Raw genomic sequence first — 72,089 nt, forward strand, 5'->3', positions numbered from 1 at the left:
TATGTTCAGCTTTGGTTAATTTACCATTTTTCTGGACAGCACACATAAGAGTTCTTCATAATATAAATATTACTGATGAGCCATTATATGTTAAAATAAATGAGAATATCTACTATGGTGTGTTCAAATTGTTGGTCAGTTACACCGTGCCTTTTATCCTGACTCTTATCTGTATTGGACTCAGTGTGACGTCTCTAATACAACACGTCTGGAAGATCAGGCAGAATGTATCACAGGTCAGCTCATCTCCTCAGATCCAGGCTCTGGTTCGGGCAGCTGTGACAATGACTCTGCGTCTGATGTTGGACCTAACCTACCTAATTATGATTACTTACTTGACTGTAGTGTCTTACTTTCTGGAACCTGCAATATGGATGTTCTTCCGTCTGTTTCTATTGTCATATCCATCAGTACAATGTTTTATTTTACTCCTTGGAAATCCCAAATTGAAGAGCAGACTCTTGGGACGAGAGTCCACCTCTAATGTCATTCAATAATTTGAAGGTAATGAATACATATAGGTAATTTATATATATATATATATATATATATATATATATATATATATATATATAGTCATACACAGTGATAAACTTTGTCTCTGTCTTTGAACCATTAATATTATAATCCTCTTGAAATACAGTCTCTTTAATGTTTGCCATCTATTCTCACTACCCTCCCTGCTCTTGGTATAGTGCTACCATAAATTTAGTCTACACAATAATTTAGTATATGCTGATTTTCTGGAAAGTCCCTGGAGTAGAAAGTTGCCATACAGTGTCTTCAAGAAAATCATCTAAGGAACAGTCATCCCACATTGGCCCAATACTACTGTTCACTGTCCTGTCCAACAGTTCCCTTCACACATCTACCGATACTGAGTGTCCAGTGCTACCTGCTCTAATCTAGTCTCTAACACTGTCTGACACTGCAATAACTATAGGTGGAGGGCCAGGAAAACAGAAATAGTGGCTACATATTGAAAGTAATAGGTATTATGGAAGAAAATACAATATATGTTTTGGTTACAATTACTACTGTATAGTTATGGTTACAATTATATCCTCTCTTAAAGCCATATAGTGATCCAGTACATGATGGTTCACATAGGCCAGCAAAATGTAAATATCATTAACTACATAAATTCTATACAAAATGACATTTTGCTGCTGTCTTGACAATGTTCAGCACAATGAGGAAAGCCATGATTATTTCTGTCTCTCTGTGTTGGTCTTCAAGAATGAACTGGGGGCCATTTGTCGTCCTAAACAGCACGACATGTGCTATATTATGTATTTTTAATTATATTAGTACACTGTATTCATACATCTCATATATATATATATATATATGAGGAACATTAAGATGTCTGAGATCCAGAAATCATCACGGATCAGCTATATCTGTCTTCTATCTGGTACCCATAAATACATCCAAATACATCCATAGATATATATATATATATATATATATATATATATATATATATATATATATATATATATATATATAAGAGATGCATGAATGCAGTGTACTAATATAATTTTAAAGACAATATTGGTACTTATTACAGTGGTTGAAAAACTAAGCATTTTGGCAAGTATTATTAAGTGTTACATAATACAATAAAAATAGTAATGTATATTTTGTTTTTGCAAGTTGGTGGTGCGACAGAAGCCGATTTGTATGTTGTTCGTATCAGTCACAGATTTAAAATGTCTAAATTATGTTGTTTTTGGCTTATTTTTCCTTAAACAAGACCAGGAAATATTTTACAGTTATTTTTTCAGAAGTGACCTATTTTCTCAAGCATTTTTTTTTGTGTATGCATATTGTGTTCTTTTGTTGTCAAATTTACATAATTCTAAGCACTATAAGCGATAGTATAACAAAGAAATTACATGGGAACTCATAGAGGTACAGAGTACACTCAGCCAATACATAGGGCTGCCTTCAGGTCTACCAGCTAGCACTGAGTGGGCAAAAGAGCTACACATAAGCCCCGGTATATTCACAGATGCTTATCTGCTGCCATTATCAGCTCCCTACTGTGCTGCCATGATCGGCTCCTTACTGTGCTGCCATGATCAGTTATCTACTGTGCTGCCATGATTAGATACTTACTGTGCTGCCATGATTAGCTCCTTACTGTGCTGCCATTATTATATCCCTACTATGCAGCTATTATTAGCTCTCTACAGTGCTGTCATGGCCCTCAATATTGCTGCAGATGCCAAATCCATCAAGAATAACAGTTAAGATCAATTATCTTAGAAACAAGTTTAATTATTGTGTAACATATAAACAGTCTGGGCTGGTCTAGATGTCGCATAAGTAACTGTAGATTAAGCTGACAAAATTGTCAGCAAGTAAATGATAATTAAGTCCCATGCACTTTGCAACAAAGGAGACTACACCAGAAACAATATCAGCTGCAGTATATTATTCATCATTAAATAATTTTATGCTACATTTGGTGCTTGGATTAAGTAATTTAGGATGTATTTTATATCTAAATGTGGGTACTATCTATGTTTTTGCACTTAATTGTATGTGTCTACAGACGAAAAACCTTATGGTTTAACATGTCCAATTAAGGACCATTTAAAATGTGAGAAAACTATTGAGAAGACTTTGTTTCCACCGGAGACCATATGACTGAGATCTACTGGGACAATAATGGCGCAAAACTGCTAAACACTATGCGTAGGAGCCTTGCATTTTCAACCTTATGGCTGGGATATCCTCATAATATAGCTGGCTCCTTCTGAAGGATAATACATAACTTACCTGTTGTGGCTGTTGCCACCCACCCCACTGATAGCAGAATTGCATGTAAAGTAGCCAAGAGACAGAGCAATATCACCAGCCAAGGCCTGGATACATCACATGGTAGGTCTGATAGAAAGACTTAGCTCCGGAGGACACAAGCTTGGATCGGAGGATGATAATTCAGTTCTCCCGACACTACATTTTCTTAGCTTAGAAAGAGACATTAGAGCAACTTCATAAAAAGTAGAACTACAAAATTACATTAGAGTTAAATTACATTAAATTGGTGTATAATCCTCTGCTTAGTTTGGTTGATTGGAGAGCAATGTTTGCCATTTAATTTTATTACAAGCCCTAAGCTAACTTTTAAGGATACATAAAGCCAACAAGACTTTATCGGAAAATGTTTTTGCAATCTGCAAAATAGTGTTATCCAAATGCACAGAGAGATTTTCTGCAGGGATCTGTCAGCTGCAGGAACCATATTTGGTGAGGAGGCATGTATTGCAACTATCTTTTAGGAGCAGGCACAATATTAGAGGGAGGATTGCTCTACAGGAGGGGTTAGTATGTTGAGTGGAGTCATGCTCTGCAGGGGTCTGTCAGCTGCAGGGAGTGTTTTGGGTGGAGGAATGCTCTGCAGGATTCTTTCGGGAGCAGATACTGTTTGGTGATGAGCTATGTTCTGCAGGTATCTTCTTGGTGCAGGCACAGTGTTGGAGGGAGGAATGCTCTACAGGGTTATGTCAGGAGCAAGTATTGTGTTTCAGGAGGAGGGATATTCTGCAGGAATTTGTTGGGAGCAGGAACAGTGTTGGTGGTAGGAATGCTCTGCAGGGATTTGTCAGGAGGTCATAGTATGTTGAGTGTAAGGATGCTCTGCAGGGGTTTGTCAGCAGCGGGGAATGTTTTGGTTGGAGGGATGCTCTACACTGATCTTTCGGGAGCAAATACTGTTTGGTAATGAGCTATGTTCTGCAGGTATCTTTTATTAACAGGCACAGTTTTGGAGGGAGGAATGCTCTGCAGGGTTTTTGTAGTTCTACTTTTTTATAAAGTTGCTCTAATGTCTCTTTCTAAGACACGCAGGCCCTAAACTACGATAAAGCTAAACTAAGAAAATGTAATAGTACAGTATGTGTGTATTCCAGTGAACACACAAATATGTGAATTAGCAGCTCCACCATTTTGTGAGTGACAGCAATCTCACTACATGATAGTGCTGAATCTGCAGCTAACCACAGGATGTGATGACATACCATGTCTGTATTGTGTGAGTGACAGCAATCTAACTCCATGATAGTGCTGAATCTGCAGCTAACCACAGGATGTGATGACATACCATGTCTGTATTGTGTGAGTGACAGCAATCTCACTACATGATAGTGCTGAATCTGCAGCTAACCGCAGGATGTGATGACATACCATGTCTGTATTGTGTGAGTGACAGCAATCTGACTCCATGATAGTGCTGAATCTGCAGCTAACCACAGGATGTGATGACATACCATGTCTGTATTGTGTGAGTGACAGCAATCTCACTACATGATAGTGCTGAATCTGCAGCTAACCGCAGGATGTGATGACATACCATGTCTGTATTGTGTGAGTGACAGCAATCTCACTACATGATAGTGCTGAATCTGCAGCTAACCGCAGGATGTGATGACATACCATGTCTGTATTGTGTGAGTGACAGCAATCTGACTCCATGATAGTGCTGAATCTGCAGCTAACCGCAGGATGTGATGACATACCATGTCTGTATTGTGTGAGTGACAGCAATCTCACTACATGATAGTGCTGAATCTGCAGCTAACCGCAGGATGTGATGACATACCATGTCTGTATTGTGTGAGTGACAGCAATCTCACTACATGATAGTGCTGAATCTGCAGCTAACCACAGGATGTGATAACATACCATGTCTGTATTGCACAAGTAACACGTCCATTAAGGTTCCTGCCTTAATCGTCGTAATTTCATTGCTTTTTGGAGTTTGAGTAGAACAGTTTCAATGGTTTTCTTACAGTTTAGATGGTGTGTAAGGAACCTTAATCGGACATGTTAAACCGTAAGGTTTTTTGTCTATGGAATATATTAATTGAACTCCCTGTCCTTATAGTCATTAACAGAATCTATATGTTAATTAATTGGTTCTTTTTCAAATTATTTTTTTTGAATATTGCCATAAGGTGTTTGGTATTAATCTATGCCTATTAGCAACATTTGATGGATGCTACTTCCTGAAATTCATTTGCAATGTTTTTGTCGGATATTGATTATGTATTTATCTGATCTGTATGATCAATAATATATATATATACACACAAGTCTATATATTGGACACAATACGTATTTCTTATTTGTGCTTATTTATACTGATACACTCTGCGCCTGGGAACTATACATTGAACACTAAATGTTGGAGAATCTGAATCCCCTCCATTCACTTCTCCCTAATTGGCAGTAAAATTCTGTCATATTTAAGGAAGCACAGATCGCCTATTGACTTTTACAATTGAAATGTAGATAGTAATATTAGGTCGACAATAATATCTATAACCATAGACCTAAACTATCGCTAACCCTACCCCTAACCCTATCCCTAATCCTAACACTCTAAACTTAGTCCTAACCCTATCTGTAACACTAACCCTACCCCTAGCGCTAACCCTAACACCCTAACCCTATCCCTGACACTAACCCTAACCCTAACCATAACCATATAATTCTGTCTACATTTGAATTGTCACCTAATGATACTGTTTACATTTAAATTAGCGAGCTAATAATACTGTCTACATTTGAATTGTCGACCTAATAATGCTCTCTACAAACAAATTGTCGACCTAACAATGCTGTCGACATTTTAATTGTTGACCTATTGTTGACTTTTTGAATGTAGAACAAATGAATGTCTAGCATATCATTTTGTTTTAGTAACTAGTAAACCAAATAATAATAGAATTCAAATGAATAAATTTAGTCGAAAGTTGAAAAATACTTCACAATTTCCTCCCGGATAAATACACAATGATCAATATATTTTTTTCTATCCAATAAAATTTTTTCCCAATAATCTACAAACATGTTTACCTAACTGTGAGCAACTTTCGTGCCCATTGCCACTCATGTAATTTACATTCAATAATTAATTTTACACCAAAAATAGCTGTGGTTTAAGGAATGACTTCTAAAGAAGAGCTGCTTCAAATGCTATTTGATAAAAGTATAAGTAAATAGATGGAAGTAAAACATATGATCTTCCCATGTCATCGTTCCTATGCAATTGGTAACACCTACCAAACCCTGGAGATTATGGATTAAGATTAATTGTATTTGTATCACAACCAGAGACTTCTATAGATTTATTTCTATAGCCGGATATTTTCCGAGTGATGTATAATCCCAACATAAGAAACAAAACACACCCAACATCCGTACACAGCTAATAATTGCTGATTTCAGCATATATGGGCAGTGGTGCCACAATAGTTAGCATTGCTGTCACACGGCACTGCACCTTGTAAAGTCCTGTATAATATGATGGTGTTATATCAGTAAAGGTTATAAGATAAATATATATTACAATATAAGCTTATTTTAGACCTCCATTTGCTGTACGACTAAATTGTGTGAAAAACAAGAAACTATGCACTAACAACACTTAAAAAATGAAGTATACATCTTTCTTCATTGAAAAGTTTGGAGTGTAGAGTATTATAACCTTGCTAGTGAGTATTTTGGTGAGTACCAATCCTACTTACAACTTCACAGTGTCCCAATTGTTACTTGGACAGAGAATTCAGCAACTTGTGGTGTACTGTGATAAGAGAATATTACCTACATACAATGAATTCAATATCGCTCTCCCCTTGCCCCCTTCTTGTCTCACACCATATACTGGTGACCCTTTCACAGTCGAAAATAATTAAGAGCAGGTTAGTGAGTAAAGTGCAGACAACCATACAGAAGGATCCAGATACTTCAATGTGCTTCAACTCCATATAATTTGTTAGATACAATTGCAATACTTCAAAAATAACAGCTACAAACTGTTTTACTGTGGTTTTATGAGATAATTTATATAACACATATTATTATTATTATTACACGTACAACAAATATTTCATGACATCTCTATAACTCTCTATCTCACTTCAACACAATCCTCTATAAGTGCATTGTTTAAATAATCCATCGATATATAGAATGGAAAGAGAGATTCCCCAATATTTACTTATATCATCTCACATGCTGGTATAGTAGAAAGATGTTAACATTTGCACAATTTTCTAATTCTCAATATTCTTCTTTCTCCAGCAAAAAGAACAGCACAAAACTTCTCCACAATTATCTTCCTGAGCTCAGAGTTGACCTGGATAACGTTGATGGCCTCTGCAGTTGGATAAGACATAACTATGAACCAGCTTATTAGGAGTATATCATCTGGGGAGGAACTGAATTTAACTGTGGATAACATGTACTTAGCTATGAAAAATTTTGCAAATAGTAAAACATGTAGAATTATTGTTCTTATAGCGTTAATGTGGGCTAGGAGTTTAGAGCAAGAAAATCCAGAATCATTCTTCTTTATTTTGATCATATGCCTTAAAAGTGAGAATAATAGAAGAGAATAGAAAAGAGAAAGAGAATGAAGGGCAGAAAGCAGCCAAGAAATAAGAATATTACTATATATAATTCATTCAAATCAAATATCCCGCTGATAAAATAGACTCCGAGTGTACTATTCTCAGAAGATTGCACTTCAATTTCTTCTTTTGCATTCCAAATGAATAATAGACTCATGAGAAAAGAACCAACTGCTGAAAGTAGAAGTAGAAACATCTGGGAAGTTGAGGTAATCCTCTTTAACCAAACACAGAGTCCATATCTGAAGTTGGTGATGCTGGTACAGTAGTAGGCACAGAGCCAGGCAGTGAGCCAAAAGCTACAGTAAATAATTCTAAGCGTAATTACTGCAAATGATAAATATACTTCCTTAATAAACAATGTAGGAACACAAATAACATAGAGTGAGCCTTGTGCAGGCAGAGCGCACTGTAGAATAATGCACACCAGTCCCATCACAAGATGGATTAGACGAGATAGGTTCAGTCTCAGTCCATTTTTAATGTTTTTGACATCATTAATTATGATGTATGTGTTCAAAGTAATTGATATCCCACTTCCCAAGAAGACAATGGTTAACACAATGATCCACATCGGAGACAGCGTTCTGTGGCTTCTGTGTGTGCTCCAGCTGGAGATTGTGGTTTGTTGAGTACAGACAGATCTATGTTTGGATTTTGAATGATGCAAATAGTCTTCAGGATGCAGTCACATAATCTTCTTAACATAAATAATTTTTTTACTATGAAGTTATTGAAAATAACATGAATTGCATATTTCGATATTTGCATTTTAGGTTTATATAGATAACGATTCTCCTTTTTCATGTAGATCTCCTCAAAGCTCATAGCAGAGTAGCTTTAAATAGCGATGGAACAATTGGCTGTTGGAGATGGGATTGAGTCGCTAATTGTTTGGTTTACAGTGGAGCATTCATTATAATAATGTGTTTTTACCTTATGATAACCATAATTACATATCAATTTAAAAAATGTTGCAGTACTAATTAGAAAAATATATTAAATAAACAAATTACATTTTTAAGTATGCCAGTTTTAACAGAAACATTACAAACATCTTTATTTTATTTAATAAATAAACCTATATAAATATGATTCAAAATACCTATGTCAGATCCGGTGAAGTTTGGAGATGCAAAACTATTAATCCTCTTGAGTTCAATAGAGGTAGAGAGTTATAGTGGAAGGTATTCCAGTGATCAGGGTTACAAGAGTGTTCAAGATATAGAGCCAGGAGGATCCATAATAGATGCTGGGGTCAGAGAATCTGGAACGTCCATAACAAGAGTGAGGGTCCGAGAGCTGGAGAGGCGCTACACGTGGAGTCAGAGAAAAGCTGGATAAAGTGAATGAATGAATGAATTAATAAATAGTAGCACATAGTGAATTAATTGGAAGATCCAAAACATCTCTACCAAATAAACACCCTTGCCCCATCAGGCTTTAATGAAGGTATTGAAATTGCACCCTTCCTGTGAACTTATCTTTCTGGGATTGATACAATATGTATTTTGTAATATATATGATTACTGTTGTTTTTAGGATGTTTTATTACTATGAGTGTTCATTCACTGTGGTCGCACATTGCTAGTTTCTTATATCTATTTTTACTTGGGTTGAACACATGGCTCATTATGACGTTATAAACTTCCCTATGATGATGATGATTTGATCTAGGGATTCATATGAGTACATTTTTTTTGTGGTTTTAGAAATGTGTCTATGAATATGAATCTTTCTTAATTCTTGATTTTTGTTACTGTAATGTTATTCATCATTGTTTTGATATTTATTTTTGAGAGTCCATGTTAATTTATTATTATATCTCTTGGGATAATGAGTCTTTCCGAGTGATACATAAGAGCATTTATGTTGGTTTTAAGAATTTCTATTGTTTTTTAGGAATGTACAATTGTTTATATTTACTTATATGAATCTGTAGATATGCATCTTTATCTGAGCTCATGAAGTCACTGGAGCTATATGTTTTTATTATTATTTATATTGAATTATTTATATTTTTTTTAAAAAAGCCCCATGTACGAATAAGGGAATCTATATAGTTTTACATATTGGTATTGACATAATGTCCTATGTCCCATTTCAAATATGGCCGTCTTACATATTGTTATAGATGTCCCATTCTAAATATGACCGCCCATTACTTTCGCCCCTCACAAAGATGGCCGATGCAGAAAAGAACTAACACTAAGAAGCAAACAGCTGATATAACCATGGCATTCTTTGTAATCAGCCGATAATTCTTATTAGCATGCATTCCTTCCATATAAAAAATGCGAAGGTCCCGAGTTTAGATACGCGGCAATATACAAGCCTTTATAATACTAAACGCGTCAAGCTTAAGGTAGTACAGATTGGTACTTTCTCTCCTTTGCATCTGTATCCAGAGATATCAACAAGCAGAATTTTCCAGAACTTTAACCCACTGGAGTGGATCTAAAGACTGTACTTGGAATACAGACAAGCCTATGTTTTATGTGACCTATTGTGAGTGTGTATTTTATCTTGATAATAAATTTGGATTTTGTATTAACATACTACATTATATGCAATCTTTTTTATTTTTCTCATCGTCTTAAACCTCTTGACAGAGTAAACTGAATAAAGAAGCATTCCAGCTGTACAAGCAATTACACTGATAAGCACAAACAATCTCATTTTTGGTACTCATATTTAAAGGTGGTTGGGTACTTGCTTGATCTATTCTCATATGTTTGGCAACATTGAATTATTTTGGTTTTTCTTCCATTTTCTATGAGCATACAAGACCGGAGTGGAATTATATGGTAGGAGTGAAGTAACCTGGGACTCTAGTATTGCTGAGCACTTTTTGAATGGTTTATTTGGTACACATACATACAGTCAAGTCCATAAATATTGGGACATCAACACAATTCTCATATTTTGGGCTCTATACACCACCACAATGAATTTGAAATGGAACAAACAAGATGTGCTTTAACTGCAGACTTTCAGCTTTAATTTGAGGGAATTTACATCCAAATCAGGAGAACAGTGTAGGAATTACAACAGTTTCTATATGTGCCTCACAATTTTTAAGGGACCAAAAGTAATGGGACAAACTAAACAATCCTACATCAAACTTTCACTTTTTAATACTTTGTTGCAAATCCTTTGCCGTCAATTACAGCCTGAAGTCTGGAAGGCATAGACATCACCAGATGCTGGGTTTCATCCCTGGTGATGCTCTGCAAGGCCTCTACTGCAAATGTCTTCAGTTCCTGCTTGTTCTTGGGGCATTTTCCTTTCAGTTTTTTCTCCATCAAGTGAAATGCATGCTCAATCAGATTCAGGTCTGGTGATTGACTTGGCCATTGCATAACATTCCACTTGTTAGCCATAAAAAACTCTTTGGTTGCTTTTGCAGTATGCTTCGGGTCATTGTCCATCTGCGCTGTGAAGCGCGTCCAATGAGTTCTGAAGCATTTGACTGAATATGAGCAGATAAGATTGCCCGAAACACTTCAAAATTCATCCTGCTGCTCACATGCCCACGCCATGACACTACCACCACCATGCTTCACTGATGAGGTGGTATGTTTTGGATCATGAGCAGTTTTTTCCTTCTCCATACTGTTCTCTTCCCATCACTCTGGTATAAGTTGATCTTTGTCTCATCTGTCCATAGGATGTTGTTGCAGAACTGTAATGACTTTTTTAGATGCTGTTTGTCAAACTCTAATCTGGTCTTCCTGGCTCACAAATGGTTTACATCTTGTGGTGAATCCTCTATATTCACTCTTGCGAAGTCTTGTCTTGATTTTTGACTTTGACACATATACACCTACCTCCTGGAGTGTGTTCTTGATTTGGCCAACTGTTGTGAAGGTGTTTTTCTTCACCAGGGAAACAATTCTTCTATCATCCACCACAGTTGTTTCCCGTGGTCTTCCGGGTCCTTTGGTGTTGCTGAGCTCTCCTGTGCATTCTTTCTTTTTAAGAATGTTCCAAAAAGTTGATTTGGCCACACCTAATGTTTTTGCTATCTCTCTGATGGGTTTGTTTTGATTTTTCAGCCTAATGATGGCTTGCTTCACTGATAGAGACAGCTCTTTTTATATCTCATATTGAGAGTCGACAGCAATAGATTCCAAATGCAAATGTCACACCTAGAATCAACTCCAGACCTTTTATCTGCTTAATTGATGATGAAATGGGTTTTGAGTCGATTGTCCCATTACTTTCGGTCTCTTAAAAAGTGTGAGGTACATATAGAAACCGTTGCAATTCCTACACCGTTCACCTGAATTGGATGTCAATACCCTCAAATTAAATCTGCAAGTCTGCAGTTAAAGCACATCTTGTTAGTTTCAATTCAAATCCATTGTGGTGGTGTATAGAGCCCAAAATATGAGAATTGTGTCGATGTCCAAATATTTATGGACTTGACTGTACACCTTGGGATTTTGGGACTATACTCCCTTAAATACTACACCATAGGGCGCCCTTTTCACTTCTCTTTTTCTCTTAGATTTGTCATATCGGCTTTATCACCCAAAAGTCTGAAGGGAGATGGCCACCTTGTATGAAGGAGGTGTTCCGGTGTGGATGGACCGTGATTTATTGTCTACACAATCTGTAACTGAGCGCATTTTTTATTGATATTATTTTCTATGGGCATAGGAATGTTCTACCTATACAGCACTTGCTGTATGCAGACACAGGATGCGCACAATGTCTATGGATATATAAAGTCCCATCAGAATGCATAGAGGAACAATGAGGTTATTATATAAATGAACAACTTAACATACACTTACACCGACCTGTAGCTGGTGCAAGTGATATAACTAAAAAACACATACTTCAGAGATGCCTAAAGCTTGAATTGTATGGATGTGCGTACGCTCGACCTTGGCACGTCCTTACTGTACATTGACTACATGCATATGTCCCTTCCCTCCTCCATGTCCCTTCCCTCCTCCATGTCCCTTCCCTCCTTCATGTCCCTTCCCTTCTCCATGTCCCTTCCCTCCTTCATGTCCCTTCCCTCCTCCATGTCCCTTCCCTCCTCCATGTCCCTTCTCTCCTCCATGTCCCTTCCCTCCTTCATGTCCCTTCCCTCCTCCATGTCCCTTCCCTCCTCCATGTCCCTTCCCTCCTCCATGTCCCTTCCCTCCTTCATGTCCCTTCCCTCCTCCATGTCCCTTCCCTTCTCCATGTCCCTTCTCTCCTCCATGTCCCTTCCCTCCTTCATGTCCCTTCCCTCCTCCATGTCCCTTCCCTCCTCCATGTCCCTTCCCTCCTTCATGTCCCTTCCCTTCTCCATGTCCCTTCCCTCCTTCATGTCCCTTCCCTCCTCCATGTCCCTTCCCTCCTCCATGTCCCTTCTCTCCTCCATGTCCCTTCCCTCCTTCATGTCCCTTCCCTCCTCCATGTCCCTTCCCTCCTCCATGTCCCTTCCCTTCTCCATGTCCCTTCCCTCCTCCATGTCCCTTCCCTCCTCCATGTCCCTTCCCTTCTCCATGTCCCTTCCCTCCTCCATGTCCCTTCCCTTCTCCATGTCCCTTCCCTCCTTCATGTCCCTTCCCTCCTTCATGTCCCTTCCCTTCTCCATGTCCCTTCCCTCCTCCATGTCCCTTCCCTTCTCCATGTCCCTTCCCTCCTCCATGTCCCTTCCCTCCTCCATGTCCCTTCCCTCCTTCATGTCCCTTCCCTCCTTCATGTCCCTTCCCTCCTCCATGTCCCTTCCCTCCTCCATGTCCCTTCCCTCCTCCATGTCCCTTCCCTCCTCCATGTCCCTTCCCTTCTCCATGTCCCTTCCCTCCTCCATGTCCCTTCCCTCCTCCCTGTTCCTTCCCTCCTCCCTGTTCCTTCCCTCCTCCATGTCCCTTCCCTCCTCCCTGTCCCTTCCCTCCTCCCTGTTCCTTCCCTCCTCCCTGTTCCTTCCCTCCTCCATGTCCCTTCCCTCCTCCCTGTTCCTTCCCTCTTCCATGTCCCTTCCCTCCTCCATGTCCCTTCCCTCCTCCATGTCCCTTCCCTCCTCCATGTCCCTTCCCTCCTCCATGTCCCTTCCCTCCTCCATGTCTTTTCCCTTCTCCATGTCCCTTCCCTCCTCCATGTCCCTTCCCTCCTCCATGTCCCTTCCCTCCTCCATGTCCCTTCCCTCCTTCATGTCCCTTCCCTCCTCCATGTCCCTTCCCTCCTCCATGTCCCTTCTCTCCTCCATGTCCCTTCCCTCCTTCATGTCCCTTCCCTCCTCCATGTCCCTTCCCTCCTCCATGTCCCTTCCCTCCTTCATGTCCCTTCCCTTCTCCATGTCCCTTCCCTCCTTCATGTCCCTTCCCTCCTCCATGTCCCTTCCCTCCTCCATGTCCCTTCTCTCCTCCATGTCCCTTCCCTCCTTCATGTCCCTTCCCTCCTCCATGTCCCTTCCCTCCTCCATGTCCCTTCCCTCCTCCATGTCCCTTCCCTCCTTCATGTCCCTTCCCTCCTCCATGTCCCTTCCCTCCTCCATGTCCCTTCTCTCCTCCATGTCCCTTCCCTCCTCCATGTCCCTTCCCTCCTCCATGTCCCTTCCCTCCTCCATGTCCCTTCCCTCCTCCATGTCCCTTCCCTTCTCCATGTCCCTTCCCTCCTCCATGTCCCTTCCCTTCTCCATGTCCCTTCCCTCCTTCATGTCCCTTCCCTCCTCCATGTCCCTTCCCTCCTCCATGTCCCTTCCCTCCTTCATGTCCCTTCCCTTCTCCATGTCCCTTCCCTCCTTCATGTCCCTTCCCTCCTCCATGTCCCTTCCCTCCTCCATGTCCCTTCCCTCCTTCATGTCCCTTCCCTTCTCCATGTCCCTTCCCTCCTTCATGTCCCTTCCCTCCTCCATGTCCCTTCCCTCCTCCATGTCCCTTCTCTCCTCCATGTCCCTTCCCTCCTTCATGTCCCTTCCCTCCTCCATGTCCCTTCCCTCCTCCATGTCCCTTCCCTCCTCCATGTCCCTTCCCTCCTTCATGTCCCTTCCCTCCTCCATGTCCCTTCCCTCCTCCATGTCCCTTCCCTCCTCCATGTCCCTTCCCTCCTCCATGTCCCTTCCCTCCTCCATGTCCCTTCCCTCCTCCATGTCTTTTCCCTTCTCCATGTCCCTTCCCTCCTCCATGTCCCTTCCCTCCTCCATGTCCCTTCCCTCCTCCATGTCCCTTCCCTCCTTCATGTCCCTTCCCTCCTCCATGTCCCTTCCCTCCTCCATGTCCCTTCTCTCCTCCATGTCCCTTCCCTCCTTCATGTCCCTTCCCTCCTCCATGTCCCTTCCCTCCTCCATGTCCCTTCCCTCCTTCATGTCCCTTCCCTTCTCCATGTCCCTTCCCTCCTTCATGTCCCTTCCCTCCTCCATGTCCCTTCCCTCCTCCATGTCCCTTCTCTCCTCCATGTCCCTTCCCTCCTTCATGTCCCTTCCCTCCTCCATGTCCCTTCCCTCCTCCATGTCCCTTCCCTCCTCCATGTCCCTTCCCTCCTTCATGTCCCTTCCCTCCTCCATGTCCCTTCCCTCCTCCATGTCCCTTCTCTCCTCCATGTCCCTTCCCTCCTTCATGTCCCTTCCCTCCTCCATGTCCCTTCCCTCCTCCATGTCCCTTCCCTCCTTCATGTCCCTTCCCTTCTCCATGTCCCTTCCCTCCTCCATGTCCCTTCCCTTCTCCATGTCCCTTCCCTCCTCCATGTCCCTTCCCTCCTCCATGTCCCTTCCCTCCTTCATGTCCCTTCCCTCCTCCATGTCCCTTCCCTCCTCCATGTCCCTTCCCTCCTCCATGTCCCTTCCCTTCTCCATGTCCCTTCCCTCCTCCATGTCCCTTCCCTCCTCCCTGTTCCTTCCCTCCTCCCTGTTCCTTCCCTCCTCCATGTCCCTTCCCTCCTCCCTGTTCCTTCCCTCTTCCATGTCCCTTCCCTCCTCCATGTCCCTTCCCTCCTCCATGTCCCTTCCCTCCTCCATGTCCCTTCCCTCCTCCATGTCCCTTCCCTCCTCCATGTCTTTTCCCTTCTCCATGTCCCTTCCCTCCTCCATGTCCCTTCCCTCCTCCATGTCCCTTCCCTCCTCCATTTCACCCTTGAAATCGTTGGCTATCGCAAGAGTGCTTTGAGGACAAAGGTGAATTGCATGCACTTGTTGTCTCTGGAATATAGTCTGTTTCTGAGCATGCGCAGAGTAATTTACACAGAATATGGCACGTATCGGCATTGGCGCTCCATAATGAATCGGTCCCAGTATATCTAATTTTAGTGTTAAATTTGGAAAAGACCCAATGACTGGTTAGAAACACAATAAGATCAGAGACTTTACATTGATAAGGTGTAATATTTACTTTAGTTCACTGTGATACACTCCATGTTGTACATTTGAAAGATGCACTATTTTTGCTGAGATTATACAATAGGTTGATATGTAATTATGAGCAAAAAAATAGAAAAAGGAAAATTAAGAAAACTCTTATAAATCGCATAGTGAGCTACTAAATCTGGGGAAATTTGGCTAAACATTACTTTGCAATAAGGATATTTCTCTAAGTAACTCTTTCTGGTGAATGTTATATGTCAGATAATCATCTAAATTTATATATAGAGCCCCTAAATTATGATAAAACTAAACAAATGGTGGTCTCCCTTCCAAGTACTAACCAGGCACAATCTGGCTTATCATCCAAGATCAGATGAGACTGGGTGTGTTCAGAATGTTGTGCAGACAACAGAAATCCCCATAGGGAAACAAATGTTAATATTTACATATAAAAGAAGTTATAGTTTATTAAATTGCTCAATAACAATAAAATGATAAAAATTCATATATTTAAAAAAATCATATGTATCATTGATTATTGAGGGGATCAGTGTATCTCAATGATAAATCCAAATTGTCTCTTGTGTAGTAGGTCAGTTAAATGGTTACCTCACCTCCTCTGTTACTTGTATTACAAATGAGTAAACAGTCCACAGAGATAGACCATCTTGTATGCAATTCAATGCGGCATAATTAACGATGTACTACCACTCATTAGCTATACTCCATTGAGACTTTACATTTTGGCAACAACTTTGGCTGGAAGACTTCAATCCATTCTCCTTACTGAACATTAAGTAAAAAATGAGAGGCTCCAAAACTAAGCCCCAAATCAATTAAAAAAAGTGAGAATTTGGTCTAAACTAATAGAAATAGATCATTTGTTTTATTCAATGTACACATTAGCTTAACAATAAAAGGCTGAAACCTTCATATAATAGTAATGTAAAAAATGAAACATAAAATATCACAAAGATAACATTGATCAGTTAATATTTTATATTCTGGGAAACAAATCAAAAACTCAACATGATAGCACAGCAGTGATATAAAACTGTCCCTAAGTTAGATAGTGGAGATACAATGAAAATCTCAATATAAGTGCAGCACTTCATATGGATGAAAAGTAACTCCAATCTAGCCAAGCCAAGACGGCCGCATGATAGACGGGAATGATGGACGGTGAAAACTCATCTTACCACCCGACAGTATGATGAAGGAGAGAAGTTCTGCTGTCGCAGTTCAAGAGGATTTTTTTCCTTATTGAATTTACTATTTTTAGGGATGTGCAGTGATCCTTTTGAGAAGGCAGTCTCAATATATATTTGACTCCTGGGATCCTTAGCACCTTCTTGTTTATTTATTATTTTACCTTACTGGACATCAATTAGGCTTTGTAAGAGGCCACCACTTCTTATTTCAGTCTCCTGGACAAAACCATATTACAATGCAAGGGGTGCAAATTGGTATTCTGTTTTGCACATAAGTTAAATACTGACTGTTTTTTCATGTAACACACACATATCAACTTTAAATTTCAGTGTACAAATAAGCTATCAAGTATTTGTGTGCTATATTTATTTGTTATAAAATAAGCACAAGCAGCATAACTATCTGTACGGTTCTAAAAATATATCTGTTATCTGGGTTTAAACAGCTCATAACAGAAAGCATGATGATGACCGTGTCTCTAAAGTATGTTTGTTCATAAAGTAGACTGGTTAGCCATGTATTTTTTCAATAATTTGCAAGTTAGTATAATTTCTGATAAGATGAAAACATAAAACAATCACCAAATGCAGATGATATAAGATGGCAAAATATGATATTGCTATTGAAAAACAAAATTCAACATCTTAGAGTGAGTCTAAGTTGGGTATTTCCTTGAATAGTGATGAGATCATGCATGGTTGTGTATCCACATTGTACAACAACACATATAGTGCCGAGGAGAGTTATCTGGAATAATCTCAAAACTCAGGAGCAGCTGTGAAATATAATAGAACAAATATAAGATCAACATTAGGATCATGATTTTAGCAGATAGCTCTCCAGGGTCTTCTGTAATTCATGAACATGTCTGAAGATAGAGATGATGGGCAAAATCAAAATCAAGGTTGAAACCACAACAATGATTAAGTATTATTGTGTATGAATTGTAATATTTATCATATATAAATGTGCTCTGATAAACAACCAGAGAACCGTCAGCTGTAATTGAATTGGCTATTTTTGGTCATAAAAAAACGAACAAAAAAAGCAGTAGGATACGGTTGATGCAGCCACTACCTGGGACATCACAATAGGAATCTTGGAGTGTCCCTTTGATTAACAAGAAAAACGGATACCAGAATGTGGAAAATTTATTTAGATACATATTCTACATATGACATTGTGTTGAATTGTCAAGCAGATTTGCATGTACTGTGTGCTGTAAACATTCAAGAACTTTTGTTAAAGTAACAGCATACATTTAGAAGCTTGTTGCATAGGATCCAGTGAGTGGATTCTTAGCAGTAAAGGCATTATATAATCACTTTCTTTATTGCATAAACAGAAGTCATAAACATTTTATTATACTATATAATTCCAATGGATATAAACAACAAAACCTTCAGGTGCACAACATAGAGGGTCATTGTGTCAGTGGTCCAGAGAGACGTGATGATGGGAGCGGGAGGTGAAGCTGATATAATGATCCATCTGCAGCCAACTCACAAATCAGGTCCTCCATTGTGGGAGACTGATTTCATCATGGACTTCACAGTGCAGAGATGAGAATCCCAAGGGTGGGATCCCTTCAATTCAGGAAGGGAGAAAGAAAAAGGTAAACAATCAAACACACAACCTCCTCTGGTGCACCGTAGGTCTAGAGCTAATATTCTAATAAGTAACTATAAATATAAAAATCAATATACCATATAATATAAAAGGCTAGGCTACTCCTGCTGCTATACAGGGGGATGTGAACTCCCCCAAAAAATAAGACAATCATAAGGCAAAAAAACTATAGCTGTGTTAAACCGAACACTTTATACTCTTACATGTATAATAAAATCAAAGCATGCTGGTTTGTATGTGAAACGTATTTTATATAAACCATACATTACTGAATGTGCCACATCAGTATAAGTGGCTAGAAATATAAAGAAAAAGTATAAGTAATCAGGGATTGTTCAACATTCCATTGTCAGCTCACTATTGATTATAACATTGTTCAAGCATTTTTAAACTAGCAAGTGGTGTTTCACCGATACAATGTTGGTTTCTCTTAAGATGAATTTGTGAACAATTCCTGCTTATTTCTACATCTACATTTCTTTATGTCTTTAGCCACTTATACAGATTCAGAATTTTTGTAGTAGTAGTTCAAAGGAGACCTTAAGGTTGTTACCAGCAGATTTGGGTTATATAAATACATGTTTCACATACATGTGGTATGCTTTCATTTTAATATACTGAACAATTAATAATTTATAATGTGTTCTGTTTAACATGATTATTGTGATTATGTATGTTTTATCTTAGGTTGTGTAATACATTGTTTGATACATTGTTTACATATGATTCTGTGTTGCATCTGTGAATTAAGGTAAGAATAACAGCAGGCAAACTGAATTTAAAATATGCTCTTACAACAAAATTGGAAAATATAACTAAAATGTCCAATATGTAAATTGAGAAATGTACTAAACTTTAGTAGAAACGGATTCACTTAGTTTGTGGAATACGTTGATTATCATCATGATCAATTATCAGGGTATTGAATCTAAAAGTGTCTATGTCACAGCAAAGGCTCAAACATATAAACAGAAAAACTAACATACTGAAGAACACATTTGTAAGATCATCACACAAGAAGATATTTACTTACTATTACATACCAGAAGACAGGTGTACAAATAGCTTCTGTCCAAACAGGTAACGTACATGGACAGAAGTAACTGCTACATCTTATTTGTAGCAATACCCAGAAACATGAAATAACATTATAAAGATTATTGCTGATAATATATAAATAAACTCGTAGAGCCAGAGAGCTCTTAGTGTAATATTGCCAAGCATCATATAATATAAAAATCTTAAATATAAACTGCGTACAATTGGTAAATAAAGCAGAGATTATATGCATAAAGTCTTATATTTGATGCAACAATGAAAGATCAGCTTTAAAAAAGTTGCCAACAGATATGCATAATAACTTTTTAATAAAGTACGCTGCTTTCTATTAGATTATAATTGAGGGTGTCTAATATACTCTAATATACTACTCTATGAGCGTCCTTTTCCTTCATTATGTGTATATATAAATATATTATTTATTGGATAGAGCACAAGTTATGACAATTAATTTATCTTATTTTATGATACTGTAATCTAATTAACACTCAGTAGCAACACTTACTAAATGTTTCTAGACACAACCATTTAGGATCTTCTAAGATATCAGTCTGGTGAATGTAGTGATGAAAGAGAATGAAGACCCTTGTTAGACAGAGCATTAATCCTACTTCTGGGGAATTATTTATATTATTTGTTGAACAAATGTTTGTGTTTTAATGGCGGTTACACATTAATGTCTATAGCTATTTCTAGTTTTAAATAATTGCAGTGATACTTTGTAATTTTTAATTTTAAGTATATGTCTAGTGCTTTCTTGAACATCTATTGGTCCATTTGCATGTCCTTAACCATAATAGGTAGCCATTATTTTTATTACCTAAAGAAACAATGATGATTTAGTTCTGATAATGATTTAGTTGACTGAACATTCTATTCTTGTGAGCATTCTATTGTTTAGAGCAAATTATATAATCTGACATAGTCTTCCAGGAATTCTTTACTTTGGAGTTGTAAAGAATAATCATAATAGATTGTGCTGGACTACAAGAGAACATCAGTATCACAGTCACCCAATAACCAGGACTTTGCTGGGAAAAAGCAGAAAAATAAAAAATAAATGTAACCAAATAAAAGACAGCATGAAGAACTAAGAAGTGCACCATTTTAGACCCTACACTTTTATACTTTTTCAGATTGGCTTCATCAGAAGTTCTCATGCTCTTCTCCATCTTATGACCATGAAGCTTCAGGAACTGAACTGTTAAGACGATATGTATTATACAAATCAGGATTGGCACGCAAGCCAAAACCAAAATAAGCTTTGCCACACTTAAATTTACCGTTCTTGCTCCAAAAGTAATATTGGCAGGAGGTGTATATGAACTGTTTGTGGAAGAGTCCTGAGGAGTACCGAATAGCAGCAAACTTAGGAAGCTGATGCCCAAAGACAACGTATTTACCAACACTATCAAATAGAGAACTATTGTTTTTATCTTCATCTTGACCCAAGTAAAAAAACCAGATTTGACATCTACAACCTTTGTAAAAAAGAAGAAGCAAAGTAAGGCAGTGAGCCACGCATTTGAACTCAAGCTGTATATGGTAAGCAAGGAAACAATGCCATTTAAATAAAGTGTTTTAAAGAGTTCAGGCCAAAAGATTTCACAGAATAAATTGGCAGATGACACAATGGTGAAACAGAGTTTGGACATATGCAGAGCAACCTGGATTTTAGTCATAGGCTCCATAGTTTTAGTTTTATGGAAATCACATAAGATTGCAAATGTAGTGAAGGTATGGGCGAAGATTGCAACAAATATCTCAAATGATAGAATGATAAGACAAGTCAGAATACCGGGGCTCCTCAGATCAATATCCATGAGGTGGGATCTTCTTGTTACTCCTTGGCTGATGTCTTTAGGTCTCTAGCTCTTGTTGTGGAGACACAGATGTATTTTTCTGTCACATCCAAAAGTTTCTTCAATACAAAATTAGAGTTTGCTCTGACTTGTTGATCTTCATGCAGAACCCGAACATGTGATGCAATATCATTATGAGCAATAGACTGATGTGGTATATATACAAAGAGTGGATTAGTTGAGTTACTGAGTCTCTTTCATTATTTGACTATATTTAAATGAGACCTAAGTCATGCAAAATAACTTTCCTTTCCAAATCAGTTGAATTTTCATTTTACTGCACATGAAAGGAATCCAGCAGTACAACAGAACTGGCAGATAATCACTGGAGGACACATGGTCATTAGAGAATGTGTATACCTTCCAGCTAATACTCTCCTCCATCCACTTTAGTTGCAACAGGTTTATATAATTTCAATGTATCTTCTCAGTACTGACTCATCAGATTAGGAAAGCACTTGCTGCCTCTCTTTTAATATACTGGTGCCTCATTAAGTCACCCAAACCCACATTTACACAACACTTAGGTTATAACAAAATGACCTGGCTGTGAGGCTGCACCCTTCTGCGTGGTGCTTATATTGCACATATGTCTGATGACTAAAAGCTTATGTATAGTTAGATGTGACATGCCCAGGTGTTGTCAGTTCTATGTGCCTGAAGATTTGCTTACTGAGCTGAGATATACAATTAAGTGCAAGCATTTATCTTTTGTCTATCTAGTGGGAGGTAGACAGTGAAAGCCAGTGTCTGATTGGTTACTGTGGTTGATAAATACAAAATTAGTAAGTTACTTCTATTGAATGACACATTGGCCAGTTACTATTTAAGAAAACCAGATTAATATTTAGTTTCTTCTTTCTAATACCTAGTTTTCCTGTGTTTCTGGTGTATCTTGACTTATCCTGACTTTGTTCTTTTTTTCTCTGACTAGTTGTATACCCTCCTTGTACTTGAGGATTTCATTTTTGCCAATGCTCTTCTATCTCCAATTAAGTCATGTAGTTTCTTCCACCTCTGACCTTGGACAGTATAAGGGTTTTCCTCCCCTATCACCTCATCTGAGCTTGTTGCACCTATAGTACTGGTTTTAATAGAACAACAGCTGCATTTTGCATTTGGATCTCATCCTGGCCAACCAGAATTATTTTCTTTTTGTGATGATATTTTGCACATGTCTGGAAACACCTAGACCAAAGTAATTTTCTTATAAATTAATGTGCTACTGGCAAAGAATAGAGTAAGTCTATCGATGTGCCTTGTTTGGTGGTACAATACAGATTTGAGATTTCAAGAAAATATTGAAAATTGATAAAGAGTGGAAAGGTCATAGTTTTAGGAGTGTTTCTTGTTGTATGGAGGATCACACAGAGCTGGTGGCTCTGAAAGTTTTGTGCTATACTTTTAGTGGAATCTGTCACTCAATGTTGCCCCATCTCCAGATGTACTCCTAGCAATGTAATGAAAATGCACAGAATTTTTTCTTTTACAAAGAGACAGCCCAGATGTCACCCGATGATTCAATTAAGCCACAAAGAAAAAACAGAAACATGTATTTTATATGAAGTGGTGGTAATAAAATAATATGTTGTATTTACACTTTTGTGCACCTTGGTGTAAGCTGGCCCAACCAGCTTAGTGTACTGGTTCAAAAGCAAGGCATGTTACACTGTGCCCTGTGTGTGACGCACTACAATAAATATGCCAACTTGTCTATTATTGGGCATTCTGAGCCTGATTCATGGTCAAACACAATGTGAGCGCAACTTGCATTTAAAAGAGTAGCAGAAAATGAGCGTTTTCCAAATATATTCAACTGCAAACGAATCTCAAGATACATTTCTATTTGAATCTGGGTGTAAGTGCACTCAGCCTGAGCATTAGTTGCCATATGCAGACACCCACAACAGACTGCAGGATGCACAAGCATTATTATTATTATTATTATTATTATTATTATCATCATTGTTTATTAATAAGGCACCACAGCTTTCATAGGGCTGGAAACAGAAGCAAATAACAAATAGATGAGGTTATACACATAAGTAGCACAGATGAGTGTGAGTAATGTTATGGGGACTCACAGAGTGCAGCATAAGACGTGACAGGACGTACGAGGGAGTCAGACAGCAGACAGACGTGAGACAATCGGTACAGAGGACCCTGCCAATGTGCATTGTGGTTTCTGTTATCGTTTGTTACTTTATTGCACTTTTTTCATATCATTCATTCACTTTCTCTGATATAACTTTACCTAAGACAGCTTATTGTTACCATCTAGTATCCGTTACATTGCTTAGATGTCAGACCTCTACATTATTAGCAAATATAAGATTTTATTTTTCAATAGTAACAGCGAGTTATATTACTTGTTTAGATAAATCTTCTTCATTGACATTCTATTATTATAGTTTGCAGCAGCCAGATTCAGGGAACATTTTTTCTGAAAAATGTATATGGAATTGACTAATAAAGGCAGTAACACAATTTAAAAGTGCTAAACATCTGCTTATGAAGATGTATGTTTAGATGGGACATTCTATCGGCCCCTCTATATGATAACAATAATATCCACACAAGTCAGACAAAATAATATCTAACATATTCTGTAGCTCGGCCGCTATGGCTGTCTCTTGTGATGAAACAAGAAGGTTGTATAAGATATGTAAACTACTTGTAATAATATATTAATTTTCACTGAGTTGAGCCATTTGAGATATGTGAAAGAATGATAATCCGATTCATGATTTTCTTTAGGTTAGGGTTACTCTGGGTAAGAATGGCAGACTGGACTGTACCAGATGAAAACAGAAGCATTACAATTATCCAGTATCCCCAACTACTGGAAGCAAATTGTCATGTTCATCTAGTCGCTACCAATAAATATTGTCTGATGCGATTCATGTGGTTCCAATGCACAAAGAGATTTAATAGCAAAGATAGCAGGAGAACAGCAAACCATGATGATGCATAAAAAGGTATAAAATAATTAAGGAAAGTATATATCCAAATACATTATGTAAGCGCTCCCTGGGCCCAGGTCCAGATTCAGTCTAGTAGTCTGCAGACAAGAAGAGATATAACACTGGCCCAGAACTTGCTTATATACAGTTTGTTATAATAAAAAAACAGTGATGATGTCATAGTGTACACAAAGATAAACTAAGGTCTTTCTTCATTGACCCAGGGGTCAAGTCAGTCCAGTACCATGCAGATCATAGGTCAGTTCAAAGGATTCCTCTGATAAGGTATGGTTAGCTCAGTCCAACAGCTGAGCACATGTTGTGCCTGAGGGAACTGACCTAATCCAGTTTAAATCAACCTATAACATGTGCTGCCTACATTATTATAGAGTATCAATCTTATTTTATTCATAACTTATAATCGCAATACACAATCGTTTCCCTAATATATATATATATAACCTTTAAGCTTTTCTAATAAACTGATGTAAGTTGGAACTTTATTAAATGTGTACTATTTACAAATGTAAGTGTGTGTGTGTGTGTGTGTGTTGTTTTCCTGTGCGATTGCGTTTTTAACCCTGTTCTGACGTAGCGCACTAATCGCAATCACACAAGAAAATAATATTAATCAATTTATCCTACTTCATCCAATTATTTGACTTCCACAAAATATTTCCAGTCCAAAAATTACAATAATAAGAAAAATAAATGTATAGAAAATTACAAGATATACCATTATCTGAACAGCACATTGATATCCGTTCACATTAGTGTTGTCAAATGTCCTCATAGTCCTTTTTATCTGACAGTCCTATAGCTTAAGGAACCAGGCACTGCTGGCTGTTGCTGTTATTGTAATAAGGGAAGGTAGAGAGTTGATTATTAGAACAATGTTCATGAACTTCAGCCATGGTCTGTTGTCTTCTGAGATTAAGTTAATTGGAATAATAGTTGATTTCTTGGCTGATTGTTGGTTGGAAATAAGAAATTATAAGAAATGTTTAAGAGACACAATTTCTTCTGTTAATATCAACCAGGGACAGCTGTATCTTCTTCTTCACCCATGCGACCATGCAGGACTGAAAGTCTATGATTTTTATAGAACAGAAGAAGCAAGAATGGCTGTGAGCCTCAAACTGGATGTGATGCTGTACACGTTTGTGTAATTGACAATGTAAGAAATACACATCACACTATACCATTGTGGCCACATGAAGCTATGCCAAAGTTTACAGATATAAGAATTGTGTAGAATACATTAGAAATGCACAAGGATATTAGGATGTTGTTGTCATTGACAATATTGTTCCTTTTGAAATCAGTTAGAGAACATAAAGACATTTGAGAATATACCAGTAATAGCCTCAAATGCTAATACAACAAGAAATGGCTCAGTATGAAGATTGCTCTTTGTAAGAGCTATACAGAAGCAGTCTGGAATCATAAGAGAGGTCGTCACCAGTTGACTGTTGCATGAGTGAAGCCAATAATGACTTAACACATTTCTACATGTTTCTGTCCTGTACAGAACTTCTCGCTGTGTAAAAGATATTGGGTCATGTTAGAAACTCTTTGCTTACTTTGTAAATTCTACTTTTGACTCCCATTGTACAAAGCAGACGTGATATAAAAGCTCTTCTTAGTTCAGGTGGCAGCTGTGATAATTACCTCCTCATAAGAGTCAAAGTTTGAATACATGCAAAATATGAACATATAGGGTTACATGTGAAACAACAGAATACAAATCCTGTATGTAAATGGTGCTGTACTAGATTTACAGACGTGTTAATACAAGTTACATCACTTACTACAGTGTATACCAAAGTTAATTGTATTACAATCTATTGTAAATGAGCTGTCCAGCAAGGAGTACAGATCAGGAGAGCTGCGTAAAATCCCATTAATTCTCTTTGCATTTATTGTCCTGAATTCAGACACAAATGGGGATCTACAGAGATGATTTACATGGGGACCTTCAAATCTGCAACTCTATTACCAAATGTATTACCAAATCTATTTAATCTGTACAGAACGCACTAATTTCCCAAACCTCTGAAAATGAATATAGTACATTGCAAAATTACTGAAATGATCAATGTAATCAGTGATAAATATAGATGCCTGAAACAACCGGTTTCTGAAATAATAAATGTGGAAAAGGGGTAATCTGTGAAATTCTACTAAGATCATTTTAATAAATCACCATAGAATATGTCAAAATAAACTCACAGGTCTCAGACTCTTAATTTTCCTCTAAACCAATGAGATGAGTGAGAAATAAAGGATATGGTCAAGCAGGCATTGGGCAATTACTAAAATGGAGTTGACAGGAGAGTGAGAGCTGTCACTTATCCTGAATGGATTTTAGCTATTTAGTAGAGGGTGAAGGATAGGGAGGATAAAGGACAGTACAGGATGCTGGAGGGAGCATAACAGAGAGTTAGACTGGGTACACCCTATAGGGAGTTTAGCTGATTATCGGGGCAATCAGATGATAAATGACCATTCAGCCTGATATCACATTAGTGTGTATGTTCCAATGAATGATTATCATTCCAAAGCACATTGTATCGTGTCATTTGATTTTTAAAGGGAACTAAAATTCTTGTCCTGCAGTATGTATGCACTCACGACTGTCAGTGTCCATTGTTCTCCAGTGTGCAGAGTCACGATCTTTTCAGCCGAAGGTTATGACAGATGAAGAGCACAGATCTGAAGGTAAATCTTGTAAAATGTGAATAGTGTGTACACATGAATCGGCATGATGATCGTAACTTCTTTTTTAAGTCATTGGTAAAATCATTAACTATATTGTATAATTTGAAATTTTCTGTAGAGTGTACCCAGCCTAAGAGCACTAAGGACAGCACAAAGGAAGAGAGATTTTTATCCTTTCTCTATTATCAGATAATCTGGAAAGTTTTTTTTCTATACACTGAAGGACTGAGTCTAATAATACCACAAACTGTCTACTAAATACTGCGTCATTACATTTTGAGGTGTACAACAGAATAGAAACAATTGTTCTATTTATGTATGCTAATACTGCTGGTACATTGTGATATATATGTTTTAAAAGAGGGATAATTTCAATTATGATTATCATGACAAACGTTTTATTTTATTTACTGTGGGTTTTGATATTCAACAAATCTCATATCTGATTTTTTATCATTTTTTAGAGATTTATTATAGACATAAAAACACCTTTTTCACCAGGGGCTTAAAATCATATATATTTGAAATACTGGTGGGTGTAGATTGCCCCAATGGCAGCATTAGTTGACATAAACTTACACAGGGGCAGAGCTGTTTACCTATCATATTATAGAGTTCTGTTAAGAAATGGCCCAGATGTAGATATTCCCATTTTTATCAGTGCATAATGACAATAACACTCCAATAAATGATTATTAGCTATAGATTTTAAGAACAATTCTTGTGGATAGAGTGATTTTATTGTTCATAATATCACTTTGTTACTTAATTTCGCTAAAACATCCATCGTGTCACAGATACAGGATAGGAGACTGTAAACTCAATAAATATATTTTCTAATCTTCTCAGTGTTTCCACCCCCGTTACTGTCAGTATACAAACAAACAATTTTTGGAACTATATAGCTTCAATACAGCTGTATAAGGATTGGAAAAAAAATTAAAATTAATTTACTAGACAGATCATCATCCAATAATGATTTCAGTTCAATGTGGACTTTGTTCCCAACAAATATTTGATAAAACTCTTTGTCACGCAAAACAACTAGCCACATATATTTACAATATTATTATACACATATTATTACACATATTATTCTATAGTGGTATTAATACATGTAATTCCTGACTCTTGAGATTTTAGTGAACAGTTTTCAGTCAGTAATTCACTGAGGGTCTTAAATAATAGCATTGATAATAATGGCTATATGTGTAAATTCACCTAGAAGACAAGACATTATTTGTATATCAATTCTGTAGAGGGGCACTAAGGCTGTTCTTAATTATGTGAATCAAACACTTCATCACTGTCCATCTATTTCCCATATCAAGATAAACCTAAGATTTCACAGTGGTATAGTGATGTCCTTTCCAGAGTGAAAAAACTTGGCCCCACTGCACAATGTAGAATGTCTCTAAATTTGCCCTCTTCAACCCTTTATCTCATTTCAATAATCGCTCTTTATGACTGATATCTCATTTTTTGTACTGCATCACAAACATAAATACGGTCAATAAAAAAAGGGCCATTTTCAACACTAGACATGATAGCAGCTGACATTTATGTCCCATAGATAAGAAGATTGTTTGGAAACATATAATTAAGAAATTATTCAGGAAAACATTTAATCTTTGCTTTGGCTGAAAACTAATTTTGAAAGAATGCAAAGTAAAATTAACTTTCCTAAAATGTAACAATGCACAACCCATATATAGAGCAATTAATCACATAGTGGCCCTTAAAAATGACTATATCATGTTTTGCTGCTCTACACCTTAAATGATACGGGGAAAATATTTGCTGGACTATCAAAGATTGACCATTCTTGTTCTATCTACTCCATTATTTGCAGATAATCGAGAGAAAAAATTAAATCAATGTTTTATCAGATTTCACTTAAAGGCATTTGTATTTATGCAGTATAGTGCCTAGGTACAGCTAAGTTGCTAGCATAGCCTATAACAATTTATGACTACTCAGTAGAATATTCTCTTTGTGTAGTTACACAATGGAACATACGGATCAACGCTTCCTTCAGTTTGTTGTTACCAAGAATAAGAAAAACAGCTTGTACTGGGGCAAAGGAAAACATAAATAATAAAAACACCCACACCCATGGATACATTAAATAATAGTAGTGAAAATAGTTAAAAAATGTAACTAAGTAAAACATGGCATAAAAAATCAGCAGCCTTATCATTGTCTGTATAGCACGTTGATAAACTTTTATATTTTCAAAGGTTCCAACATTTCTCTCAATTCTACGACTGTGTTCACTTATGGATCTAACAGTAGAGGCAGTGGTCACAATCGAAATGAGGAATGGTGCACAGTTGCCTACAAAGCCAAAGTACATGTACTGTGGTATGAATAGTTCAATTCCTATTGTCCTGTTGGCTGAAGACTCCTTACATGCCGGAAAAATTAATATGTCCAGAAAGCTGCTACAAAGAGATATTGCTTCCACCACTAGAATCAACCATGGTACAATGGTATTAATCCTCTCTTTCACCCAAGATAGAAAACTACATCTTAAATGTGTAATTTTCACAAAATACAGGAAGCAGAGACAGGCAGTGAGCCAGGAACAGGACAATATCCAATAAAGAGTCAAAATAAAGACAATATAAGATACATAGATCACATATATTTGTGATCCGAGAAAACAAGTAAACACATTAAATAAGAGAGTGATGGTGTAGAAAACATTGGAGATGGTCAAGACAGCAAATATTATATTTTTCGCACTGGATCTCTTCTTGCTAAATTGATCAAGAAAAAGATTAAATAGAATAAATAAATTGGTGGAAATTCCAGCAATGGCCTCCAGAGCCAGCACAAAGAGACAAGTCACAGTCACAGGATCCATAAGGTCAGCTATTAGGTCTGAGCAAGTAGTAAAAGGTAGAAGACAATCAGTGAGGATATTGCTTAGGGAGAGACCACCTTTATATCATATGCCAGTTATTGTACTCCTCACGTCAAAGATGTGCAGTCATTTCACCTGTCTGAGGATGTATGCAAAATGTGAAGATATAGATTTACACTTAACTGATGTCCTTGGTCTCAGAGTAAAATAACAAGCTATTAAATTGCATGGTTATTGCATTATGACACACGGAGCTTAGGGCAGTAAATTTACTAAACAAAGTAAATCATTTCAAAGCTAAATATGTTCTAAAACAAACAAATGTGAAGAAGTTTTATTTGTTTCATAAGTGTTTACCTATACGATGGCATACTGCTGGGTTCCGAGGACTGGAAGGCCTCGAATGCTGTCCGAATCCTTCCTTATAAATAATTGTGCTCAAGCTCAAAAATGATACAGCTTGTTGAATTAATTTCTAGAATAAATCAATATTGTCCAGTCCAATTGTAGATTTTGCAATTAAAAGAGATTTACTTCATTTTTAGATCTTAAGTTACATAGTTACCAAAGACAGAGGTCATTTCCCATACAGCTTGCAGACCAGGATTTTTTAGCAGAGTGTCTACTCAGTTGGCTGCAGGTCAATTTAAAAACTTTTACAATGGTGGGTGTGTTTACAAATTGATGTCATCACAGAGGCTTACAATGAATCAGGATTAACTTCACGGATCTACGTTCTTAGAAGAGATATTTGCACAATATATAGTTCCTAGCCTTTTCACAGTATTATACCAGCAATTCCTCAAAATAATATGTAATATAACAATAATATATAATAATATTGCAAATCAGGTTGCTGACACTAAATTTTATTATTATTATTATTATTATTATTATTATTATTATTATTATTATATATACAACTTTAACAGTCCACTCTCTTGTAGTACCCAAAATTACAATAATTTTAAAAAGTGTATCAATAATAATAATAAAAATTCTTCCCTTGATTTGATCATGTAGTGCTTAACTCAATTTGTCCTAACCTAAGTGTGACCCTTTCCCTGTACCAGATGTTTCTACTAGCATGTATTTTACCATTGATTATTCTATCAATTTCCATTTTTGTTCATCTGTTCAACCAGTGAGATATGCTCAATATATCATCCCAAATCTCATCTCTAAATTAATGAATTTCATTAAAATTTTGAATAAAGAAATTCACTGGACTTCCCTTTTTACCTTTATAAAACCTTAACAGCATTTTCAGAATCACTCTCAAAACACCCATTCTGTAGTTGATAGATGATGCTGGAACATATAGAAATCAATGAGGAGAAAAACAAACACGTGGTGGCCATGTACGGCTCATTCTTCTTTGCTGATTCGTTTTTCTTGCACCAATCAATCTTTCATTTCCTGGAACACATTCTCAAGGTGTGGAAGTATTTCTCCCTTTTCTGTTTGGTCTTTTGATGGCTTGGTGTTCCTATTGCAAATCGTAGAGTGGATCCAAGTGTCTCTTTTCACAACTTTCAGTAATGTGGCAGCAGTCTTCAACACCTGGTAATATCCTTCCCATTGCTTTATTACACAACCAGAACACAGTAAATCTCTACTTGTAACAGTCAGTGTTTCACAAGTCTGGTGAAAAACATTTTCCTGATCAGGTCTACATAATTAATCCTTTACTTTATATATATACCACTAGACTATAAAAATCTACTGTACTATACACAAACGTTTCCACAAATCCCACAACCTACATAAATGACAAGAAATTCTAAAAGACAGTAATCTGTGCGCACAATATCACAAGTGACAAAGGTGCAATCAGATATCTACTTAATAATTTCTAATACAAATATGGATTGTCCAGAATGTGTCCGTGTGCGTCTTGTTGACTATTGTTGACTAAACGATATACATATAATACAATTTTGAAATTAGTTGTGGTAATACAGTTACATTTTTACAATTCACGGTAATCTTTGACTATAGGAGAAGAGACAAAATGTCTTCAAACTCATTCCACTATGCAGAGATAAAACAAAAACGTCTGCCTTATTTTGCTTCTGACACCAGGCTAACCTCTGGATAGTGAAACACAGATTTAAACAACTCCTAATTAAGCTATATCTTATCCCTGTCAAAAACGTCTAAGAGAAGGGGTCTATGAGTTGACATTTAAATTATTTAAGGAAATCATCTTGGTTGCCTTAGTTATATAATGGAATGGCTTGACTCAATTAGCAATCTGGCTGAATACACTTAACAAAGGGTTACAGTATTGCATCAGGGAATAAAATGACACTTCACGCTTACGTGAAACATTAAGACATTTGACACATTTTATCTGAAGCGTTACACAATCTAAGTTTGATAGTTTTGAGACAATAACATTTATATTGATACAAATTAATACTTTCCCAATGCTATTTCAGCCAGTATAGTACTTTGGAGACACTTTACACATCATCTGGGAGTTCCAACCTAATTACCTCCCAGATTATGTGTTGGCCTAGCTAATTAGCTTGGGCTGCCAGCTATCTATCATAACTGTCACTCAGACATCATTATGATTACATTACTAACAACCCTGATCTAAGCTGCATGTCATAACAATGGACATTTGAGACAAATGGTAATTACCTTAGTTAACACAACTGCCTAACTATCCCACCGATCATGCAATACAGCTGCAGCTGTCCTGATATTTTTACACAATATGGTGACAGTCTTTAAATTTCCAGTACATACAATATTGCAGGTAATAGCAAAAGTAAAATATACTTAATAACATGAAATAACAATACACATAATACACCATTGCTCTGGTGTATGTACTTAAACTGGGCCAAGAATGAAAAATAAATTGAGACCCAGTTTCAGCACACCAACATTAATCATTTTATTAATAGTGGAAATACATCTAATTGCCCCTAGTTTTTGGTATTGTCTGCCGACACCTCTCATTTAAACATTTCTCTCTCTTATATCCTACATGACTCCCATTTATTCCATTAAATAGTTTGGGGCAAAAAGGCAAATTTACCATTGGAGAAACTTTAAGAAGCTTTATAGATAGCAACAAATAAAGAGAAAAATAAATACATCTGCTTTACAGATCAACAAGATAAACAATACTTCACAGAGATACATTTAACCCCATTCCTTTCTTAGCAATATTCATATGGAGAAGACTTAGTTGTAGGATCTAGCTTGTTTGTTTTTTTTTAGTTATAAACTATTAGATACAATGTTAGCGGACATCTTCCACTAAAATAAAAATACTGTGTCAATTTGCATTATGCAAAGTCCTCCAAAGAATGTGTCACATTCAAGGTGAATTAATATTTAGATGTATTTCATTTGCCATTTTAGTATGTTAAGATTTGAATGACTACAAGGTGGTTAAAAGCATCTTGAAACAATTTGGGCTCCATATCTAATTATATATTTTATAGATTTTTAATTAGCTCTGTTTTAAATATCTTTGAGCAGAGTAATTAGTGATTGATTAGCTCTGATATTATAAATAAACTATAAAAAAACGTTGTGAACACTTTTGAAATAGCTATATGTTCATGTGAGAGATTTAGCTTTTTCCTATAGTGAGAGAGTATCTGAATTACATTTCAATGGAGTCCGTTGTAACAACTCTGTATGTGATTATACATGTGGTGTAAACAACATAATATTGAAAGCACGTCTTCAATTTTTCTTTATATGAAGATGGTCTTATTAATAGGTGTCATTTTATTGTTACCAATACATAATCCTTGTTTCAGATATTGTATCACCTGATAAATGACATTATATCATAATGTTGGCTTCCTAATATATGTTATTATATTTAAATAATGACATGTGTATCACACTAGTCAGGTAGGGTAGAGATATATGTTTATCATGCTTTTATATATATATTTTCTTTATTTTCTATTTTTCAAACAAAGGTTACAGCGTACAGAGGAAATATCAAACAGGTCAAACTGAAAGAGAGTGTTAATAATCACAATTCTCACATCATGATATAAGTCTTTTCACAAACCTTTGGTTATAACTTTATGTAGGGGGTAGATGGAAAACAAAATCCATTGACAAGGGGAAGACATGGACAAAAAGGTGTAACAGGTAGGATAATGTGGTGAAGGAAAAAATGGAGGGAACAATGGACAATGGAGCTGATTAGTGATTTGATATTCAGGTTCCAGGAATTAATATCAAGCTTATTTGATCTTTTCAAAGAAATCAGGAGGTCAGAGGTACCAGCTGACGCACAATTCTGGCTCCTCTCTCTTCCCAAATTTTCCATCTCTACATATAAGAGATCCATTAAAAAGTTGTTCAGCTGAACAAAATTCTGCCTCTCTATGGATCAAATAATCTTAGTGGCAGTAGACAATTTAACGCAGTGTGGTTTAAAAGCTGGAGTTGATAGAGACACCAACCTACAAAGTTTTCTTCCAACCTCATTCAGTCCCCTCCTGACAAATTAGACATGACTTCATTATCTTACACATAATTATACAATAGTTGAAAGCACAAGTAATACAATACAAATGTAAAAACTGAATTAATGTTAAAACATAATTACTTGTACATTTTATCTTTTTCTTAATAAATGGTAACAAACACAGATAAATGTAAGGTTATGCATTCAGGGATCAAAAACAAGAACGCAATCTATAAATTAAATGGAATTAATTTAGGAGTATCTATAATGGAAAAGGATTTGGGAGTGCTCGTAGACAGTAGACTTAGCAATAGTGCTCAATGTCAAGCAGCAGCTGCAAGGGCAAACAAAGTATTGGCATGCATAAAAAGGGACATAGATGCAAGGGAAGACAGTGTAATTTTGCCACTGTATAAATCGTTGGTAAGACCTCATCTTGAATATCCAGTACAGTTCTGGGTACCACTCTATAAAAAAGATAATTTGGAACTAGAAAGGGTTTAGAGAAGGGCGACAAAATTGATAAAGGGTATGGAGTCATTAAGTTATGAGGAAAGGTTAGCCAGTTTAGGTATGTTTACTTTAGAAAAGAGGCGTCTAAGGGGAGATATGATTACTATGTACAAATACATTAGGGGTCAATACGGAGAGCTTTCATGGGAACTTTTTACCCCAAGGACCATACACAGGACACGTGGTCATCCCCTAAGGTTAGAGGAGAGGAAATTTCACAACCAGCAAAGGAAGGGGTTCTTTACAGTAAGGGCAGTCAAGATATGGAATTCATTGCCAGGGAAGGTTGTGATGGCAGATTCAATAGATATGTTTAAGAAAGGGTTAGACAAATTTTTAGCGGAAAGGTGTATCCAGGGATACGACCGTTAATTTAAAATAAAGGATAGTAGTGGATATAGGGTAAAAATTGGATTGCAATATTGAGTCTGGGGGGATTTTTAAAATTGAAACAGATTGGCGGTTGCTTACTCTGGATTAATTTCAAATAAAAGTGCAGGATCGCAGGAGATCCAAAATAGGTTGAACTTGATGGACTGGTGTCTTTTTTCAACCTCATCCACTATGTATTATTTTATACACACAAGAATATTTCCCCCGTCTAAATTCATAGATCATACAGTTGAGTTATTATTTACAGATCTAATCAAGAAACCAGAAACAAACAGTTTTTATTGTAGCTGTAAATGATTTATATTCAGGTGGTGACGCTGTGACCCCATAATCTGCTCTTTAACCTGGGATTTCCAAAAATTAAAATCAGAGTCTGAGCAGCTGGATAAAGTGAGAGAAATAGCCACAAGATATATTGAAAAATATCATCATACTGGTACATTGATGATAATATTATAGGAGTTGTTAGAGAATAGAAAGTGATGTCCAATATAAAACGTCCAATCATTGTCCTGACGGCTCGGATAAGGCCCTGGAGCTGAGGAGATGTTACATGAGACTGTCCCTGCTTCATCCTCCAGATGTGTCTCAGTAGAGTTGTTACACTGAGCCCGATACAGAGACAAGTCATAGATAATGGAAGAGCACATCCAACCAATGAACTGAAGATCAAGTAAGCAGAATTCCAAGTAACTACATAACCACCAACATTTAGTGTGTCATTGTTATTATTCTGAATGCCAAAAGTTGTTGGCCATAAGAGTGGTATATTAATGACAATTGAAGATATCACTGAGCCCATTATGAGTTGAGGAACAGAAGAAGTGAATCTTGCTTTGGAAAGAAGACAAAAATGATATGAAACATTCACCAAACTAAGAGAGTAGAAGATGGAGATCATGGCGGTGTTCCAGAAACTGATTTGAATTAGGAAATATTGTAGCAGAACCAAGAATAGAAATGTGTATTTGTCCAGCATACGGTATATTTCAAAGAATTCTAAAATGCTATCAACAGTCACGAAGTGCTGGAAGAGGACATTTGTAAGCACCGTAACAAACTGGATTTTATCACTATTACTAACAGTACTGACCTCTCTCCAGTGTCTGAAGTACACTTTGAAAATTAAAGAGCAAATGATGGTACTAGATATCCCAGTGATTATTGTAATAATCAATCTTAACAGGTACAGAGCTGACAGCATTGTCCACCAGAAATGATCCTTGTGTGATTCTTCCTAAGCAGTGATTGCTTAATGGATGAGAAGTCTGAAGTGTAATGATTAGAACGAGGCAGGAGATTTATATAAATCTGAGTATTGAATGCAAATATGTTCAGTATCAGTATCACAGGTGAGGGCTGTGTATAATGGACAGTGCATCTATAATCAGGTGTCAGAGTGATACTCTGGTGTCATCTGATACTTGTTTATTTTATATCATTATCATCCTTATCTGATGGAACTTTTCACATGAACAGAAGACAAAACATGTGATGGAAAACATGAAATCCACAGGAAATGTCACTCAAAAAAATGCAATTACATTAGATATTTTCTTATTGTTGTTGGCTAATTTTCATTATTTTTCATTACAGACCTTAAATCCAACACAGTGTAGATATATATAACAGCACATTTCCATTTGTAATGATTATCTATATATGTAAAAGAAGAGAGGCAGGTGAGCTTATATCCCAATATAGCTATATTGTGCACACATTTATCCTTTATGTATATGCTGACACATTGTGATTTATATATTGTTTGTGTCTGAGTGCCGGACAACATTTTTCTTTTGTTTGCACATAGACATTTGTCTCAATTGTCCTTGGCTGCCATATCAGATGATTTTATTCACTTGTACAGATTTCATTAATTAAAGCATTGAGCCTTCTCCTGTTTCACTAAATTTGAGTTTGTTTTTTGGGGAGGTGATCACTCCCTCCATGTGCTTCATGCTTTAGAAAATGGAGATTCAGGGAAGGCTTTAAATGTTAGACCCTGAATATATATTTTTCACTGGATAGGGACTCGCCTACAGGAGATGCCTTGACGCGGCAGGTAAGCTTATATCCCAATAGAGTAATATTGTGCACAAAATTCTCCTTACGTATACGCTGACACATATTGATTTATATATTGTTTATATTTGAGAGCCAGGCAACATTTTTCTTATATAAAAGAACAAGATTGTTAGCGAAAATGAAAGGAGATGCCTCTGTAGATTCAAAAATATATGTAGCAACAAGCCTATGCCTGATCACTCTGTGCCTGAAACTACTGTGCCAACTACAGGCTTATTACTATATTTATTTTTGAAACTACAGAGGCATCTCCTTTGATTCTTATTGAAGTCCAAACATTGTATTTAGATCCTAAGTCACATAATAGGGAGTGAGCTCACACAACTAGCTATGCTTCATTGACGAATAACTGAACTCTATTAATAGGAACTCTGCAAATCAGCCAATGATACAGTAATTGGCTATTTATTATTATTATTAACTTTGACTTATAAGGCGCCACAAAGGGTCCGCAGCGCCGTACATTACATATACAGAAAACAGAACCAAGACACAACATGATACACAAATATATACAAACACAGGTGACCGGGTAAAGTAAATCAGATTATATCTGACAGATATTGAAAGGGATGGTAGAAATCAGCGAGATGAAAACCAAAGCTTAAGAAAACAGGGCTAGCGAAGCAGGCCAATAGGTACAGAGGGTGAATGAGCAGTAAAAGGAGCACACAAGGAAAGGGGGCCCTGCTCATGAGAGCTTACATCCTATAGGGAAGGGGAAGACACAAAAAGGGTGGTACTAACTGGGGGAGAGAGCCCGGACAAGAGAGTTAGGCTATAACGTTTGTTCTGTACTTATGCCAGCTCCAACCTGACTGGGTTCCAGGAGCATATTTAAGCACATATGATGTTCTATATGAGCATTGATCAAAAGCGAATCTAATAGATGAACTACCTATTTACTAACATTGAATATTTCCATACAGATTGCAGATTAATCCAGTGATCTATGATATTTTTCATTTGTGATACAGTGTGTTTTAATAATTGTATGTTTTGAATAAAAATTATATAGAGATCAGGAGCGCAGTTACATTTGTGTGTTTTTTAGCTGATGTTAACTGTCCGATGAGCTGTACTATTTTATAATCTTTAATATATGAGGCAGACATTATGTCCTCTTAGATTTAGGTTCCTTGGACAAAGAAGATATTTTTAAGAATGTCTATTTACATAGGGGGAGATTGACTAAAGTGAGAGTTCACCAAACCATCAGTTTTTTTGCTATTTGATGTGCAGTTTGTAAACTGTGAGATTTATTAAAGGCAAAACTGTACATCAAATAGTTTGAAACAAAATACAGCCCTTTTATGAAGGGAAGGTTTGGCAAACCACATGGAAAACAGCCAATGAAAAGTCAAAATAAACAATGTCAGCTTGACAACTCAAACCGTGTGTTCTGTGAGTAGCTTACTTGTCATAAAGGGCTAAAAAATAAATAAGAAAACAAAACATAGTCCAGCCAATTACAATTATTAAACGAGCACAGCCTTAGGTAGCCAGTGCTGTTTGCCACTAAAACAGATTCTTAAATATTTGAATCTCAATTTTAAAGCCCTTGTGGTTCTGCCCACATAAATTAGATCACAACTACATTTAAGAATATATATAGCATAACATGTAATGCAATTAATAAGACTGCTAACTTTATATTTCCTGTCCATATGATTAAATTCTACCAAGTTATTGTTAATATATAAACACGTAGTGCATCTATTAAATCCACATTTATAGCAGCCTTCCACGCGCGTGGGCATCCAATTAAGGATTGATGTAATTCTTGATATTTTATTTACATGATTTTGAATCAGACTTGGGGAAAGAATATTTTTCAAATTGATATTAATTTTAAAGATCACTTTAGGATTACTGGGTAATAAAGGGAGTTATCTTGTTGGAGGATACGATAGTTCTTCTCAATAATTCTCCTAATTTCTCCAGATTTATTGTTATACTTGGAGACAAAGGCAACAAAAGGTGATACGTCACCCTCTTCATTTTCATCACATTCTTGTTTAATTTCCCTTTAATAGTAAATCTCTATCCAATCCTTTAACCTCATTGAAAGCTTTCTCTAGAATATAATTAGGATATCTCTTCTCTCTAAAATCATTCAGCATGTCCCTTGCTTGCATATCGAATACTAGTGGTGAGGAACAATTCCCTTTAAGGCGCATTAGCTGTCCCTTAGAGATATTCTGTTTCCACTTCTTTTAATGTGAGCTTTTATAATGTAGGTAACTAGCCACATCTACCTTCTTCTTAAATGTAGAGGTTTCAAGTCTCCCACTTCAAGCCCTAATCTGCAAATCTAAAAAAATCCATAGTAGTTGGATGATACCTACTAACAAACTTTTAATTAAAATTGTTATTAAGTGTATAAACAAAAGACAATGCTTGTTACTCCCCTCCACTGCATATGATGAATAAATTGTCAATGTACCGGCCATAGAGGACCAGATCCGTGCTGAACCCGCCCCCCACACATGGGCATCCTCAATGGCACCCATGTACAGGTTGGTGTAGTAATGTCTGCTATTACTCAATGATATCGGGTCTCCTTCATATGTGTGGGCTTTGCACTTGGTGACGGCTACTGCCTTTGGTATCTGTATTGCTGTCAAGAGTCCTTTTATGTGCTGTGAGTGTGCTACTGGTGTGCCTATGATGTCATAAAGTTCCTAAGACGCCAGAGGGCTACAAAGTCATGCGCTACCTAAAAGCAAGAGTCAGTGTATATATTAGCTGATTTACCCTCTGCCAACTCACGCGCTCTTCTCAATGCCACGAGTTCAGCCACTTGAGCTAAGTGAGCCGAGCAAGGTGGACAAAGGGGTTCAGCTTCCATAATGTCCTCGTCATCTATGAAAGCATAACAGGTACATAGTTCTCCTGTGTCAAAATGTAATATCTACATTTTTGTAAGCGGGTGTCATATATGTGACGTCTTGCAGTAACCGTCTGGTTCAGATATTTCATACAATCATGCGTATCTGTATACCTGCTAAATTCACCCTCAGCTAGAGTCTCCTCTGCTTCCACCGTTTGTTCATTTCGAGGCACATATGTAACAGATTCTGGATACTATATTACTAATCTTGATTAGCACTGGCTTACCTGAGGTGCGGAGTCTAACGATCTCCCCGGTGTTCACCAAGAACCGCCGCAAGGCGGGGTGGGCTTCGCTGCCAGGAGACGCAGGTCGCGGTCCCCAGGTTTGCCTCAAGATGTAGTACAGCGGAGTGAAGCGGTGGTAGCGGAGTCAAACAAGCCGGTTCGGTACACAGGAATGGAGTCAGGCAGAATCAGAAGGCAACTCGGAGTCAACAAGCCAGGTTCGGTACACGGGTCACAAGAATAGGAGAATGGTCAGCAAGCCGGGTCGGTACACAGGGATAAGAGAGCCAGGGAAGTCAAACAGGCAGAGATCAGCACACAGGAAGACACTGGAAACTGGAAGACACTGCAATCCACGAAGGGCAGGAGCCAGGAACAGTGTTGCTCTGACACTCAGCGAGTGTCAGAGTGAGGTTTTTATACTGAAGGAGATTCAAAATCCCCGCCTCTAGGGTTGTGGTCATGTCACCGCCTCCGGGTGCGGTCACATGGTCCTGAATGTGAAAGTGCGGCTGGACGGAGCGGTGGGGATCAGGTAAGTCCGTGACAACATGATAGGTATGTAGCTGGATTTAAAGTATTGCACCTTTTAATAATGATATTTGCAGGTGCCATCGGAGCCAATTTCCATTTTGTGAACCTTGCTGAGGAGAAATGCCTAGTTTGAGTAGAATTTAACAGAGCAGATACTGCATGTGGAGTATAGACAGTTGAATCATGTCCTAGTACTATGTCCTCGCTCTTGCTTACCAGGAGAGCAGTTGCTGCTACATTTATTAAACAAGTAGGGAGAGATCTTGTCACATTGTTTAATTGTGCACTGTAGAATGCTACCGGTTTGCTAGTGTCGCCATGTTTCTACGTCAAGACACCTGCTACACAACCATCAGTTTCACTACAATATAACTGAAAAGGTTTTTCATAATCAGGTATTCCCAAAGCAGGTGCTTAAGTCAGACTCTCTTTAAGGTTAAAGAATACTTGCTCTCACTCCTCTGTATGTGTAACACGCTCAGGCTTTGAGGATGATAACTCCTGCAATGGCAAGGCCACAATGGAAAAACCTGGGATTCATGATCTACAATAGCTACACATCCTTAAAAGGTGCGGATCTGCTGTTGGTTCTGCACAGTGTCATGTTTTGTATGGTCTGAATTGTGTCCGTTGTCAGGTGTCTTAGCCGCTGGATGAGACAGTGTCCCAAGTATTTGACTTTAGTCTGACATGGCTGTAATTTGTCCTTGTGTCCTGTCTGTGAGAGATGAAACGTAAACAGTTTAGCATCAGACACTAATGAAATAAGAAATTCAGAATACAGCAACAAATCGTCAACATATTGAATTAAGACAAACCCATTGCTTGGTTGGAAGGATTGTAAACAGGTTGAACAGAGATCAATTACCATAAAATGACTGGCAGATGGTGGAATCTGCATAAGGATGACAGCTGGATTGGGCTCTATGGGGAATTGGCTCTCAATTACTTTATTAATTCCACTTAAGAGTTGGGCTAATCCTTAGCCCCTCTACCATTCTTCTTCACTGGGGAAATTGTACAGTTAGCTGTACTGAATATATGAATTTAAATTCTTTGTTGCAACAGCCTTTCAATTACAGGATACACCCCTAATTCCACCTCGAATGATATTGGGTACTGTTGCATTTTTGTAGCTTGTTAGCCACTTTTTAGATGAACCATTACAGAGGCTACATTTGCCATCAATCCACTGTCCTGTCCATCTGTGGTTCATAGGAAACCCGGTATTTGTGATAAAATTTAATTTACCTTAGATGGACTTAGTCCTATAACAGTAGAGTGCAGCATTAGACTTTGTGAGGTGTCTAGTATGTGCTGCACTTCATATGCGAACTTTCCTGGAATATCCAGAAAAATCCCTTCAGGGGTACAGTAAATAACACATTTCATTTAGCATAATAAATCCCTGCCTGGTAGGTTAGTAAGAGCCGCTGTAACCAAGAGAAATGAATGCTTGTTATGCAGGGGCCCTATAGTTACCACTGACAGCTCAGTCAAAGGGTAATGTAGCATTCTTCCCGTTACTCCCATAGCTGGAACAGTTTTGTTAGTAACCTGTAAACTTGAGGGAGAAGTTATTACTGAGCTGGCCGTCCCTGTATCTACAAGAATGGTTTGTGCTACAACAGATACTTTTTGGGTTCTTCCTTAAGATTTTCAGTTAATCTAACTGATTGTAGGATACAGGTATGACAACCCCTATTGTTGGTTATTGTTTTCCTGCAGAGCATTTGCTGCTACAATGTGTGCGGGCAACTGATGGGAAATCTCTGAGACAAGTGTATCTCTCCTTTGTTGGCACCCATATGACTCTCTTCTAGGTGGGCCAAATCTTTCATTGTCCCCATTTACCCCCCTTACTGTCTCTATACAATACTTTGCTTTGTGTCTTTAGAGTATTTAAAACAACTCAATGTCCCTTGCCGTTTTCGTTCCTTATAATATGTGTTGTGGGTCTGTGGTCGTGTATGTAGTCCTTCTAGTGCTTAGATACTTACAATCATTAATCTTTCATTCTGTGATTCTTTCCTTTTACTTATATTTTTGTTTTGTTCCACAGCAGACTCCCCAAGGGCGTCTTTCGTGATCCCCTCCAGTTAGGTAAAGAGATTTGTACCCTAGTTTTAAGATTCTCACTGAGACCATCCATATGATGTACTATATGAGCATTGATCAAAAGTGAATCTAATAGATGAACTACCTATTTACTAACATTGAATATTTCCATACAGATTGCAGATTAATCCAGTGATCTATGATATTTATCATGTATGATATAGTATGTTTTAACAATTTTATGTTATGAATAAATATTCTTTTATATAACAGGGAATTCTTCTATCATTAAATTTTTAGTTTTTGAAGTATATAGAGATCAGGGGGTAAATGTATCAAGCTGAGAGCTTTCCAGCGGGTTGGAAAAACCAATCAGATTCTAGTTCTCATTTATTTAGTACATTCTACAAAATGATAGCTAGAATCTGATTGGCTGCTATAGGCAACATCTCCACTTTTCAAACTCGCCGGAAAACTCTTGATACATTTACCCCCAGGAGCGCAGTCACATTTGTGTGTTTTTTAGCTGATAGTCAAAATAAAAGATGTGAGATTGACAACTCAAACCATATGTTCTGTGGATAGCTTTCCTGTCAGAAAGGGCTAAAAAATAAATAAGAAAACAAAACCTAGTCCAGCCATTTACAATAGTTAAACGAGCACAGCCTTAGGTAGCCAGTGCTGTTTGCCACTAAAACAGATTCTTAAATCTTTGGGGTCCCTCTGTTTGTGACAAATTGCACTGGATTAGAAATGTTGTGCCTGAGTAAATAAGGAGATCAAAGTATAAAAAAGGAGTAACTTTGCACCTCGACAAATCTATGTTGCATTGGAGGGGGGGGTAAATTTAAAATGTGGGGACAGATTTATAGCTGGGATAGGACATGTCCTAGATCAACTTTAAATTTCAGTGTAAAAATAAACCTATGCAGTATTTGTGTGCTACGTGAAAAAACAGCCAGTATTTAACTTATGTGCAAAATAATAAACTAGTTTGATCCCTTATATTGTAACATGATTTGCCCAGGAGAACGTTTACTACTTTTTTTTGGCTTTGCTCTTCTTGAATCAGGCTCGTTGTGTGATGGCACTGTTAACCAGTAGACTGTAAGCAGTTGACTCACTGACATGGGTGCTTGAAAAAAATTATAGGGTCACCTTACTTTCACCATTGCTGGCCAATGGGTACCAAATAAAAAAAAAAAAATTGGTGTCATCCTATTGTGACATTACTAGTGCTAGCATGCACATAGAGCGTTTGACTGTCATTGCATGCTAGTGATTGTAGAACTGCAAGTGCCAGCATCCTTATGGGCACAAGTGCAATTGTATTTCAACAATAGTGTCCAGTAAAACAAACCCCCAATAAACTCAAAACCTTGCCCCAATAAATACTTAGCAAAATGTTTCTTCCTCTCTTGGTCTGCCACAGTCACAATTGGAAGCTTACAATCCATAAAAAAAATTTTTTTTAAAATAAAATAAAAGTCACCCATTGAGCATGACCTGCATATTAGTGCTAGCTCTAGTGAGCCCAGATATCAAGGAGCAGCCTCTTACACTTCTCAGTAAACAACTGATTACTAGGATGGCCTGATGTTACTCAGCATTGGGCTGGTAAGCTTTAGATGGGTGGGGCTGAACTTTACTTTGGACCACCTCTACAGGACCGGGCCTGATGCTTTACAGGCTGCTCTTTTTAAAATTTCATTATTTTCCATTTCAGACACAAGTTAGCCTGACAGAATGGCTGGGTACAAACCCTTTCACCAGGCACTCCACAAGGATAAACCGCAAAGTAATTTTAGTCTGCGGGTGACATTAAAATGCTTTTCTTTTAGGGGATTGCAAACAACCAAAATTCTGATGTGCTTTGAGATTTCAGCCTCTAAACCTTAAGAGGATAAATTCAAAGGGCTTCAGTGTGCTAACTGCAATAAAAGCAGTTTTACTTAGAGTGTTTTAAAGCACTTTTATTTGCATCATACACAAGATATGAGTCAACAGAATAGAGCAAAATCCATTCAATTATATAACAGATGACCACTACAAAAACTATACCAAAACAAAGACTTTGGATGTATAATCTGTGGCCATCCAGAGAGCCTCAATGAAAATATTGATGTTCCTGATTTGTTCTTCCCCTTTATATCTTTTATTCATAACATATAGACATGCATTCATTTTTTCTGCACTATATGCACATTTATGCGATGTAGTATTATATATATATAAATGTAGATTTTTGATTCAGTGGCCATTACAGAATATATGGCTAATAAACATTTAAATATGCAACTACAGTATTTCGTACTTAAATGGCTAGTTCCTTTGTTACATATTGGTAGTCTTCACAGTATATAAACAGTAGTAAATAGCTAAAATCTTATTGGTTAGTTTATGGTATGTGTAGTAGAATAGTCTTATGGTTATAGAGCATCAGGCTGCTTCACTTCATGCTATTATAGGATGCGGTATAATGAATAATGTAGATTTGAACCATTGACACAATAAATTTTGTTTCTAAATGGAATATTCTTCCTTTGTAAGTTATTTTGACCTTTACACTTAGTCAGCTGGAGATTAATACATTTGGACAATTTAAATGCCCCTTCTCCTAGAGACTTAATTTATCCCTCTGATGAAACCTCACATGCGGAGAAATGCGTCAAGGTATCAGCTCACTCCTGCCTGCACTCTGCATACCAATTATCTGACACAATAGATCTTTAATAGGAGTTTTTTTACAGCCTTCATTTCTTTGGGCTCCTGCACATGCTCAGGAGAACAGACCAAGGGCAGCCAGAAGATGGACTGCATGGCTGCAACCCACCAAAATATCACTCTCTGTCATGACAATGCAGTGTTCCGCTTGTGGATAGACTGTATTCAGTCTTTTTATCACAATTGTCTCTCTAGCTAATGAGAATACGGTCAGGGGGCATACCAGTCTTTCCAATTGATGTATCATTGTCCTTCATAATTTTGCTACTGTATATTCAGAAATTAGTTTATGCATAAAATTTTAAAAACACATTTGGAACAATTATTGGAAGTGATTTTCTTCAAAAAGGGAGATACTGTAATTTGATCCAGTGGAAGGGAAGGGAATGGGGAATCCAACTTGAGTGTGTCCCCTTCCACGGGTAGCACTGTGACATAGTGGTTAGCACATCTGCCTTACAGCACTGGGGTTATGAGTTCAATTCCCAACCATGGCCTTATCTGTGAGGAGTTTGTATGTTCTCCCCGTGTTTGCGTGGGTTTCCTCCGGGTGCTCCGGTTTCCTCTCACACTCCAAAAGCATACTGGTAGGTTAATTGGCTGCTAACAAATTGACCCAAGTCTGTGTGTCTGTCTATGTCTGTCTGTCTGTATGTGTGTTAGGGAATTTAGACTGTAAGCCCCAATGGGGCAGTGACTGATGTGAGTGAGTTCTCTGTACAGCGCTGCGGAATTAGTGGCGCTATATAAATAAATGATGATGATGATGATGATGATGATGAAATGCTTAGTATGAAAATCATGTTTTTATATTGTTAAGGAGTCTAATGGGAGCATTCATGAAACATATTCAGCTTATTTCCTTATGTGGTATTACTCTTCAGTGGCACTAGTACTGGATCATGAGATCTGTCCCTTTTATAAACTTTGTAGAAGGTACTGGGAATGGTTGTAAGTTTAAAAATCAGAAAAAAAACCCCTAAGCCAGTCTTATGTTTCAATCCAGACCAAAGTTCAGATCATTAAGGCTCAGTTTAAGTTAGCATTCCATTTAAACTCTTTTTTTTGGAAATTAGTGCTAGATAAACACCAACCCTCAATGGTTTTGCTACCTTTTTAATTCCAATATAGTTTTGCGGTAGTGGGGTCACAATCGTGGTATGTATGTGGCCACCTTGTTTTTTATGCTCCTTAGGTGTATATCAATTCTCACCTTCAAATTTCAAATAGTGCAGCCTATATATTGACAGCTACATGGGCATTTAAGCATATAAATCTCCCCATTGCCATCACAATGGATCTGATTATATACTATTCATTATTAGATTTAACTTAAAAAATGGATGGATTTTCTTCAAAAAAAGAGGTGCTAGAACTTGATTTGGAAGGGGCGGCATTGGGTTATCCAACCTCAGTGTGTCTCTTCTGGTTTCAAATTTTCAAATGATAAGTATAAAAATCTTGTTATTGTATTATTTAGGAATAGTAACATTCATAGAATATATTCAGGTTAGTTCCTGATGTGGCATTACTCTTCAGTGATACTGGATCATGAAACTGGATCTGACCCCTTTGAACACTTGTAAGATAAAAAATTAGAAAAAACACCTAAGCCAGACATTAGTTTTAATTCACACTAAGGGCTAGACTGCGGGATTGAAAAAGAGTAGATGTTGTCTATTGCAACTAATCCGATTCTAGTTATCATTCCACAAAATGGCATCTAGAATCTGATTGGTTGGTGTAGGTAACATCTCCACTTTTTAAACCTGCAGTTTAGTAAATATACCCCTAAAGGTCAAACCATTTAGGGAGAGTTAAAGTTAGAAATCCATTTAGACTCTATAATATATAATCACCAGCTCTCCATGGTTTTGCTATTTTTTTAATTCCTATATAAATTAGCAGTGGTCACATTTGTGGTGTGTACATGACCACCTTATTTTATGTTCCTTAGGTGTTTGTCAATCCTCACCTTCAAATTGTGGATAGTGCAGCCTATATATTGACAGCTACATTGGCATTCAATCATATATATCTCCTCACTGGCATCACAATGGATCTGATTGTGTACTTCTTGTTGGATTTAAACTTGGTAACAGGTTTGGTGTTTTGCTGCACTGTAATACTGTGTGTTTGGCACATTGTTCGGTAGTAAGTAAAACAAAAGTTTATTATGATTACTCAACCAAATCATAGGGATTCACTTGTTACAAGTTTTTTTAGTAAATTGTCTGCCTTCTATATATAATTCTAGGTTTCTCTAGTAGTATACGTCTACATTTTTCATCATTCCTTGGTATTGGCATAACATCACTATGTTTTTTTCATGTAAATGTGCTTATATCAGTGTATTTATTGATTTTTTTTAAAAATACTACTGAGGTTAATGTTGCGTTCCAATTTTACTTCCTTACCTTATCTTTTGCTCCTATTCTTAATTCCTCCTTGCTTACCCCATTTTCTTCTGATCTCTATTTCTTCTTTCTTCTGTGGTATTGTTTGTGCATTAGCAATTTATTGAGTAATGTTTTTTTTGTTTCTCTTGGTATTTTCTCTTGTGTACCAATAACCATCTGTCAGAGAACAGCCCATTGGTGGCAACTGAGAGTGAGAAGGGAATGACCTTGGTGCTCTGAAGAGAGTGGTCTTCTTTGAAATGGATATTGATTTGGAGAATGGATAAAGTAATTTGCCTGTAAAATAATTTGAGTCAATTATTCATAAATATTGTTTATTCTGGGCGCCATATTAGACTTTTTCAACAAAATACGAAATGATCACAGTCCAATTTCCATTTACTTTCCAACAATACCTGGGGAACATTGCCTATGATGATAACAAGTTCTATCACCCCCTTTCCTCTTTTTTCTTCTCTCTTTACAGCTAACCAGACCCGGCCAAGCATTACATATTATGGTCCATTATCAAAGTTTCCCAGATAATGGTTTGCAGGTAAAACTTGCCTGGAGACAGGATTCCCATCTAGGAGAACACACATGGGTCTATCATAAGATGGCCTCTAGGGGGTCTAGTAGCTGAGGGATATACTTCTGGAGGCACTGTGCTGTGGAACGCAAGGTTTCTTGGTTAGATGGGAGATTTCTGGTGTATCATGGAGAATGTATTATGTAGGAGACACCTTGACAAGTGTACCCAAGATCACAAGAAGAGTTCTCACGTCTCCTGGTATTTACAAACTAATTATGTATGCACATACATGGGAAGAATAGTTTTTATTACTGCAATGTTTAATCTATTGTGGTAAATAAATAAGTTTATAAAACATTTAAAAGTTTGTAACAAGCGAGCATTTTTAAATTATTCCTACCATCAGAAAATATAAACCCATTGTGAAAAACTTGCGAACAGATAGCTCCTCACACAGGTTTCAGCTTTACCACTTAACGTTTATTCACTTGTCAGGATGGATAAACAGCGTTGGCAGTGTCTTTAGTAAACAAAATTAAACTTTCACAGCAATAAACATAATCCAATAGCCTTAAACACTGGCTATAACAGTTAGGTCCCTAACTAGTCACTGGCCACTTTTAGCACCAGTCTCCCACACACAGATCAAACCCAGCTTTTTAAGCATCCTGTCAGGCCTTGTTCTGGCGGACTCCTTAATTGATTAGACCAAGTGCTCCACCTGGTCTCCTGCTGTGTGTGTGTGTGTGTGTGTGTGTGTGTGTGTGTGTAGAGTTAACCCTCTCTGCACCATTAGGCTGTGGTTTCCCAGGGAAACACCAGTCTTTCCTCTATTATATGGTGGCAAAGTGTCCCAATTTCCACACTATATTTGTCTATTCCAATCATTACCCTTCCTTCTATCGATGCAGAAATCAATAATATTAGGAGAGAAAGAATATAATGCATCTATCTGTCTGACCATTATACAGGACTTTATAGCACAATGTTGAAATTTCTAATAATGTTACTATAATTAAATAATGATATAGCAATTGTGAGGAAGGGTAGAAATATATTTTTAATATTTTAAGCTGACAAACTATACATGACAACATTGTTACACAGCATTATATAATAGTTGAGGGCACAAGCATTATATGACAAATGTAATATCAGAATTAATGTTAAAACATAATTACTTGTACTCTGGTTTCTTATCTTTTATCTGACACAAGAATATTTTCCCAGTTTGAAATCGTTGATCATAAAGTCTTGTTATTTTTTTACAGAACTAGTCAAGAAACAAACAAACCGTTCTTATAATCATTGCAAATAATTTATTATTCAGGTGGTGACGCAGTGGCCACATAATCTGCTCTTTACCCTGGGAATTCCAAAGATTAAAATCAGAGTCTGAGCAGCTGGATAAAGTGGGATAAATACCCAAAAGTTAAATTGCAAAATGTCTTCAAGATGGAAGAGTGATGATAATTGTAGAGTTAGAGGTACAAAATAGAAAGTAAAGTCCAGTATAAAACGTCCAATCATTGTCCTGATGGCTCGGACAAGACCCTGGAGATGTGAAGATGTTACATGAGATACACTCTGCTTTATCCTCCAGATGTGTCTCAGTACAGTTGTGACAATGAGCCCGATGCAGAGACAAGTCATAGATAATAGTTGTATTTACCAAAGAGAGAAGACCGCACCAGGTGATCCATTCACCTCCTCTAACTATATAGCTCTGAATTTATCTTGTACAGTAAGAGGTACTAACAGAGGAGAGGTGCACCCGATCATTCAATTGATTGTATTTACCATGACTGAGAGAGACAGAAAAGCATGATCATATGGGGCACTCAGAATGGAGAAGAGATTTGTATAAAGTATTTATGTGATAAATTCAGTTAAAATGAATCTTTACTATGTAAATAAATAAAAATATTAAAAGTTGTAAATGTTTCACACACAATGAGATTGAGTTAACAGTGTTAAAATAGACAATATTAAATTGTATTGCCGCGCCACTGCTCTGAAATAATATTTATGCTGATCAAATATATCATGGACCTATGCCATAAATAGCAAGTATATTGGCATTTAATACCCCTTCAACACATTTATATGTTATCTTCCTAATAGCGTTTAAAGACCACCCAAATGATATCAAGGCGATGTGATACTCCTCATTAAATAGGGAGACACTGCTGGTCGCTATGTTCAACAAATGGGGCTAACGGAATTGCTTATAATATTCACTAAATATATCGGAGTCTGCAATCTTATATACGTTCCTTGCCCTTTGGGTTTATATAAAGATTGCCCCCCTTTTTTCTTGTTGGGTGTTTTCAATCTGATAACTCTGAATATCGTTATTACGATCTATTATCACTATCAGCAAAATGATCACTTTTTGTGAATTTCACAAATATTTTAATTATATAGTTTTGTTATACACTTTGGCTCATTTTTTATACATATCTAATAATCTCATACATTTATTCAATCAGTTCTGCTCACATTTTCTTTTTATATCTATTTGATCCTTTTTTCTAGATTTAATCAAACATTTTATATGTCCAATGATCATGGGTACTTTAATATTTAATATATACTTTATATTTGATTAAAGTTGTTTATTATGCTAGATGTATTTGTGCATATGTTGATTGTTGCAATAATATACAAGACTATTATTGTTTCATTGTTTAGTAAGATTTGCAAATATACGTACAGATGTACAAGGAAATGATGTATAAGCAAAATACATGCAAAATAAATGTAAAAAAAAAAGGTTTGGCAGAAGAAATTACTGAGTTTAGGTAAATGTAGATGAGCTAACGGGCAAGTGATCCATCGCCCCTACATTGAGTGGGATTTTTTAATCTAGTGCCATTGGCTATCAGATATATTTTAGGAGCTTCAGATACTTGTTGTGATCTATGGGACACATTACAGACTTGTAAACACCCTCAGAGAATGTCCCACCTTCAGTTCACTGCTCTATAGCATACAATCTCACCACAGTCAGCGCTGTGGATAAAGGATGTAAGATGCAGACTGTTTTACTTCATTCTCTCACCATAATCACAAGCAATTAAACTTCCTGAGTTAATGTACAGCCATCAATGTAAAACACATTCTAAGTACTGTGTAGATCACCGCCTCAATGTTTTCATGTTTCTGTTATGCCAAACACAGCGGGAGAGTCGGTGAAGAGTCTATTTGTGTTCTCTAAACTAAACAAACCTTAGAATTTATGATGCAAATCACCTGTGTTGAGATCAATCCTGGTGGTTTCTGTTACATTGTAAAAAGACACAAATATATGTGATTTTACTAATGATATTTTGTGTTTCCTAGCCTGTAACAAATGGAAAAAAGATGGAAATAAAAAATATCCAAACTATAGAGAGGCGAGCAAAAGTATCAGTGTACAATTTGACCACATGCAAAGAGATGGTCTCATTAGATCTGGCCATTTTGAGTATGGGCTGAGTGGCCTTATAACTTCTGGGGGCTCTCAGTGTGGTTGTAAAAGGACCATAAAGACAGGAGGTTAATTTTGAAGCTCAAAACTCTTAGATTTCTTTTGTGGCACATAGGTTTGTGATGTAAGATGGCCGTATTTGTGGAGAAGCAGCAATTTGCAGTGAGAGGGGAAGAGTTGAGCAGAGAGTGAAGATGTGTCTAATAAAGTAGGAAGTAGGGGCACCCCTGTAGAAATTACATTACATTTTGTGGAGCAATATTATTTTCATGCAATAAATTGGTGGAGAGGACGCATTATCACTTTTATATCCAGAAGTTCAGTAGTCACAAGGTGTTGACTATTGTTTATTTTGTCTAATAAGATAGGAGACACTTTTCATGTCACAAAGTGTCTGAAGATATAATACTCTGGAATAGTTATAAGAGAAAACACAGTGCACGGTACAATGCATTTCATATTTCTGTTGCCGACACACAATCTTCACTCTGACAGCAGAGAATTCCCTAAAAAAACACAATGGGGAAAATTTACTAAACAGCATTTATTTGTGCGGTTTGCAACTTGCCACAGTTTTCAGTTCCAAATTGAAGGGTTTATTAACCTGAGGTCTGGAGGGTAAAAACTCAAACTCTATCCAATGTGTGGATCAGACACAATTTAGGCAATTTAGGAAAAAACAACAGATCAAACGGAATTTTTTTAAAGACATTAAACAGGTGAGATAGCTAAATAAAAATGAGGAAACATTAATCTTCAATATTGTGAAAATGTAAATATTACTTATGTATAAGAAAATGGGATGTTATATGCTTTGTTTAAAACATTGTTTATGTATATAGAAACTCTGTTTTTTTTTGTAAATGTATTGAGCAATTATGGGTTTTAAATCAAAAGCCTAATATTTTAATAAGATCACGTGTATGTGCATTATAGTTTTTATTTTGTGTCCTTTGAACACTAGTACTTATTTATCTTTATACTTTGGAAGAAATTATTAGATTCTGATGCATGCAACCTATTTTAGTTCCTATCGATTTAAAGTCACCACCTCTGTACAACTAATACTGAGGGATCTAACTATACTCAGATAAGTTCTCAACCCTTTTATTTTTGGTTTGAGGCCACTCGCTTTTCATTATTTCACATTATTGGTGGAATTCATACATACTTAACTGTTTGGCGCCTTATATTCTTTTTTCATTCACAGTTTAGTTTCAGTTGGTGAAGCAAGAGGTAAAAAAAAGGACAGCAGCAGCCACTCTCTCATTCAAAAGAGTGGAAAACTTTATTGGAAAAACTTATTATACCACTAGGGGTAAATGTATCTGTCACGAACACCCAGCCTGTCTCAGATACAGCAATCAGAAACAGCTGTCCGTGACTGGAGTGAATTTGCTCATATACCAATGAATACACCTTTTTTGCCACCACAAAGGATATATTATGGAGTACTTGCGTTCACCAAAACCACTTATTAATATTACACACTTAAATCACATACACGTGCAGCAGTAGCCTCACTTGGCTTCGTAAATTCACAAAGAGTCATGGAGAATATGCTAGATTAAATGATTTAATCTGAAAAATGTTTCCAATGCTTAAATACAAAACAGTTAATAACAAGCCATACAAAATAAGTTGCACAAATAAGTTTCAGAAAGAAAATAGAAAATTAAAGCCAGAGTCACTAACTTACGAGTTTAAGACCTTAATGTTAATTATTTATACAAGCATTCATTTTATTTTGTTGATGGGAAATAGGTTTGTTCAAATATTTGAATAAGCATATAATTTAGTAATATTCAGTAGAATACAGGTGATGTATGTTTCATGCAATACATTTTTCTTCTCCAGTTTCAATGATTGTTCAATTGTGAAAGACTAATTCTCTCAGCAGAAAGGTAGAGATACAGTAATGTGTATTTTACAGCTTACATGGGAGATTCTGGGACTTCAAAGTTTTTTTTAAATCGGACAGAAAATGCACACAGGTATGTCTGTATTCAATTTCAAAAAGGCTCTGAAGAACTCAAAAAATTATTCAAGTTGAATATGGGAGTTAGTTTGCTCTGCCTATACGACACAACATGCTGCAGAATATGCACAATGCATATATATATATATATATATGCACTACCATCATGTGCCCAGTCAGCAATGTGCCGCAGTTGCACTATTGTAAAGCAGGCCTGGCATACGGCCTGGAGGCATTGGGCTGTCATAACAGTGATTGCTTAAACGCTGCAACAAAAAACCCATCGTAGCTGCGGCTGTAGCCGCTCCCAATTTAATTGGCTGGTGTCACAATAAGGTCACAATTCTACATTCCTGAATAGAATACTTAATTTGACACAAATGTGTTTTCATGTAATTGCACAGTTATACATCTTGCAATTTATAAGACTTAGATTATTGTGGATATATAGTTACTTAAAAATGTAATTTCAAGTTGTGATGGTGAAGAATCATGTGGCAGAGGCTGGTGTCTGGTGTCCTTTAAAACTTTGGTGGGTGGAGTCTTCTGAATCTCCAAAACTATGAATTAGCAAATAAGAGATAATTATGATTTGTATTCTGCATTTATTTCCTATGCTATATGTACTAGTTCTATACACTGGTAACCCTTACATTGTTACATATTCCCCCATGCTCTCATCAGGAAGATGTCTGTGTGATAAACTGGTTAGCACAACCATATTGGAAATACAAAATGATATAAAGGATAGAGTCTGATGTACATTTGTAATGTCAAATTTATTGAATTTTGTGGCATCTTATAAGTCGAATAATGTATTTGTTCATCAAATAACAGGGGGGCGAGATTTGCAGCCTGCATTTATTACATGGCCATTAACCATTAACTTGAGCATTAACACCTTGCCATTGCAGTATGTAATTATGTGTCGATTTGTATGAAAAGTGATTCTCTGAGGTTGTGTGCAATAGAGAAGTGAGGAACCATAGCTGCATAGTGTAAGCGCTGTCTCCTGAAATTAGAATAAGTACATTTTGAGACAAAGGATCAAGGTCATGTTACATACTTCTCTGTGTTGGAAATTTGACAGTCTGTTTAATATGTATGTTTGTAAAGCATCACAATATATGGTAGTTTCCCATACCCAAAAAACATAACATCTGGCACATATTTAATGGACTCTATTATGTTGAGACCAATAGGGAAACATTATTAAATTTACATAATTAGATAACATATTATATGGTAACAACTATTGTTCAAAGCCATTACCATTTAATAAAATTAGCAAAATTATCTTGAGGTTCATAGTGAATTTTTAGAAGAGGAATTAAGCTGTTTATCACCTTCGTGGTGCAAAAGCACCACTGAAAAGTAGGGGAAGACAGAGGTCCTGGAAAAGGACATTAAGGTTAGTACAGGGACATGGCAAGGGATTTGTGGGAATGGGGCATTTCACAATCTACAAACAGCAGTGAATATCTATTCTATGGTACATCCTGAGCACCTGGGGCATATGAGGGGTGATGGCTCCCAGTAATTGGGTAAAAGTAAAGTAGGACTGACAGAAGCTTGTATGCATAGAAAAGTAACTTGTGACAGTGAACTATTAAGATATTTGGATAAGATTCATGTGGGGTCAGGGTAATTTAAATAAGAGGACGTGCCTCGTCTCCATCAGACAAATAAACTTTTAACTTACTGGGACTATGCTTTTCTTCTTTGTTTTGCTATAATGCATAAGAAATATATACTTTAATGTAGCAGTCATCTGCAATCTACTGTCTAAAGAATTTAGTGTCTAGGAAACTAAAGAAGATGAATTATAATTGAATCTATGAGACAAGAGAAGCTATATAAAGATTATAGAGTGCAGAGTTTATTTGAACATGTCTGGTGGGTTAAGAGACATTTTGTCCTCGTTTCTTTGATGAAAAGATTATCTTAAAAACTATATGTATTCCAAATCTTGTAAAGAATTGGAACTAAGTTGCTTAAGGTGTGTCAGATATCGTGTTTTATTTCTAGATAAATTTGTAGGTAACATAATGTATCCATGCCTTTGACCCTCTTACTCCATATATAATTCTCCAACCCATGTAACCCAATTTAATGGACTGTAATTGGACTTTGCATGCAATCCTATTCCTGATTTTACCAGAGGACATATTTGTGATTGTGTGGCAGTCACCCAATCCCCCTCTTTGATCCAGGAAATGGTTTCAGCTGCTTTTCTCTGTAGATTATATACAGGGAGTACACTGAGCTTGTAGCTGGTGCAGGGAAGATCACTCTAAGCTCAAGGGTATTATCATAACTAAAGCAGAAGGATGACTGCTTCCTTGATATACAAAGATGGCTGCTTGTGGTCCAAAAATTGCTGACACCACATAGATTTCCTTGTTCTGAGCCAAGGTGTGAGAAAGAGAGTATCTGGGGAGGTCACTAGAGAGAGTCTACAGAGGCCAAAAGACAGGAAGTGAGACACTAAGAGGGAGTATAAGAGACATTTCTACCCATCTAGCTACCAGAAGAGAAGGCCCAGAATCCAGGGGTCAGTAACAAAGCCTGTGACTTGCACACAGCCTGCCTGAAAAGCAGAGTGGCCCTGCCGAGGTCATCGCCATTCCATGGTAAAATATTAAAAGATGCAGCTAAATTTGTATTAAAAGTTGCGCTACATCCTTGTATCCAAGACATCTGATGCCCTCTGTTAAGCCTTCCTTCATAGCATAATATCGCTAACCATTGGTTATTAGTGGTGCTTTTAAGGCATGGAAGATGTTCTTATATGTGAGTCTGTGTTTCATTGTGTTCTTATTCTAATGCATTGTACTTCAGTCTTACGGTAGTTTTATATAAATAGATATACTTCTTGAGTATTTCTGTCACGTAAGTTTACAGAAAATGTGTAAGCCTTCATGCCCACAGAGTAAAGATGTCGCTTCCTCCTCCTTCTCTGATATCCACTTGCAAATCATCTCCTCCAGTCTACATGATAGAATTTGGCACAGTTTCATAACGCATTAAAGTGCATGTACGGGGCATGGTCAGCTGCTGATTAGTGCTGGACAGGTTTGTATGTGTTCCTCAGTAGAAGACAATTGTTTTAAGTAAAGGCTTAAAAGAAATTACACAGACACAAAGGTTTCAATGAATAAAACACATATGTTTACTTAGGTTCAAATAATGAGTTTAGCATAGGATTGAATAAATCTGGACCAGTGCAGGAAATCCTTCTAGAAAATTTTAAACAAAAACACACCAAATACCTTCTTATATAGGACATAAATGTCATAAAATTAATTAGTTATATGTTTTCATTATAATTATGCCGGCACCTATTAGATAAAAATGTACATAGGTACAGTAAAGTCTTGAGTTACTTATTAATGTAATGTACATCATGAATAAACTAATTCCATCACAGTTGTAAAGGTGTCCATGAGGAAAAATGTCCTCCAGCTCACATCTGCGTATAAAGCTGAAAGCCGGCAGTGAGAGATTATCATGTTTTCCTTCATTGTTGTAAATTGTCAAGTCAGCAGCAAATAGTCATTGTACAGAGCATCTATGTGGGTCTGTTGTTTTTAACTAAATGTTTCTGGCTTATATGAATTGTCAAATAGCTGATTTCACTACATGGCTAGAAGAGAGGATATAGTTGTAACCATAACTATACTTCAAGAAATGACTGCTGTACTGTATTGGACAAATACAGCACCGTAACTAGGGCTGTGCGACAGGGGGCGACCACCCAGGGCGCAACGCTGAAGGTGGGCGCAATTTAAGAATATTTTAGGTACATTTGGTTAAAATTGAGGGCTAGGGGGGTGGCATTTGTCTTTCTCGCCCCAGGCACTGGAATTCTGAGTTACGGCCCTGGACAAATATCTCTGCATTCCTTCCAATAACACATATTACTTTACATATGTAACCACTTATGTTTGCACTCCTGGCTCCTCACCTCCAGGTATTGTAGTATAAGGAAAAGTATTTGGACCCTGCATTATTATCTGTCCCATTGGTGGCCTGGATTAGTCTCAGTTTCTTATCCTGACTGGAAATGATGACCTTGTCAGTGTCAGTAGAGATACTAACACTCTAATGTAGGTGGGTAAAAAGTTACAGTAGGTAATCACTAGGTGGTCAGCATCCATAGTTGTGTTCAGGGGAAGCTGTAGGAGAGGACAGTGATATTGCACAGTATATTGAGCAGCTGTGTTCCTTAGATGACTGCGGGAAGATTATTGCCTTAAAGATACCCTGTAGCATTCTGCTGATTCAGGGACTTTCCAGAAAACCAGGCGATAGCAAATTATTATGCAGATTACATTTATTACAGCACTAGAAATGAGCAGGGAGAAGAGTGACAAGTAAATGACAATACTTTCAGAGACTGCATGTAGACCAGACACAAATGTTATTGTTTCAATTACAAAGATATACTGCATTAGTGCATGTGACTCTTTAGGTGTCAATTTGTCTTTATATATTAATTATTCCTTTATTCTCACAGGTGTTTGAGGTGGAAGAACTGCTCACTATACTACACTTTCGGTTAGTGTCTGATTACAAACCTTAGCTTAGACTCCTGTGATTGGTAGACAGACATCAGGTGAGAGCCATTATCACGATCTTCAAGGTATGACCATGATAAGATATACTACCTCTATATGTGGAATTCTATTTTCTGTTTCTAAATTATAATATATTTGACATTAAAAAGCAAATGTACTATAACATCATTGAATAAATATAAAATGAAATAAAAATAACTGTCTCCTTCAAATTAAGTAATGACCTCAGAGGTGGATTCTCACCCTAGGAGACTTCTCTTCAGTTTTGGGTTACCAAAGATTAATACAAAAGCTTGTAATGATGGATATAGCAAAAAAATCAGATAGAAGGTCATTCTTGTTACAGGCTCCAGATAGAACGACACTACAGACATGTAAATAATGATAATTAGGAAGCTTAAGTCCAACATCAGACGCAGAGTCATTGTCACAGCTGCCCGAACCAGAGCCTGGATCTGAGGAGATGAGCTGACCTGTGATACATTCTGCCTGATCTTCCAGACGTGTTGTATTAGAGACGTCACACTGAGTCCAATACAAATGAGAGTGAAGGTAAAAGGCACGGTGTAACTGATCAACAGGTTAATTACACCATAGTAGACATTCAGCTCTATTTTAATACGTGATGTAACAGTATAATTTGTATTTTGAATAAATGTCATGTCTGCTGTCCAGAAGAAGTGCAAATTAACACAAACTGAACATATTGCTGATCCTATGAGTAGTTTGTTAACGAAAGAAGAGAACCACATTTTCACCCAAAGGAAGATCTGGTGGGAAACATTGATGAGTTTCACACAGTAGCAGATGGAGAGCCAGGTGGTGTTCCAAAAACACATACTGAATGTGACATTCAGCACATAAAGATCAAATAATAGATAGGTGCCAATTTCTCTCTGTGTCTGAAAAAAAGCCAAGTAATAGTCAAACAACATTGAGCACTGCAGGGGAATATTAGTGACTGCCATAGTGAACAGGATTTTATCACTGACACCAGGACTAGTGATCTTTCTCCAGAGTCTGAGGTACAAAGCAAGGATAGCTGAGTTTATGATGATCCCATGTGTCCCGATGATAACTATAATGATGGCTTCCACAATCTGCTCAGCCAGCTGCATTCTGTAAAACTGGATGACTTGTCTTGTTTCCTTTGGTAATAATAACAGCAGATCTGAACAATTGTCAGTGGTGTAATGATTTCATACTGAGCAGAGTGAGGAAGGAACATGCAAATATGTTCCCTGTGTGTTTTGATTAATGTCCTCAGTGAAACTTGAAGAGATGGGAGAAGAGGACGCTATTTTTAAACATTACATTTTTTTGTATTAGGATATAACAGATATGGGATGTTAAATACTTTCGTGTCCAAAAAGACAAAAGTATTATAGGAATGATAGATTTATTGGCTAACCAATTTTTTTTTATTATTGTATTTTCTAGATTTCAGAGCACAGAGGCCCCTTCATCAGGCAAGTTTACAAATGAATGACTGAGAAAAAGGCACAACATTTAAGAGCTGTTACATCGAGAAATTTGTTCAGGGGGGACATCATTAAGATAAGCTAAAATAATAAAAAAGGAGGTTTTCGTTATGGATGGAAGAGTAAAAGTCCTACAAGTTCAGAGGTCTGCACCCTGGTGTGGGGTGTGAAGTGTGTCCATGTAGTGGGTCATAAATCCAGGTGTTAGATTGAGTCCTTTAGTCAATGACTGGAATGTTCTTATCAGCTTGAAATAACATATTTTTTCTCCCTGTCATTTTTAAAAAGACCTTTCAGTATTAGGACTTTTAAATCTGTCATACTGTGTCCTGGTCCAGAGAAGTGTTTAAACACAGGGTGTCCAGAGACTTCCTTATTGTGTGTCTGTGTAGATTCATCCTGGATTGCAGTTTCTGCTTGGTCTCTCCAATGTAAATTCCCTCAGGGCACTTGTACACTGTATCATGTACATCACATTGGAGGATGTAAATGATACAATGTATCATGTACATATACAATCTCTGTATACCTCTATTCAACACGAAAGAGATATTGAAGCATATAAGAACTACCTTGATATTGATCCTACTCGTACAGAGGACCATAGGACTTTCATCTATGACCTTATAAGGTTTATATTGACTCATAATAATTTTAAATAAGTTTTATTCACATACTTGTTGGATGGTTATAGGCCCTACATTTGCACTTATTTTTGCTAACTTATTGATGGGATATTGGGAACAACAATATGTATTAGACCAAAATCCTTTTTCAAGAAATATCATCTTATATAAAAAATACATAGATGATATATTGATGGTATGGTAAGGTGATGCTGACTCATTAAAATAATTCCTGTCATATATAAACAATAATTAATTTAATTTAAAATGTACAGTGATAAACAGGTGGAGTATCTTGATTTAGTATTAACAGAAGGAGGAAATACAGTGTCCACTAGGAATTATGTTAAAGAGATAGATGCCAACAGCTCTGTTCATTTTAAAAGTAGCCATATGAGAAAATGAAAAACTAATATTCCATATTCTCAATTTTCCTGAATTAAACGAAATTGTAGAGAAAATGAACAATGTCAAGAACAATTTAAATTATATTCCAGAAGATTTAGGGATTGAGACTATCTTAATAAACTAGTTGAAAGAAGCTATTGATCAAATGAATAATGTAAATAGGGAACAGTTATTGAAATAACTGTGAAGTGAAAAAAATTAGATCCGTTATTTCTAAACACTGGGATAGTCTAAAAAGGAATCCCATTGTGACTAGTATTCTACCAGAGAAACCTGTTATACTTTTTAGAAAAAACTGTAACCTTAAGGATACCCTAGCCCCGAGCATGCTGAGGGAGGATAAGATAACAAATGGCACTACTTATTTAGATACTCAAGGATTCATGAGATGTGGCCATTGTAATATGTGACAATATATAAATCCGGCAAAGAGGGTTTTTTACAATCATGACAGTAGTAAAAAAATTGCGAAGAGTTTAATGAATTGCACTACTACATCAATGATATATCTAATGGAATGCACATGTGGCCTCAAATATGTTGGCAAAATGAAGAGAGGATTCAACAACATATTAGAAATATTAAACATAAAATGGAAAGCCACAGAGTGTCCCAACATTTTTGTGAAAAACATAATTCTGATCCTAAACAAATCAATTTTCTGGCAATTGAACATGTTACTTTAGGTCCTAGAGGTGGAGATCTCCAAAAGAAGTTGGCACAAAGAGAGATGTACTGTATATTTGAATTAGGCACTTTAGCCCCGAAAGGTTTAAATGAAAACTATGAAATTGCTCCATTCTTATGATTTTATGATTATGAAATATGACTTATTTATTAATTTGGTATTTTATGCATTGTATTGATGATGTGAGATTAATATATTTATTTTATATTTTATTGATATTAATATTTGAATGTATATTTTAATGTTTAACATTTTGATATAAGTGGTAATTTCCTGGTACTAAATGATATTCGGATTATATGTTTTATATAGGATTTGTCTTTCTTAAGAATTTATATATAGACCTAGCCAGTAAGGAAATGGTCTTTTATTCCCCTCAATATATGTTTATTCATGAGTATTGTCCATTTGTGAATTTTGATAAAGTTTTTTCCGAACATCCGGGATTTAACGCATGCGCAGTCAAAAGTAAAAAGAAAATTTGCGACCTGAGGACGCATGCGCAAGATGGCGCCAAACACTATGAATATCTTCGGTTTGTATTCTAATGTATCTCCGATGAAGTCTCATTAAATAGACAAGATGCATTAAGGATTTGTATTGGACCACTTGCAAACTTTGCTTGGCCGGTATTTAGTCCTATCTCGAACATCGTGGATAACGCTGCAAGGGATTCCCCTGATGTATCAGCTGACCCACAGATAAGCTTTCATATTATTGGGATTCTATACATCACAAAAGTTTGGGAAACTTAGCCCTTGCTGTTATGAGTATGCAGACATGCCTGTTCTATTTTTCTAATTATGAGTGTTATTTCTTTGAGCAATTAAATGGTTGTAAGAACATACTAGACCATATGTGTTTTTTTATTCTTTGCTCACAAGTGTAGAAGGATACCAATGAGGACCAACAATAAGAACTAGAGATAAGCATATTTATCTATATTTGTGGTAAGCCTAATCACATGAGGAGTGCGCTGTGCGGTGGTGGGATCCACATTGGTTTAAATACATTGCAATAATTACTACACTATATGCATTTTCTTTCTCCCGTTTCATGATATATCATATGGTCACATCCATTTGAGAAGTACGTTGGAGTGGACCAGCATTACAGATTTGTCCATATGTGCACAAACTTATTTATATCTAGTACGCATATAAGAATCATTGTATTTGTGACGATTTACACTATTAGGCACCTATCCCTATTTCTTTGTTTTTAATATATATAAAGAAGTTTGTTTATTTATTTGTAGGCAAATATCTTCCACACCTCTGCAACGATTCGTATGAAACCAACACGAGATGGTCCAGTTGGATCCCGGGCCAATATTAAGGGGTTTAGGGACCCGTTTGGACCACCCGTTGGTGTACGCTCAGCAGAACTTTGACCCGGGAAGCCTGTTCTGAGCTTCCACTGGATGGAATTGGACAAAAATTTCACAGACCGGTAACATAACAGAAGACATATTATGGGGTTAAGGTCCCAGTCAGACCTCTAGTTGTTGTAAATACAAGGATGAAAGCGTTACAATTGAATCACTCAAACTAACCCTGAAACGAGCAGCTCAAAGGTAGAATTCCCAATTCAAAAAAGGCAATACAACAATCCTAAAGCGCTAAATTTTAGAAACAGAAAAGCCCAAAATGCAAATGTAAACATATAAATGTACAAGTTAACCCGTGCATGATACTCATGCATTCTAGTCAAATCAAGCTACTTAAGGTGTTAAAAAGGTTCTTGTCATGCATTTGAGCCATAGCCCAGGCCTCCTCAGGGGAAGAGCGTTACTTCCCGACGTAAGCGCCCTTTTTTAACGTGGTTTTGTCCACATGTCACCACCTCATCATTCTTCACCATCACCTCATCCTTCATTTTCATCGCCACATCTATCCAGATGTCTATCCAGACACAGGGATCTCTCTCAGCGGTCCTGAGTATCACACTCCTCTCGCTCTGTCACCCCCGGCAACCACCAACCACTCCCCACTGTCACCCCCGGCAACCAACAACCACTCCCAACTTTCACTTCTCCTTCAAGAAATATATATATATATTTTAAAATCTTTATAAACACTTTTAACAATTAACAAATTAAATAAACAAATTAAAAACATCTTAGTATACCTAAATTTCAGCCCTTTCTGAATTTTTTTTCCCACACACACTAAGAATTTAGTAGGTCAGTAACTCCGCCCAGCAGGTGGCGCTGCAGCTTGGTTTTATTTTTTACACACACACACACACACACACACACACACACAGACAAACTAACACACGCCACTAGACATTTATATTATAGATAATTATTGTATCAAAATGATAAAATAATAAAGAAAAATAAAAAATGTGAATGATTATAATAATTGAAAATAGCACATAGAAAATGAACATCCATGGGTCTGGAATATATCAGTCCTGAATAGATTATTTGTCCTGAATATATTTTTTGTGGATATAATGTCAATATTGCTGTGATAAATGATCCTATGAATATGGTGGATGACTATTCCGTTTTGATGATACCTATGTGAATCCAAATCCAAATGCGATAATGGGTAAAGGGACCGATGACTCCGTCCACGAACCTTCTCTCCCCATAAACAGGACTTTAATAATGAATGCCTGGAGTGTAGTTAGAGGAGCTGATGGTCTCGATCACAATCTCTCTTCCACCCCGCCGGCTAAATCAAAACAAAAGGTTTCCCACTGAGCCTCACTCTGGTCGGGTAGAGAAACTATAGAGAGGAAAGGAAGTTGAATTAATACAATGCAGCTTTATTGACAAAAAACAAAGTATACAATCACATGGAAGTGAAAGACGGCAAGCGCCCCTGGAATGTGTAAGTCGGGGTATAATATAGCGATATAGCAATGGTGCTCAGCATGTTTCGCTCGGAACCTTATCAAGAGTAATGGAAGTGGTAGTATGGCCCAGTAAGGGCGCGGGCTCAGTGATTAGCGTGGTCACGTGAGATGTGTTAATCTCACGTGACCACACTAAGCAGCGCACTGCAGGGCAGCTGGCAACATCTGATTTGCTGCTAGCTGCCTGCATCAGCCTCATTGTATATAGTGACAGTCGGGGTTGCCCCCTTGAGACCAGGGGCGACCCCGTTTGAGGGAAAAAGGAGCCGATCGCCGGCATTTGCAAAAAAAAATGCTTGTTAGTGTGTCGACGCTGCGCCCCCCCAGGACCCAGCACCCCAGGCTGCAGCCTGATCAGGCCCTGTATATATTATTTCTCTGCTATCAGCATCTATGATTGAATGCCTCTCAGAATGAACAGATTCATATTAAGTGCTTTCTCAAAGAGTGCACGTTCTCATCTGTATGTGTAACTGGTCTCTAGTGGGAAAGGATGATTAATTCTCCTAGAAATAACAGCAGATTATAATGACTATTTAAAGATTATATCCATTTTTTCTACCCTAATCTATATTTTAGGTCAATCTCTATAGATTAAGCAACAATGGTGCACAAATACCCATATTTATAATACATGTGGAATATACCCGTTATGATTATATAAACCCAAATATAATATAAATACAAACTACATCTCCATAACATCAGATTTTTAGTCTATCTATGCTTAATAACTGGGAAGCTAAATACTCTCATATTGGGGATGTAATTATATAAAGAGAGAACTATTATATTACTCAATATGGGCAACAATGAATTTTATAATAATTTTTATAAATATTTAGCCAATAAAATAGACACTAATCAAAGTTGTTTATTGCATCATGATAGTGAGACAGTGGAATACTGCAATTTTAATCACTCATTGTATGTAATGTTAATCACTACATACACACACATTCTGTTTTTTGTTTTTTAACTACTATTTTGCTACTTTCTATTCTAACCAGGTAGAATCATTTTTAATGCATATCAATAAAATTTGGAAGGATTTTAATTCTATTACCTCTCGGGGTGCCCTGTCTTACACATCTTTTTTTTAATGCTATATTGAGTGGTTGTATGAAACTTTTACCTAGTGCGGTTATTCTTTTCTGTGCTCAGTGACCAATTTATTCACTGCATATGGAGCTGGGAGTGTCACATTTAAAAAAAAATGCTTTTTGTTTTTTTTCATGCACTGAAACTTAAAATAGTTTGTTGCTTGTTAATTTAAGAAGCTGCAAGTTATTTTACAGATAACTGAAGCCATTTAGGCTTAAACATTAAACAATAAAGAAATTACATTTATTTTGTCATCATCAAATACAAATGCTACAAGAAGTCAGGACAACAGGTCCAAAAAAAAATGGTTAAACAAATATGAAATAAATAGATCAATAAACAAATAAAAGAATGGTAATATTCATCAGTATCCAGCATCAGGAGCTCTGATGGAAAAGCGTGTACACTGGAAGGACAATGATTTACATTCAGTACAACCATAATATACACAAATGCCCCTCCGCACTTACCTGGAGATGATCCTTCCAAGTGATCTCTCCGAGGAGGGTGAACACATCCAGATCTGTGCTGGAAATATTCAGAGCCAGGTGAGGGTTTATATTAGCCAAGTTGTGGGCTGTGTGTGCACAGGGTCTGATCACACCGAGTGACACTGGGATCATCTGTCCTATAAAATGCATATTTGGGAAAATTAGAAACAAAATTCTAATTTTACTTTAATTAGTTGAATGCAAATATATATTTACATATTAACACCTGCATAAACGTCTATACTCACTGTACAGTTTTGTGTTACTGCATCATTTGTATACCAGTTATTAACTATTTTGCTCTTTTCTGTTTTATGTTTTATCTATTAAATAACAACCAGTGTTATCCTGTGCAATCAATACAATCCACTGCCATACAGAGAAGCAGTTTTTCCTCTAATTACGTACATCTTAGAGCTTTATTTTGATTTTATACTAATTAACATCACAACAATTATTTTATAGGTAAATAAATCTGTTTAAAAATGTAAATCATTTAATTTTTGTAATAAAAAAGTGCAACAATATTTTACATTTGTTTATATCTGCCAGATTATATATGACAAACAATAACCTTTGTTTTTATTGAATGAGTGACATGATGTATGATATTGTGCTCTAGGTAACTTGTGAGATATTTCAATAAATCTAGTGATTTTCACAAAAATTAAATACACCTGTATTTCAGATATGACCATTTATAGTTCTCCATCGCTAACATGTATTCTCTGTGAAACATGACATGTGAGTATGAACTGAACAAGCCATTAGATTACATTAGATTACACTTCAGGTAAATAATGAACGAGTGCAGTACAATCCATTTCACATTTAACTTGACATTATAGTGGTTTAATGAATTTTGTTATGGGATGGGATGTAGAGGGGTGAGTGGGAGATGGAGATTGAGTAAGATGTGGGGACTGGGTAGGAATATAGAAAGCTGAATGGAAGTTGAGATGTGGGTAATGACTGAGATCTGTTTAGTAAGAGTTGCAAACGAGGTGTGGACTGAGCAGTGGAGTGAGTGTGATAGTAGTAGCAATTGAAATCTTTCAAGCTACTAAATGGTTGTATTGACTGATTTCAATGTTTGTGTCAATTAGATGTGGTGATGCTGTCTACTGAATGGTTCTGGTGATTGAGTGAGATGGTTCTGGCAGCTGAGATGTTTGTGGCAGCTGAATGTGATAAATGTGGACACTGAGTGCAATGTGGGACTGAGTGAGATGATTGTGGAGACTGGGTGAGATGGATGTGGAGCTGAGTTGGACTTTGTGGGGACAAAGTGGGATGTTGTGGAACTTGGGTGGGGTCATTGTGGAGACTGATAAGGGGAACTGGCTCCATTTTTGTGAGTGACAGTAATCTCACTGTATGACAGTGCTGAATCTGTAGCTTTTTATAGGATGTGATGGCAAATCATGCTTGCATTGCACAATTAACATATTCATTAAATCTTCTGCCTTAATAGCCTTAGTTTCTTTGCTTTTTGGCATTTGAGTGGAAGAATTTCAATAGTTTTCTTAATTTTTAGATTGTGCGTAAGTGTAAGCAGCCTTAAACAGACATGTTACACAATAAGGTGTTTTGTCTATGATATATCAGCATTTGGATTTGTCAAGAGTGCCCTATATTTACCAATCTAACAATGATAATACTAAGATGATGCAGTCATTATTTGGCTTTAGAGCGAACTTCTACTTCACAAATTGTTTCCTATATATCGCTTTAAACAATATGTTCTATTAATTCAACCCCCTCACACTTATCACTATTGTCCTCATTAGATCTGTAGCCATCTAAACTACTTACTAAGCCCTTATTTATTTCACATGAGTTACAGCATTACTAATCACGCTGTTTAACAGCTACCGTGTTAGGACTCTTTCTACATATAACAGTAATGTGTTTCCTTCTATGATTAGACAACAAACTTTTATAGTATCCTGTATAGAATCTATAACATGCATTTTTATAAAAACTGTTTAATGAAAATTACATCAATAATCACACTTTACAATGATATTACACATCCACCATCAGAATATCACACTAATTGCAATTCTCTGTGTGTTCTATTTCTTTAATCACCCCAATTATTTCTCTGGGATATACAATTGAGAATCCTCATTTTATTATAGTTATACAGGCTTTGAATAGAAGGATTCTTGTACAATAAGGGTACATCAATGAGGATATTGCTTTATTAATAATTGATTTCAATTTTATCTCCAACAGATGACTGTCATTCAGTTATTGCTATTTAACTAATTTTCCTCAATTTAATGACCTCCTTTTAACTCCAGGCTAGAACGATTTATATTCATTTCATCTGATTGTCTCTTATATGTTTTTAATCTTTAATGAATGCTTAATAAATATGAAAATAATTTATTTAATAATACATGGACACATAATTAAAGGTCATTTCAATTTGTGCTTTCTGCCAATTAACCTGTTTTTAATGATTAACCTTTAATCTGTATTATAGCTTGTAATCATAATTGCACATCCCATGAAAACTTCCCTGCTCCTCAATACTCATAGTGTCCTATGTTCAGGAACAAGGTGTTAGTCAAAAATGCATGGACACTACAGTTGATTCTTTACATGTGTATGTCCAATTGTATCTACTGTATATAATAGTTTACCTTGGGAACATTCTAAGTGTAATATATTGATTTTTAAAGGTTACTCCTTTTTTGTAACCTTCCTACTGCAAGACAAGCTGTCATTGTCCCTTATGGATCAAAATGCATTCATCCTTACTTCTTTTGGGTTATCCCTGTATGTGATCTATTAGAGATGTCTTCATTTATTTCCCTACATAACAATTCTTCGAATAGTCTATATCAGTGTAGAGGTGACACCGGGAACTAGCAGCCCCCGAATATGAACAACAGTGCATTTCACAGGAAAATCATCTACAATTATCTAATCTTCATTCTTCTATTGATTCATCAACTTTACATTGGGTAACTCTTCTTAATTCATGTATGGAAATTATAAACACATGGAATTAGCTAGTACTAAATATACAATACAATAACAATTTATTATCTTGTCATTTTACTCCAGTGTTATAAACACCTGGAGAGAGTAAATCTATAGAGTTTGCATATATGCTCCGCCAGGTGAAGTCACTGAGCATTTGTAATATAGCACAAATTGCTTAGTAAAGAGTGAATCATATATATGTACACAATGTACGAGTTCAGTTCCTGAAGTCGTCCCTGATAAGTTTTGTTATGCAATTCGGGCATCAATTTAGCAGCTGTTCTCTGGTTGTCTCATTTTATCAGTGTCTTTTTTGAGAAATGGCCAGGGCCAGTGCTACAATTAAGCAAGCCTAGGCCGTTGTCTAGGGCTCCAAAGTTTAGGGGGTGACTAAAATACAATGTCACTCATTAGTTTTTTGTTTTTAAATTTCCCACTGCGCCACTACATAGAGTACCAACTATTGTCATGGAGGAGCAGCAGGTGGCAGCTTCTAACCTGTGTCAAACAATCACAAGCAGCAAAGTCTTTGATAATTTCTAAAATGCTCATGTTGCTGTCACATTTACATTAAGGTAAATATTATTATTACTATTATTATTATTATTATTATTATTATCATTTATTTGTTGGGCGCCACAAGGTTTCCGCAGTATCTCAGTATTTGCCACCACATTGAAAATGTTCTTCAGTGATAAAGTTAATTATGTTACAATTACAACACAGTATGTTGCATTATTTTGACATACACCACCCTCCACTTGCAGTGAATATTTGATGAAAATGACAGAAAGATAATTATTATTTAAATTATAAGATATATCTACCATCATTCTAAACACAAAATGTTGGTTAAAAAAAAAGGTTTTAATTTTAGGTGAAGAGACATATTTCAGACAAAAAGAAACAACTAGACTGTCATTTAATAATTTAATAAACCTGGTTTCAGCTGCTATACTCTTAATGACTAGAGATGGATGAATCAATTTGATCTGCCCAATTTCAGACAATTGGACAAATCAATTTGTAGATTAAAAATTAAAATTAAAGTCACCAAAGAAAAATGACAAATCATTTATGCCCACTGGAGAATAGAGCATAGAGAAGACAGTCAACAAGGATCAAGAAATGCAACATATCTATATCCTTTTAAAAGGACCTTGTCATCAGTCTGACACATATCCTTCCTGGATTATTGTAAAGAAAAATGGCTGTGAATGCTCTCTGACTATTGCTCAGTTCTGATTGGTACACAGCTTTCTGGATAGCCTGTTTTTGTTTTGACATAATCCTATATCACCCCATTTCACCTCACAATCTAATGGAGTCCAACAAATTTGTGTAGGGTTTAAAACTGTGGAAGAAATAATTACAAAAAAATATTTATTACCAATAACCAAAACCTATATTACTACTAACAAATTCATCTTATGTGCCTGTACTTTTAAAAGAAATGAGTATATGGCATTTAATGTAATGATCATATGTTCCATGACCATTTTATTTCACAATAACAGGATAGGTTCAAAAATAAAGAACAAAAATAAGGTCTAAGGACAAAGTCAACTTAATGAAGATTAATGATAAAATGTCTTGCCTGTCAACCTTTACGTAAGTCTGGAGGAGTTTGGCTTTGGCAATGATAATTAATGTTTTTGCCAATAATAAGTATAATTTGTCTATAAAAGATGTGAAAACTAAATATTCATTGTCAATTGGCATGGAGACCCTAAATGTATACTACTTCACTTAGTAGGGCTGTATCTATGTATCTTTCAATAAAGAAAATAAATATTATATTGAAATTCTGCTCAACTCAATTATTACTTAAAGAGAAGCTTAAAGAAATCATTCTCACCTTGTAAAATAATTTCTGCACTATTCACTATTACAATCCCTAGTCAGTCTGTGCATCCGCTCTAAATGAAAATAAATGTAGCCTTTTTCTATTAATAAGTCACAATTTCAAATTTATTGTCAGTTACTTGTGTGAAGAGTGTTGGAATGAACAATGGGTGGAATGGTACTCACAAAAAATGTGTCAAACTTTATTATTATTGTTTATTTATGAGGCAGCACAAAGGGTCTGCAGCAACATACATAGCGCAAGGGTAACAGTGCAAAGAGTGCAAATAAAATGCAAACAGTACAAAAATTACAAACTCATCATAGAGCAGGTTCAAAGGCAAAGAGATAAAAGTGACTACCAGTGTACAGATAGAGTGGGAATGGAGGGATGGAAAAAAGGAGGCGGAACCTAAGCCCTCAACTGTGGGTGCCACTAACAGGATGGGACAAAGGTGGAGATTCAGAGACAAGGGAGAAGAGGAGCAACAGTGGCAGAATTCCTAACCTGATCAGACTTTACTGAGCGGAAAAATTCAGACTATCTAGACCCGCTACTAGAAGAGATCATTGGTTGGATGGTATACACTGCCATTTCTGATGTACTGATGATTTCCTTTCAATGCAGCAAAATGAAATGCATTAAAGCAAGTGATTCTGTATGTGTGAGAAATCTAGTCATAGACA

The sequence above is a fragment of the Mixophyes fleayi genome, chromosome 7 (assembly GCF_038048845.1).
Source record: "Mixophyes fleayi isolate aMixFle1 chromosome 7, aMixFle1.hap1, whole genome shotgun sequence".
In the NCBI taxonomy this organism is placed as follows: domain Eukaryota; kingdom Metazoa; phylum Chordata; class Amphibia; order Anura; family Limnodynastidae; genus Mixophyes; species Mixophyes fleayi.